This window comes from Oryza sativa, chromosome 9, assembly GCF_034140825.1.
Source record: "Oryza sativa Japonica Group chromosome 9, ASM3414082v1".
Lineage (NCBI taxonomy): Eukaryota > Viridiplantae > Streptophyta > Magnoliopsida > Poales > Poaceae > Oryza > Oryza sativa.
In genome coordinates this window covers 5,553,244-5,625,332 of record NC_089043.1, presented here as the reverse complement: position 1 = coordinate 5,625,332, position 72,089 = coordinate 5,553,244, and the positions used below count along the sequence as shown (strand labels likewise).

General features: G+C 45.8%; 2 protein-coding genes and 1 long non-coding RNA gene across 5 annotated transcripts; 1 reads left to right on the top strand and 2 right to left on the bottom strand.

Moving 5' to 3' along the window:
• Nucleotides 1-36,049: 36,049 nt before the first annotated feature.
• LOC136351845 (uncharacterized) lies at nt 36,050-36,814 on the bottom strand. Its single transcript, XM_066304268.1, has one exon. It carries the CDS (start codon nt 36,812-36,814, stop codon nt 36,050-36,052), a length of 765 nt encoding a protein of 254 aa, XP_066160365.1.
• An 18,711-nt stretch (nt 36,815-55,525) lies between these two features.
• Nucleotides 55,526-58,823, bottom strand: LOC4346420 (uncharacterized). 3 transcript variants are annotated; one of them, XM_026020452.2, is made up of 5 exons: nt 58,737-58,823; nt 58,349-58,651; nt 56,756-56,841; nt 56,627-56,654; nt 55,526-56,312 (listed from the first exon to the last, which is right to left on the bottom strand). In XM_026020452.2, exons 2-5 carry the CDS (start codon nt 58,623-58,625, stop codon nt 56,308-56,310), a joined length of 396 nt encoding a protein of 131 aa, XP_025876237.1. In that variant the 5' UTR covers nt 58,626-58,651; nt 58,737-58,823; the 3' UTR covers nt 55,526-56,307. The 3 variants fall into 3 exon arrangements, 2 of the variants coding, with proteins under 2 accessions (XP_025876237.1, XP_015611866.1); XR_010735072.1 differs by lacking the exon at nt 56,756-56,841 and having other exon boundaries at nt 56,627-56,755; XM_015756380.3 differs by having other exon boundaries at nt 56,627-56,841.
• A 1,881-nt stretch (nt 58,824-60,704) lies between these two features.
• On the top strand, nt 60,705-69,574 carry LOC136351915 (uncharacterized). The gene is made up of 5 exons (XR_010735203.1): nt 60,705-61,140; nt 62,154-62,242; nt 64,878-65,162; nt 67,961-68,026; nt 69,194-69,574. It is a non-coding gene; the product is annotated as an uncharacterized lncRNA (long non-coding RNA).
• Nucleotides 69,575-72,089: the final 2,515 nt, after the last annotated feature.

Below are 72,089 nucleotides of genomic sequence, written 5' to 3'. Positions count from 1 at the left end.
GCGGTGGTATCGCAACGTTTGGACTAGGTGGCACATGAGTTTTTTACCCAGGAGCATGTGTGGCGATCTAGTCTACGGATTGATAGCCACTAGTTTCTGTGTTTTGTGATGGGGAAGTCTTCTTAGGTCTAGTTTTTTGGCTGTGTGCATTCTATGCAGAGGCCGGGGGTGGACTCAGTTGGAATGTATCATCTTGGTGTATTTAACTGAGTCTTAATAAAGCTTCCATTATCTAAAAATATTTTCATTTGTTGGGAGGATAGCAAGGATCTGATAATGACAATATACATAGAATGAAGGAAAATGTTAATAAATATTTAATTTGATGAGGAAAAAGTACTACAATGTGTTAGATAAAATAACTTGGATGATCTTGCAGTTTCAAACTAATTTGCTTCTTGATTGGTTTCAAAATGCATATGCAATGATATGGCTGCTGTGGAGTGTGGATGAAAACCGAAACAGTGCATTGCGCCTAACATTTGTGCTCTATTTACAGAGTTATAAAGTAAACAATGGCAGTGATGCATCAATCATGAAATTCTCATAGCTGTATGGCATTGCATTTATATAGCAATCTGGTTAGATGTGCACTGACATTTACTTTACTCTTTAATTATTTACTTGCATTAGCAAGGTGACTTAAAAGTCATGTAGGTCAATCCTGTACATGTATATGGGGATTGTTGTTTGATGTTTTCTCATACAGCCATATTTCAATTATATGTGGTCTATGCAAGCTCATATGATTAATTCATTCTAAGAATTCTTCCTTCTGCCTGGCTGCTCTGATCTTTTCTTGCTACATCGAGATACAATCAGATCATGACATGTCTCTTCTCTTCGTCCATAGCAAAAAATTTTTTTGTGTGTGTTAATCACTTCATCTTTTGCCAGATTGTATTTATGCTTTTAATCACTGATCTTCTGCCAAATTGTAAGTTCATACCTTTCATTTCATTTCCTATCCAGATTTGTCTTTTTTAATTAATTTTTAACCTTTCTCAACATAGCAGTGTTTGGGATGCAACACCATTGTGAAGTGCAGTGAGTCTGAATCTAGCTTGGAGATAAATTACTAAGGTGCTGAACTCTAATTGTGAATGCCTTTGTACGTTCTGTTCTTTTAACCCTGATGGATGCTGTTTGTAAAATAAGTACATATGCAGTGCTATTCCGGTGACCAAGGTTCAGGTCAAATCATATAAAATAAGGCTCTAAAAGTCATATAATGATATAAGTACTATGATTGTTTTCCTTTTCTTAAAAAAAAAACCTCAGGTTTGCATTTTGGATTGCATCTCAGGCTACTTTGCCTGCTGCTCTAGGTAATTTGCTCTCATTGCTAGGATAAAATACATGCATTGTGGGAGAGCATGCGCATGATGTCTTGATTGATGCGAGGTGTATAAACATATAACATGATCAATTTGGGATGGAGGGGGTATATTCCTTATGTAGGAAGCCACCACACAAGCTCTAATAGACACCAGCTCTAAGATTAATTAAGTACTCCCCCACGTTTCATTTTGATTGACGTTTTGGACAATGACACGGTCTACAAAATATATCATTGTGTTAACGACCGGATTTGGTAATGTAAGTATCGGAGATGAAGAAGGAATCGAAACGGAGTTCGAGATGGAGATCGTTCCGGAAACGGGGTAAGGATCGGCTGGAGTCCGAATCGGCTGCGATCAGGATCGGCAGAGTCCGAGTTGGACAAGGTTAGCTGATTGAGCCAAATCTGACAATATGACGAGGCATACGTTGTCGGGTTGAGTTAATGTGCTTTATGAGGATTGCCACGCACGGATAGAGTCCTGAGAAGGCAATTGTATCTATTAATTAAGATATTTCATGTAATTTATTTAGAGATATGTTTGGGCAAAAGTCTGCCGCAAAGACATGGTATCTTAGAGTTTGTTAGAGATAAGAGTCGTGTCCGATATGGACATGTTTTGTAAACTCGGGTATAAATTGACCCCGAGCCCCATGTAACCAATCTAACACACGTTCAATACAATATCGGCGCATCGCCACCTTTTTACTTTCGTTTTGTTTTGATGAGTTCTTGCTTTTGTGTTGAGCTGCATCGGTTTCAATCTTCAACTAGAGGTAAAACTTGTTATGGCGGCTTGCGTTCTCGGGATTAGTGCTTCCATCTTTATGATATTCTAATCTTGTTTATGTAATTCGTCGAGTTATCATATATCTTATATAATCTCTGGCAATATCGCTATCTAACCTTCAATCGGCTAACATCTGTTACTAGAAGGCAGCCGATTAGATTAAATATTGACGTTGACTTAGATTATATAGGATATCTACCACTCTATGAAACATCTAACGGCTTGATTGTCTAGATATTGTCCTTCTTTTCATACTTATAGCTGTATCAGTTGAGTTTGATCTTATGAGTCATGCTTAGAATCTCAATCTCTAGCCTGCTTTTGGTTGCCGATTAGGGTAGTATCGGGGTTTCAGCCGATCTTACCTAATTTAACTACTTTTATCCCATATGCTTAATTGACATGTTAAATCTGCCCTTTATGTTAAGATCTTGTTGCATTTAAATATATTAGGCTTTCGTTTGGTATATTCTGCTTGCTTTGATATCTTAATATAGAGTGGTATCGGAGTATTAGCCGATACATGCTAGATCTATCTGATCGGCTATGCTATGAACATATATAGTCTTGTTGTTAATATATATTTCTATCTAAGTGATTTATACTTGTTGGTGATATGGGCCTGGGGGTCTCAAGACTAGAGGGAGGAGGCCGCCCCCCAATGCCACGTGGCCCTCCCCCGAGGGGAGTCAGGCCCGAGGTGGGGCGGCGGCCACTCCTTCCCAGAGACTAGACGGAGGAGGCTGCCCTCCAATGCCACGTGGCCCTCCTCCGAGGGGAGTCAGGCCCGAGGTGGGGTGGCGGCCACTCTTTCCCAGACACGAGATGGAGGAGGCTGCCTCCCAATGCCACGTGGCCCTCCCCCGAGGGGAGTCAGGCCTGAGGTGGGGCGGCGGCCACTCCTTCCCAGAGACTAGACGGAGGAGGCTGCCCTCCAATGCCACGTGGCCCTCCTCCGAGGGGAGTCAGGCCTGAGGTGGGGTGGCGGCCACTCTTTCCCAAACACGAGATGGAGGAGGCTGCCCCCCAATCCCACGTGGCCCTCCCCCGAGGTGGGGCGGCGGCCACTCCCTCATGTGACCAGGGGTCGGGCTCCCCCGACCCCCTCAGCGGGTCACCACGTGCGGTGGGTTAGGTGGCCACCTTCGAGCGCTCACCTACCCGCATTAATGGCGACCTGAGTAGGCGCGCCACGCTGCATTTAATGTAGCGTGCAGCGCGCGCTAAATTGGTCTGTGACTGGTCGAATGACCGACGGGACCCGGGGTGTCAGGCGTACTACTGCATGGGTCAGGGGGCGTGCACCCTGTCTTGTCCCATCAGTCATGATGACGAGAGGTCTTAACCTCTCATCCTGGCCAGAGTTGGTCCATCTGCCCTGGTCAATTTGGGGTTCCTGTTTCTCGGTGCAAACAGGGACCCAGAAGTCTTCACCCATTAATAGTAACTGGCATGGGCGCCCCCCGTGTCAGGCGGCAAGATTTGACATGCCCCATCATCAAGGTGACGTGCGCTTGCTTCCCAAGTCAAGAGACAAGGCAGGCATTTAATGCAAAACACTTTTCCACCGGAGCTAGGTAGAAGCGGTGTATGTGGTATCCCCTTGAGCTATAAAAGGAATACCTTGCCCACCGAGAAAGGGGAGGACTTTCAGCTAGCCCAAATCCAAGGGGAAGAAGAGCGAGAGTGCTCCCTGGAATTTAGGAACCTGTGTAACTTCCTGCTATAAATCCCACACAAAGGAGTAGGGTATTACGCTCGATAGCGGCCCGAACCTGTATAAACCCTGTTGATCTCATCATTTTTGAGGGGCTGGACCCCCTCAACATCACACTGCTTCGCTCACCGAATCCTCGAATCTCACCCACTGCCCTCGGCCGAACTCTCAAAAGGGGGGCCTCACAGCCTCCCGCTAGAGAGGGTCACCCCTCGACAATACTGTCTTGGCATGGCGACCAATCTATCTCAATCACTTGATTTAAGTATATATATCAACATAAGGACTATATATTTTTTTGAAGAGAACACAGCAGGGGAGGCCCCCACTGTTAGAAAAACTTTATTAATAAAACAAGAACAAAGTTACAACCCATTAATCCAACTTATGATTACATCGTGATATCTCGCAGAAATTCTAAACAACAGAAGGAAGAGGTCACCCTTTAAGAGTTGCCTCCAAGTGATGAAAGAAGGGATCTTTTGCTAAAAAATGAACCCATTTCTTTGCTTCCATATATGCCAAGCAGCATAAAGGAATTTCTCCATGAAACAGCTCCCTGATAATCCAATTTGGCCCTTATAAACATTGCTTCCAAAGATAAAGTAGTATCCCATGTAATGCCTAGAAGACTCCAACAATTTTGGGCAAACAGGCATAAAAAGAACAGATGCATGAGGTCTTCAACAGTTGCCGATTGACAGAGAACACAAGAAAGATCACAATCTGGAGGAGCACAATTCTTATGATCTAGCATGAAATTGGTGTTTAATCTATTCATCATGAGTAGCCACCCAAAAACCTTTAGTTTTGAAACTACTTTGCACTTCCATAACCATAGAAAATGAACTGGTGGCTTAATAACTCTGAAATTCAGTGCATAGAATTTCTGTGAAGAATATTTCATATTTCCCCAAATGTAAGACCAAACATCATTTTCATTAACCAGCTCAATATCTAGAAGGAAAGAAGTGAGCTCTTGAAACTCTTGAAAAGCTTGAGCAGATAAAGGTAGTGTAAAATTTCCTTCAGCCTCAATGGACAGAAAATCAGAGACAGATGCATTCTGGTTTTGAGCAAAAGAACAAAGCCTAGGCATAGTGTGAAAAAGAGGGGGTTGATCATCCCATACATCGTACCAAAAGGAGCAGGTATTTCCACTTTTCAGATTACACTTTGCAATACCTCTAAAGACATCAATCAGTTTGCAAATATCTCTCCTCCAGAATGAGCCCTTCAAGTTTGTTAGATGAGGGACAGAGTTACCATAATAGGCAGACCAAACAAGATTGACCCAAGGCAAATCCTTCTTATTGTAAAACTTGTCCAAAAATTTGATGAGTAGAGCATTATTTTGGATAGTAAGGTTTAGTACTCCTAAACCACCTTTTCTCTTGGGCTTACAAACTTTATCCCAGGCTGCCAAAGATCTTTTATTGGAGTTGACCTCAGAGCCTCTCCAAAGACAATATGTTCTTGCTCTGTCAATGTTATCAATCACTGTCTTTGGCAACATTAAAGTACACATGTAATAAGTAGGTAGTGAAGAGAAAACTGAATTAACCAGTGTAAGTCTATCTCCATAGGACATGAATGAAGCATTTGATGTAAGCCTTCTTTCAATTCTATCAACTAAAGGTGCAAAATCTATTACCTTTGGCTTAGTTGTACCAAGTGGTAAACCCAAATATGTAAAAGGTAAAGATTCCAATTGACAGCAAAAAACTGCAGCTAAGTTCTGAGCTTTCTCTTCATCAACATTTATTGGGATGAGACAAGATTTATTAAAATTTACCTTCAAACCAGTTCCCAGCTGGAAAGTTTGCAATAAAACCTTTAGAGTAAAGAGCTCTTTACCACTAGCTTTCAAATAAAGTAGGGTGTCATCAACATATTGGACAATAGGGAAATTTGGGTCAAAGTCTGATGGAAAAGGCTTTGATAGAAGACCCATTGCATAAGCTCTGTTAACAATGACCTGGGGAAGTTCAGCTCCTAAAACAAAGAGTAAAGGTGACAGAGGATCACCTTGCCTTACTCCCCTCTTGCAGTGGAAATTCTTTCCAGGTATCCCATTGATAAGAACTGAAGAAGAAGCAGAAGAAAAGATCTTCCTTATCCATCCAAGCCATGTAGCACTAAAACCCATGGCTTTCGTTACAAGCAAAATAGCTTCATGCTCAATAGTGTCAAAAGCCTTCTCAAAGTCCAATTTTAGAAGGACTATTTCCCTTCTGGAGTGATGGCACTGATGAAGGAATTCAAAGTTCCATGCTAGACAGTCCTGTATAGTTCTCCCTTTTATGAAACCATATTGATTCTGACTAATTATCTCCAATATCACCTTTTGCAGTCTATCAGCCAGGGCTTTTGTTAAAATCTTAAGAGAGATTCCCATGAGTGATATTGGCCTATAGCCATTTATACCTTCTGGCACAGATTTCTTTGGAACCAAGATGATAAAAGAATGGTTTAGAGGATCCAGATCCAGTGTACCAGAGTAGAACTCAACTGCAAGTCTGTAATAATCCTGACAAATGATTGGCCAACATTTCTTCACAAACATCCCATTAAACCCATCAGGCCCAGGGGCTCTATCTATAGGCAGATTCTGTATAATTTTGTCTAACTCAAAAATACCAAAGGGTTGATCCAAAGAAGCAAGAGATTGATTTGCATGGAAAAGTTCTTGCAGCTGAAAAGGCATGAACTCAAACTGAGAACAACCCATTCTTGAAGAGAAAGCACTCCATGCTATGTGAGCCTTTTCCTCATGTCCTGTACAGACTAAACCAGAAGAATCTACTAAAGAGGGTATTGCATTTCTTCTATAAGACTAAGTAGCCATAGCATGGAAAAATTTTGTATTCTCACCCCCAAACTTGGCCCATCTGATAGTACAACTCTTTTGCCAATAAATTTGTTTATACTTCAGGTATAACAGTAGCTTGTTTCTGATAAGAATTCTAAAGTTCCATTCAAGAACAGTGAGATCTCTCAAGTTTTCAATGGAGTCCAAAAAAGCTATGACAGCATTACAATTCTTAATCAACAATTGAAGTTTAGAGAGAGATTTACTCCACTTCTTCAGACCCTTCCTCAAAGCCTTCAATTTAACAGAAATTTTCTTGGCTGCATTACTTTCATACCCATGATTTTGCCAAATGGATTGAACTAAATCAAAGAAACCATCATGCTCTACCCAAAAATTTTCAAATCTGAAGATGTCAGCCTTGGGGATGTCAGTTCCAATTTGCACAATACAAGGTGTGTGATCTAAAGTAGACCGAGCAAGTGGCTTTACTAGGGTATGGGGGAAGGTTAAGATCCAAGCAGTAGAGGTAAAAAATCAATCCAATTGCTCTAGTAGAGGACTATGCTGCATGTTACTCCAAGTGAAAGCCCTTCCCTTCAGGGGCAGCTCAACTAGACCCAGATCACTGATCATTGCATTAAATAGGAAAATGTCATTCATGTCTGCACCCGGCCTATTTCTATTTGTAACTGATCTATAGAAGTTAAAGTCACCAAGAATGAGCCAGAGGTCATCATCAGGAATATTCAACTGGTGGAGCCAGGACAGGAAGTTATTTCTTTCAGGACCAGTGCAGGGACCGTAAACTGAAACTAAAGTCCAAACCACACTAGAATGATTTGAGGTGAAAGTAATCTTAACAGCAAACCTTTCAATTACAATATCTGATCCCCCAAAACTGTTCCAGCCAACTAAAATACCACCAGAAGCTCCAACAGATGGAGAGAAAGCAAACTTATCAAAACGTTTGGGAGCAAACTTCTTTATGTAAGAATGATCAAAAGAAGATCTTTTTGTTTCCTGAAGGCAAAAGAATAGCACAACCACTTTCCTCAATTTTATTTCTAATGGCTAACCATTTGTCATCAGAATTCAGACCCCTAACATTCCAGCAGAGGACATTCCAATTTCTCATAGCCGAATTCATTTGACAACTAGTCTTAAAGAGAGAAAGATAACAAGCAGGAATAATCCATGCAGTTCCCAAGCACACCAACACATAGTACCATCATAGAGTTTACATAACTTAAACACAAAATAGAAGGGCTGATAAAGGGATGTACACATGCCCCTAAAGAGTGCCACTAGCAGCCCTAAAAGTCTAACAAAACTAGGCTTCATCATTGGATGGTCCAATGGCTTTCGGCTTGATGACCTGAGCTTCTCCCAAGTCCACCAAGCTTGAAACCTCCTCAAAGAAAGTCCCACACATCTCAGATCCAATCTTCTGGAGCAAAGATATATCACAATCAGCAGGTATAACAGATGTAAGATCACTTTCAAATTCATAAGATATATCAGGATTTAAATCAGTAGAAGATAAAGAATCAGATGGGAAAACAATTCCACTTGCCTCAGCCAACTGTTTCAGCTTTTTAACTGCCTTCCCTCTTGGGTTTCCAACACCCATGTTTGGATCCTCTTGCAGAGTCTTCTTGAAACCATCCCTAAGAGCCAGCAGTCTACCACTCCTTCTAACTTGAGAGTCAACAAAAGGTGTTCTCTTCTTCCCTCTTTTCCTAGGGGAAGGTGGAAGACTAATCTCTATTTCCATGCCTGTTGGAGTAGAAGGACAAGAATGTTCCTCCATTGAGCCAAAAGGATCCTCAGGCAAAACAGGCATCACAGCCTGCGGAGGGATGACAGCTAGAGGTTCTGGGCTCAGGATTATAGCAGAAGATTCAAAAGAAATAGAATCATAGGGCACAATTTCATTTTCCAAATTAAAATTAAGCCTTGTAGGATGAAGGGCTGAATTTGCCAGAGAGTTGGCAGACCAGGAATTGAAGGCATCTTTGAAAGCATCAGCAAGGGTGAAAATTAAACCTCTGTTAGCAACCAGATTCCAGCCATGGTTGTTATCAGTCTGGCCCATGTTCTCGGGAGCAGCTTGTTCAAGGTCCATGGCCTGATGGCCCACAACAGCCTGATTCCAAGCTTGGTCTTCTTCTGCAAGAACCACAGGATGTGAGCCAAATTGCCAAATGTTATCCTGATTACCATCACCATCATCATTACCATCAGGGTTTTCATCATTATTTGGACCAGCATGGGGGAAGATCTTCATCAGGGGGAAAAATATCAGCAAAATCACCCTCCAAGGTAAAAACAGAGATGGTCCAAGATTCACCAGCACCCCTTGTGGGATCTTGAAGAACAATTTTCCTCGGGACTGAATCAAAGTCCTTGAACATAGCTCTGACCAGAACTCTGCCCTCTATTGGGTCATTTTCGTACCATTTCTCCAACTGCCCAAAAGAAGAGACAACCAGACAAATGTACTGCATGTTGATGTAATCTAGGGGGAAATCAAGCAATAAAAACCAGCCAGTTCTAGTAAATGGAGCAGCACGCCAGTTAGGACCCTGATCATGTCTGACAAATTGGACCTAGTGTATACCATCATACATAAAAGGGGGTGCATAAACTAGCAGGTCCCTAACCATGGCAGAACCAAACTTGAACAAACCCACAGCTGAAGCATGAGGAAAACTACGGCGAACAGTAAAGTGCTGCACCTGCTCAATGTATTCAGAAATTAGAATCCGATGATCATCCCAAAGTTCCTCCGGCAAGATCGGCTCAACCAAAGCAATGGCATACTCTTCGTGAGACCTTGGCGGCTTGGTAGCAGCAGAGAGGTCGATTCTTGGCACACGATCACCACCTTGATGTACCACTTGGCCTGCACGCAGGAAGCGATGGGGATTAGGGTTAGTATTAGCCATTGGAGCAGGGGAAGGATTAGGTTGAGGCTGCGATTCTGACGCCACTACTAGAGAGCGAGCAACTTCCGGAGAAGACGAAGGGGGTTTCTTATTTTTTTTAACCTAGACCTGATTAGGTGGAGTTTTAGTGTGCAAAGGTTGCTCCTTCTTTTTTGGGACAGACATTTTTTTCCCAAGCCCCTAGCAGACACCACTTTATTGGGCCATGGAGACTTAACAGGCCCAGCAGAAGGGCAAAACTTTTTAATATGGCCCAGACTTTTACAATGTAAACTTCTAACCTCCGAGCAGCAGTCCCGGATGAGGTGATCAGAGCCCAAACACCAAAAACAAACCAGCCCAGATCGGTTCAAATTTGAAAAGGAAGAATTCCGCTTATCACAATTAAGATGCGTACCTTTTGGATCAGAATTAGCAAGAACAATTTCCTTGGAGGCAATAGAATCAGACTTCTGAACAATCTTCTTCAGAGATGATGGAATATCTAACTTAAGACGATCAAAAACAGAAGAAGCCTTTATCAAATGCTGAGAACGATTACCCGAAGAAGATCGCCGCTTTACAATGGTCCATTCATTATCTTGCTCAGCTTGCCAGAGATCCCATTTCCGTCTCCAATCAGGACCTCCATTCTTCCAGAGAAAAAACCGAACCGAGAAATCCTTACAGGAAAAGGATCTGAGAGAGTAGATCCAGAGTCCAACTTTCTTAGAACACACCACAAAAGTAAAACTTCGATCAACCAAAGGATCAACTTGAAGATCAGACGGAGAACCACCAATCGCCCCTCTAAGAGCAAGCGCCACGGAGGACGAGGTCAATCAAAACGAAGAACGAGGAACATCAACCACTAATCGAAAAGGAGAACGGCTAAAGTGAGAGGAATAGTGCACCGGTGAACCAAAACGGCTCCAAACTTCATCGCGGATGGAATCCCCCGGGGAGAAATCCCATCCAGTAGGTGGCGCCGGCGTGACCATCTCCTAGGGAGAGTCGCCATGGACGTCGCCAGAGAAGAGAGTCGCCATTCTGCGTCGTATAAGGACTATATATTGTTAATATCTACAGCCGATCGAGTAGATTTAGTTCTTTCTTACTTATTCATATTTGCCGATCGATTCACATATGACATCGGCTTCGAGATAAATGATATGTCATCGGCAACTAGCCGATCGGCTATCGTTTATGGATTTAACCGCGGTTTCTTTGTCTCTGTTTCTTGTTGATTGCAGGATCAAATCAACTGGCACGCTTATACACCTAAAGGCAAGCTTTGGACCTGCACTGGAGTTAAGCAGATCTCCCAGGCCTTGTGTTTTTACATCAACACATTGACCTTATTTTTCTATTATAATATATACACTACAACAAAATATGCCTTGTAGAGACATTTTCCTAATACTAAAGAGACATTTTTAAAATGCCTTTACAATGTTATAGAGACATTTTGAAGAGTGTCTCGTAAATGCCTTTTGGTGAATTGTCTCTACGAACGAAGAAGCATTTTATAAGATGTCTCTTTACAAATAGAAGCACTTTGTAGTGGCATTAAATTATGCGGCAACTATAGCAAATCAATATTAAAAATTTAAAAATATTATCCCATTAACAATTCTTGAACTCATGACCTCTTGAGTTGGTGATTTTTATTATCTTTAATGCACTAACCATCTCAACCTCATATAATTGCATTTAAATAAGTGATTTGTGTTACTTATATCTATTTACTTGATATATATTAATATTCAGAAAAATGCCTTTACATCGTTTTAAATGCCTTAAGAAAATGACTTTACATATGAGGCAAATTTTAAAGTGCCGAAAAAATGTCTCTACAAGATAAATTTAACAAAGTATGCTAAAAATGTCTCTAAAGTGTATCTAGAGTAAAAATATTTTAGGCGATATATCAAGTAAAAAGTGCCTCTAAAAAGTGTGTCTAGAGTTTGTCTCTACAAAAGAACCTCTATATAAAGCTTTTTTTTAGTGATACAATAAATAAATACATACATGTTTACTTTTATTATAGTGCTTTGAATGACAAATCTATATATGTTGTTCTAGTTTCTTTAAACTAAATATTTTTAAAGTTATTGATGGTCAAAGTTATAAAAGTTTGATCTCAACCTAGGCCTTGTTCAAAACATCAATTATTATAGAATCGGAGGGAGTAGGTGAGAGTAAGATAGTGTTGGGTTTGTGTAGAAGTAATATAATGGAGTATGTTGCACAGGTATATGGCTCTTACACTGGTGGAGAAACCCTTTGTAGTCCCGGTTTATAACCCCCTTTAGTGCCGGTTTCCAAACCGGGAGTAGCAATCCGGGACTAAAGATAGCGATCTTTAGTCCCGGTTGGTAACACCAACCGGGACTAAAGATGGCTCAGCCACGTGGCCGGCTGAGCCATCTTTAGTCCCGGTTGGTGTTACCAACTAGGACTAAAGATCGAGCTGACCTTTTTTTTTTGCATGGCCCTGTTGCTGCATGGTTTATATATATATATATATAAACCATGCATATATATGTTTCAATACATATATATGCATATATATATATATTATATTATATTATATTATATGTATATATGGTTCAGTACATATGTACATGCATAATATATATGTATTTATACATATATATGTTATGCAAATGCATATGTATATATATATATATATATATATACATATATATATATATATATACATATATATATATATATATATATATATATATATATATATATATATATACATATATATATATATATATACATATATACAAATGCATATGTATATATATATATATATATATACATATATACATATATATATATATATATATATACATATATATACATATACATATATATATATATATATATATATATATATATATATATATATATATATATATATATATACATATACATATATATATATATATATATATATATATATATATATATATATATATATATATATATATATATATATATATATATGTATATGTATATATATATATATATATATATATATATATATATATATATATATATATATATATATATATATGACCAAAATATATTTACATTATAGAAAATGTGTACACATGCATATAGAAACATATGTAGTCATGTATTAATTACAATCCATTATATGTCCTAGCAAGCTACGATTTCGACGTAGTAGTACTCGCTGCTAGCTCAGAAGCTAAGGACCGGTGAATTGTGTTTCCGTCGTAGTAGAATTCACCCTTGGGATCAAGGATTTCTTCGTTGATGAATCCCATGAGTTATTCTTGAACCGCCGTGATAAATTCCTTGTGTGTGGTCAGGTTATCCCTCATGCGAATAAACTATATGAATGTATGAAATTGATTAGTAATTAAACAAGAAATCGTTACGTAATGAAATTTTGAATTTATTTGTACGTACATCGAGCTCTCTTGTGGTGATGATTTGGTCTGCAAGGCAGTGGCAATACTCGCACACGTAGTAGCCGCACAAGTTAGTTCCCTGCTTTTGCTTTGCGCACTACCAATAAATGACAAATTAACGGCGTGAGATCTAATTAATATACACTTGTATGTATTAATTTGAATCGGAGAAATATAAATGTAGAGCATGTGTACTCACAGGAAATTTGAACCTCCGCCTAAGTCTTTCTCTCCAGTTGCCGCGGACCAAATGACGGAACCGATACCAAGCCCTACATGGAGTTTAAAGATATGATTCGTAGTAGAAATAATTAACATAACAAGAATTTCTTAATTAACAGAGGAACTTATGCCAGTACCTGTCTATAAGTTCGAAAACCTTGTCAAACGTAGACTCTTTTTTATCCATTGAGTCATATACGTTGACGGTGCAAGCCGACAGGTCGAAGAGTAAAAGCACCCAGTGGAATCTGCAATGTGCGTGGGATGCATTACATATGAAACACTTAGCAAGTTCGTACGGGAATGAAATTTGGTATGTAGGAAGACAGTAAAATTAAACTAACTCTGTGTTGTACGGCAACAGTATGAACGTCTTGTAATGCTGTGCCTTCAGGAGATGGACGAGATTGTCCTCTGTTTCTTGTGGATATTGGTCGAGCATTGCGACGTTTACTCTCCGAGGGTCGATGAATTCAGTATCGAAAACCCTCCGCCGTCGGGCCCTTTGAATCTCCATTCTACAACGATAAAAGGGAGTATTTTATTTTATATAGTTTACTTATATACAAGGACCTAATTAAATAAAGGAGACGTAGTAATTAAGAAATATAACTGAACGATATACTTACAAAATCCAGCAACTCATAATAGAGACGTCGAGGGCGTCCAGCTGGTATACTTGATAGATTCCCTTGAAATTGATCCAGAGAATATCATCTCCTTGCAAGAAGTCCGGGTCCCTGATCCTCGCTCCGATCATCTCTCTACCGGTGGCGCTCATCTCCATGTACAACTGATGGAACTTGTACATTTGTGTGGGTAGGGACTGCACCAGCTCGGGCTTGACAAGCGGTTTACCGAGTTTGTACATGTCTTTCAATTCCGCCTTTTCTAATGGTTCAACTCCTAGCAATTGATCCGTAGTTAGACTGGTGTCAATAATAAATTCTTCTATCGTCATGTCTTCCCCGGTCACCAACGGCTTGATCTCCTGGTTTGGTTGCTCTCCAAGCTGAGGGACTGGTTTGGACTTTCCAGAAGATGCTTTCTTCAGCGTTCGCTCATAGTCTGATAGCTTGATGGCCTCCTTGACAGGTGCAGACATACCCCTGAAGAAGTTCCTGACACTGGGGTCTACAGGAATCTTCTTTTCTGGACTTCGAGGCTTGAATTGTCTCTTGACTTCTGATGCAACGTAAGCGTCAAGCTCCTCTTGCGTGCAATCGTACCCCGGGTCCTTGTTCTTGGCGGCGTCAACTTTTGCCTTCTTCGTTGCCCTTGTGTGGGCAGGCGGTGGAGCTGGGGGGCCCTTGACTTTGAAGGTGCCGGAAGAGGAGCTTGCGGAGGAGTAGGTGTAGGAGCCCGAGGAGGAGTCGGTGCAGGATCCTGAGGAGGAGTCGGTGCTGGAGCCTGAGGTGGAGACGGTGCTGGCGGAGCATGAGGAGGAGACGGTGCAGGATCCTGAGGAGGAGATGGCGGAGCCGGAGGAGATGGTACACGAGACGCCGCTTGTCGCCCAGGGAGGATGATGTACCGCCTGCGCCATAGAATAATGGCATGGCTTGTGTCTCGTAGATGCGTCTCACCGTCTCCTCCAGGGTAATCCAGCTCGAGGTCCTCGTACGCGCCTTCGACCAACTCAACTTCGACCTTCGAGTATCCTGCTGGAATCGGCCTGCTGTGGTAAGTACCTGAAGGGTCCGTTGGGATGGCCATGCCTGACACCACCTTCATGTTGTGAGAGATTATTTATTAGTAATCAACATATATAAGCAGCAACTAGCGGAATGGCTAAATCTAAAATATATAAACTACGAGCTTACCTTTATTGATAAGTTCTTGTAAGGAATATGCAGCTCACATGGTGTCCGCTGAGTGATGTCATCAACGAGACAGGTCGATTCGTCCTGTGTTTGCATGGCGTCCATGCTCTGTGATCTTACCTGCCCCGTTGAGGCGCAGCTGCTACGGTTTCCTGACGGGCTCACCATTGCAGGAGGAATGGTCGGCTGGGGATCATGGGACCGATGTGCGGCCATGCGTTCATCAACCTTCCTTGCCACCTCCTCTTGCATGCTGAGGTCGTAGCTCGATACCCGGAACTCTAGATCTGCAATCTTCGCCTCGGTATCTCTCTTGCTCCTCATCCGACTCCTGTGCGTGTGGATGTCTTCCTTGAAACCAATCTTCCAAGGAATCACCCCTTTCCCTCGTGTTCGTCCTGGATGCTCTGGAGTCTGCAGGGCGAGTGTCAGCTCGTCCCTATCTCTGTCCGGTCGGAACGTGCCCTGAGAGGAGGCTTCCACTGCATCTGTTAGTCATCGCGCAGCCTCTCGTATCTGATCGCCGAAGACCAGTGAGCCATCAGCTGGGTTGAGCGTTCCACCGTGAGCATAGTACCAGAACTTCGATCGTTCCGGCCAATTGGCGGTTGCCGGTTCGATACCCCTCTCAATCAAGCTAGCCTCCATCTCCTCCCACTTCAGCATCGCGACGCTATAGCCTCCTGACCCCAAGTGGTGATGGTACATCTTCTTGGCGGCATTTTCTTTGTTTCTTTCCATCATCGCCTGCCCTTGTTCACCTGTCTTATATGCAACAAACTCGTCCCAGTGATCCCTTAGCTTTGGGAATGTGTCGAAGTTCGGTGTCTGCCCCTTCAGGATATATTTCTTGTACAACTCTCCCTTGAAGCTCTGAAACTGTTCTGCCATTTTCTTCAGAGTCCACCTTTTCACTTTGTCCTCTATACCCGCAGGAAGGGTGAATGTCTCGAGCATTGTGGTCCACAGCATCTCTTTCTCCGAATCTGGGACAAAGCTCTCATGATCTCCGCGTGCCCTTGTTCTTCGCCAGTACACCGTACTGACAGGCACGTTATCCCGCACAACCCAACCGCTGTGACGTACATAGTTCTTGGCGGCTTCGGCCGGGGCACTAGGACGTCCATCTTCTTCCACTTCCGTTATGATGTGCCGACCCTCAAGCTTCTTCGCTGCACCTCGTTGCCCGCGTGCCCTCTTCTGTCCAACGGAGGGTTGACTACCACTAGCCTCCTCCTCCTGGTTCCCCTCCACATCCCTTTCCACGTGCCCCTGCTGGTTCCCCTCCGCATCCCTCTCCACGTTCCCTTCCTCGTTCAAGTACTGGTTTGGATCCTCGTTCCCCTCTTCTTCATTCCAGTACTGGCTACTTCCCTCCGCGATTGTATCGTACAATATCTGTTCCTCATCGCGGTCAGCCATCTGTTGATACAAGAAACATCTGCTAAGTCACGAGACATTTATGTTTTAACAATCTAAGTCATGTATGCTAAGTGTAAATGTCGTACATTAGAACCCTACACAACCTTACGTGCTAAGTCTAATTACAAATCGTGATATAAGCTAAGTCTAGGTGACGTATATTATACAACCCTAGCTAGTAAATAATTATATACTAAGTCTAATTACAAATAAAATAATCTTATATTAAAACTCAAATAATATTACATGCTAAGACTAAAATAGTCATGTATGCTAAGTGTTTCGTGCGTATATGCTAAGTCTAATTAAGACTACAATAGTCAATTGCTAGGAGTCGCACCAATTCCGTAGTCAATAATTACATACTAAGTCTAATTTGCAATAAAATAATCTTATATTAAAACTCAAATAATATTAGAACACTATACAATCTTATATGCTAAGTCTAATTACAAGTCTAATATTATTTGAGTGCATTACAAATATAACAATCATTTATATTATTACGTCACTTGCCTGCACGAATTCCTTCTAGGGCTAGCTCTTCCACTCCGGCTTGAGGGATCACTCCGACAACACGTCTTTTCTGCAAGATACAAAAAATATGTATTAGGATAAATGCGAAGTAACATATATATATTGCATTTCACATTCACGTTCGTTCACGTTCGTTCGCTCGTTCACGTTCCCTAGCTCGTTCACGTTCGTTCGCTCGTTCTCATTCACGTTCGTTCTCGTTCACGTTCGTTGTCGTTCTCGTTCACGTTAATTCGTTCGATCGTTCTTGTCACGTCCTGATAAATTCATCCCGAAATAAAAATCATTCTCTAAAAGGAATAATAGAATTAATTAAAATTCGAAAAGAAATTGGCAAACATTAAAATACGTACAAGAAAAATTCAAATGTGACCCGGAGAATTTTTGTTAAATTCTCCTTGGTCTAAAAGGAGCCCTCAAATTTTAGTGGAATTTTCAGAGCACAAATAATAATTATTAAGAAATAAACAAAGTTAAAATGATTTTATAAAAAGAAAAACCCTAAAAAGTCTTTTCCCCCCTTTTTTCCCCTCTTGGGCCGGCTCGGCCCATCCCTTTCTCTCTCTCTCCTCTTCCCCGCGGCCCATCCGGCCTCCTCCCCGCGCGCGTGCCGCTGACGGGTGGGCCCGCCCGCCACCCTCGTTGACGGGTGGGGCCCACCTGTCATCCCTGTCCTCCCGCCGCTCCCGCCGCCTCGCCCATGCCCTAGCGCCGCCGCCGCCGCGAATCCCGCCGCCTCCCGCCGTCCACGCGCGCAATAAAGAGGGGGAAATCACTCCCCGTGATTCCCTCTCTCTTTCCCCCCATTTTTCTCTCCCTCTCTCCCTCGGATTCGGTTGGAAACCGCTCCCCTAATCTCGCCGGCGCCATTGATGGCGGCCGACCTCCCGCGCCGGTTTCCTCCCTTCCCCGGCCACCCTCCCTCGCCCCGGCTCTATTTAAACCCTCCCCGTGCCTCCCTCCTCCGTTTCCGCCACTCGCCGCTCTTTCTCCCCGTCGGAATCGAGCTCGCGCCGTCGTCCTCTCTCTCCGCCGTCGCCGCCGAGCTCCGGTCCGCCGCCGTCGTCGCCTCGGACCTCCTCCCGCTTCGGCATCGCCTGCTTCGGCATCGCCGCGTCCTCGCCGATCTCGTCTACCCCTTCGTTTCGCCCGCCGACCGCCGGAACGCCGCCGTCCTCGTCGACCCGAGCCGCGCCGCCGCCTCTCTCCGCTTCGGTCGCCATTCCCGTCGTCGCCGTCGACCCGGGGTGAGCCGTTGGCCGCCGTTTCGCTTCCCCCTTCCCTCCCCTCTCTCGGGCGCCACTCCGCCGCGCCGGTGGCCGCCGGCGGCGACCATCGGGGCGCGGGCGCGCTGCCTCCCGCCGGCCGCGCTGGCTTGGCCGCCCTCGGGCGCGCCGAGTGGCTGCCGCGTGGGGCCCGGCCGTCAGCCGCCCGCGCCCTCGGGTGCGGCTGACGCGTGGGACCCCCGGCGCCGGCCGGTGTGAGCCGGGTGCACCCGGTCCACCGTGGACCGTGGGGCTGCCGCGTGGGCCCCACTCCCGTGGACCCGGTCCGCGCGCCCCTCCCCTCGGCTGACGCAATAAATCCGATTTTAAATTAAAATTTAAATGAAGAAATTCGCAAATATCCATTTAAAGAGCATATAAACTTCAAATGGCCATAACTTAGCCATTTGAACTCGGAATTGGACCGTTCAAGTCTCTAATTTTTCCTTAAGAAGTCAAGAACCCATTTTTGTGCTTTGTTTCTGCTTGTTATATGGAGTTTAGTCGAGTAAAAGCCTTTTCTTTTCCGTTGGTCGTGTAGACGCAGCAGCTTCGGAAGATCCGCTCTTCGTGGAAGTTGAAGCCGACGTTTGGGAAAGCGAGCAAGGCAAGTCACATCATCCTCGAACAGATTGAACCCCAGTTTATAAAATTATTTTGATTTAAATTATTGCATTGTCGCTTTATTTAAATTCCCGCGTTATCACTGTTTTATTTAGCCATACCTATTTACCTTTGTTATGACCTTATTATTATTGTTATTGTTATTATTACCTTGTTCACCCTAGATTAAACAAAACCCCAACTAGTGGATACTCTACTCATGGTACCACTAGTATGATTTTAGGTAGATGCTTCGCTGTTTAATTAGGTAACATTAGGTGGTTTTACAACTCTAGACTTTGGGATATTCTCATCACCTGGACACTATGGAATGGTTTGGTTATTGTGGAATCGGCTTCACACCGCCCCCTCTATTCAAAATCCCCAAAATGGTTTTAGGCTGGGCTCGGGGTGCATGGTTTTGATAGTAGCACCTCAGCCATATAAGGACCGGTCTTCGGGCCTCTGTTGCAAAGTACTACCGTACTTCCACATGTCTAGTGGGTAAGGCTTAGTTTGTGGCTCAGTCTGGTTATAAACAAAAGTACACGGATTAGAGATGGACGAAGTAGGGGGTCGATGGACATCTCTAGGACAAATGAAGGCTACACGAGCTGCGGCCCGGTAGTCGAGATGTCATGGCACAGGGCTGGTGTCCTGCTGCTAGGGGCTCTATCCTGCCTACCTGTCCCGGAGGTTCCGGCCGTAGGTGGGGTTGGGTCGGTACTCTTGTCTATGGCTAGGATGGGTTGGAAACTATGTCACGTCTTTCGTCTGTATACCGTGGTGGTATGTGGCACGTGGTTACACGTGAGGAAGATGTGTCTTGTGGGTAAAGATGTACACCTCTGATCAGAGTATAATCTATTCGAATAGCCGCGCCCTTGGTTATGGGCAAGCCGAGCAATGTACCCAAGTTAGTGTTTTAATTCTTAAAATTTGGCTTAACAACTAAAATGTGGAATGGTTGGCCTGGGTTGGCTTGGGACGAGCTGGGACCCAGGGTCGGGTTGCCAGTTCGGTCTGAATCATCGTAGGCCTTGGGTTAAGGCAGGTTCGTGTGGGTTCACGGCCTTGATTAATACTACTGTGTAGCTCTAGGATCGTCTTTATAAAATGGCTTTGGGCAACTAAGTGACTTTTAAATGCTGTTTTCTGCAAAGCTTAACCCCTATATTATTACCCCTTGTACCCCCTTGCATTAATCATGCATCTGCCGGTGTGGCTTGCTGAGTACTGTGGTTGTACTCATTCTTGCTCAATCTTTTCCCCCTTCAGTAAGAGAAGCTTTGGAGAAGATGTCTTAGGTGGAGTCCTGGCTTATACCCCAGTTGAGCGCCTGCGAAGTTGGAGCCGTAGGCCCGCTAGTCCGCTGCTGTTTATTTTTGATTGCCAGGCCTGAAGCGCCTTTGTAATAATGTAAATATTATCGATATAATAAAGATGTGTCTTTTATATCACGTTTGTGTGGTGTACCCCGGCTTTTCCTGGGACGGGGATTAATACACTAGCGTTCGGGAAAAGGCAATTTTCCCGGTCGCGACAGTTCTCGTTCTCGCTCTCGTTCGTTCGATCGTTCTCGTTCTCGTTCACGTTCTCGCGGCAACGTACGTTGACGTGTTCGTTCTCGCTCTCGTTCGTTCGATCGTTCTCGTTCTCGTTCACGTTCTCGCGGCAACATACGTTGACGTGTTCGTTCTCGTTCACGTGTTCGTTAACGGCGGTGTGGCGGCATCGGGCCGGCTCTTGGCGCGGCGGCGTGCGGTGGCGGCGGTGGCGTGGCGACGGCGGTGGCGGCGTGGCGTTGCATGCGGCGGCGGCGTTGCGTGGCGGCGAAGGCGGCGGCGTGGCGTGCCGGCGGCGGCGTGGCGCGGCGTCGGCGTGGCGCGGCGTCTCGTGGCGGGCGGCGCAACGGAGAGAGAGATCGAGATCGGAGATCGATGAAGGGAGAGGCGGCGGCGGCTCTCACCCCAGAGATGCGGCGGCGGAGGAGGAGGCGGAGGCGGCGGCGAGGACGACGAGCTCGAGACGATGGCGTCGGCGCGGGGATTTGCCCTAGGCAGTGGCGGCGAAGGAGAGAGGCCGAGAGAGATCGATCGGCCGAAAACGTTGAGTGTTGGTGGAGAAGACGAGGGCGCACCGGGAAAATATATACCCCCGGATCTTTACTCCCGGTTGATGAGAACAACCGGGACTAAAGATATCTTTAGTCCCGGTTGTTAAGAACAACCGGGAGTAATGAAAAGATCTTTACTCCCGGTTGTTCTCAACAACTGGGACTAAAGATATCTTTAGTCCCGGTTGTTCTCATCAACTAGGAGTAAAGATCTTTTCCCGCTATTTCCAAATTCTTTTTAAACCCGGTTAGGGTTAAGAACCGGGACTAAAGATTATAGCACTGCATATTATTTTCGCTTACATATGTGTTTCTAAAATAGAAGTTAATGCATTAACATTATTTAAAGTACAAAGATTAATGACAATTACTTCGAAAAATTATTTTTGTCTGTAATAAATTAAGTGGATAAATCGTAATAAGCAAATATATGACTTAAAATTAATAAAAATTCCAATAATCATATATACTTAGCATATGAATGATATTATTAAATTGGTAAAAACTCTAATTAAGATATGTATGTACATACTGCATGATTTAAAATTAATAAAAATTATAATCATCATATATACTTAGCGTAGGAATTATATTAAATTAAAAGTTAAAAACTCTAATTAACATATGTAAATGCCACATGCATGATTTAAACCTTTTAAAAATTCGAATAGTCATATATAAGTAGCATATGAAAGATAGTAAATTAAATTGTGAAAAACTCTAATTAACATCTGTAAATGCCACATGAATGATTTAATACTTTTAAAAATTCTCTAGTCAATTATAATTAGCATATGAATGATAGTCAATTAAATGTAGCATATGAATGATAGTAAATTATGCCATACATCAATTGATTTATATGGATAATCAATACATCCAAAATAGTTTACATCGTGTACACAATAATTACGGCATTACATCGGCGGTGACGGTTGACCGCACGTACTTTCTCCTCACTATTGTTCCCTCCTTGTGATCGCTGCGTGAGTAAGGGGTGTCTTCATTTGATAGAAGGATGCTAGGGTCAATCGTCACCGTGAAAGGGGTTGCTCATCCAACTGATCGTAATCCTCGTCAGTCTTATTCTCAACTCCGACGATTTTTATTTTGCCTGTGAGAACCACTTGACACTTAGGCTCGTCAGGCCCTCTGCCCTTCTTTCCTTTGCTAGATATGTCCTTCACGAAAAAGACTTGCGTTACATCATTGGCAAGGACAAAAGGTTCGTCCGAGTATCCAACCTTGTTAAGGTCAACAGTTGTCATACCACTATCATCAATCATTACGCCTCCACTAGTCAACCTAACCCATTGGCACCGGAACAGAGGAACCATAAGGACCATAGTCAAGTTCCCATATATCCTCGATGGCACCGTAATACGTGGCAGTTGTTCTATCGTGTCCCATGGCATCGACACGAACAGCGCTGTTTTGGTTCGTGCTCTTCATGTCTTGGGCTCTCGTGTAGAATGTGTACCCATTGATCTCATATCCCTGGAATGTCGTGATCGACCCAGACGGTCCCCTCGCCAGGAAGGCAAGTTGTTGGTTGATCGACTCGTTACCCATGAGATGTTGTCGTAGCCACGTGGGAAAAGTATCAATGTGATGCCGTGTAATCCATGCATCGGACTTACCGATGTTCTTGGCGTGAACTAGAGCCAAGTGCTCCTCGATGTAAGGAGCTACCAATGAAGAGTGTTGCAGAACAGTGAAATGGGCTTTACGGAATAAATTGTTGTCTACCGTCATTATTGCTTTCCTTCCGAGAGTTCCCTTTCCCCGTAGTCTCCCTTCATGGCGTGATTTAGGTACCCCGATTGGGCGAAGGTCTTCGATAAATTCTACGCAAAATTCGATGACCTCCTCTGTTCCATAACCCTTGGCGATGCTTGCCTCTGGACGAGCACGGTTACGAACATACTTCTTCAGAACGCCCATGTACCTCTCGAAAGGAAACATGTTGTGTAGGTACACAGGCCCGAGAATACGGATCTCTTTCACAAGGTGACAAAGCAGATGCGTCATTATATTGAAAAATGAAGGTGGAAATATCAACTCAAAACTGAGAGACATTGCACCACTTCATTCTGAAGGGCTTCTAATCTATCCGGATCGATGACCTTCTGCGAAATTGCATTCATGAATGCACATAGCTTTGTTATTGTTGCCCGGACATTGTCTGGAAGGATACCCCTTATTACAACTGGTAGCAGTTGTGTCATCAACACGTGACAATCATGAGACTTTAGGTTTGTGAACTTCTTCTCCTTCGTGCTTATTATTCGCTTGATATTCGTGGAGTATCCAGATGGTACCTTTATGCTCTCCAAGCATTCAAACATACTTTCCTTCTCTGCCTTGCTAAGAGTGTAGCTAGCTGGACTCAAGTAATGGCTTCCTTTCTCCTTTGGTTCCAGGTGAAGGTCGCCGCATTGTTCCATATGCTTCAGATCATTACGTGCTTCCAGTGTATCTTTCGACTTTCTGTATACACCTAGGAAGCTAAGAAGGTTTATGCAAAGGTTCTTAGTGAGGTGTATCACGTCGATTGCGTGGCGTACGTCCAAGAATTCCCAATATGGTAACTCCCAAAATATAGAGTTCTTTTTCCACATCGCCGCGTGACCATCTTCGCTCTCTATAGGCTGGCTTCCAGGCCCCTTTCCGAACACTACTTTAAGATCTTTAACCATAGCAAACACTGTTTTCCCGCTGCGATGTTTAGGCTTCGTACGGTGGTCGGCCTTATGTTCGAAGTGCTTGCCTCTCTTTCGTACCGGGTGGTTTGCTGCAAGGAATCGACGATGACCCATGTATACAACCTTCCTACAGTGCTTAAGATACGTACTTTCTGTTTCATCCATACAGTGAGTGCAAGCCTTGTACCCCTTGTTGGACTGTCCGGATAGGTTACTAAGTGCAGGCCAATCGTTGATGGTTACGAACAGCAGCGCTCGTAGGTTAAACTCCTCATGTTTGTCCTCGTCCCACACGGGGACACCTACCTTCTTCCACAACTGTTTAAGATCTTCGACCAGTGGTCTTAGGTACACATCGATGTCGTTACCAGGTTGCTTGGGGCCTTGAATAATAATCGGCATCATTATGTACTTCCTCTTCATGCATAGCCAGGGGGGAGGTTGTAGATGCACATCGTAACGGGCCAAGTGCTATGGCCGCTGCTCATCTCTCCGAAAGGATTCATGCCATCCGTACTCAAACCAAACCGTATGTTTCGTACGTCCTTTCCAAATTCTTTAAATTTTCTGTCGATGTTTCGCCACTGCGAACCATCGGCGGGGTGTCTCAGCATCCCTTCCTGTTGACGCTCTTCAGCGTGCCATCGCAACATTCTAGCATTCCCCTTATTCCTGAACAAACGCCTTAGCCATGGTATTATAGGGAAATACCACATCACCTTAGCAGGAATTCTCTTCTTTGTTAGCTGCCCGTCAACTTCTCCTGGATCGTCTCGTCTAATCTTGTATCGTAGTGCTTTGCAAACAGGGCATGCTTCTAGGTTCTCATACTCCTCACCGCGATATAGGATATAATCGTTCGGACATGCATGAATCTTATGAACTTCCAGTCCTAACGGGCAGACTATCTTCTTAGCCTCGTACGTTGTCTCGGGCAATTTGTTTCCCCCCGGAAGAATGTTCTTGACGAGTTTCAATAAATCGCCAAATGCCTTGTCACTAACCCCATTTTTTGCCTTCCATTGCAAGAACTCCAGAGTGGTATCCAACTTTTTGTGCCCCTACTCGCAACCTGGGTACAACGAAGTTCTGTGGTCCTCCAACATCTTGTCCAATTTATAGGCCTCCTTTTCACTTTCGCAATCCTCCCTGGCATCCTGCAACATCTGACCAAGATCATCCGCAACGTCGTTACCATCAGCAGCTGTTTCCTCCTCGCCCGTTTGATTTTCTTCAAATCCAACATACTGAGCAAAGTCCGGAATATTGTCGTCTTCCACTTCATCTTCTTCCATTTCAACACCTTGCTCTCCGTGGGATGTCCAACAATTATAGCTTGGCATGAACCCCGACTCAAACAAGTGGAAATGAATAGTCCTGGATGCAGAATACTCCTTCTGATTCTCACAATTATTGCATGGACAACAAATAAAACCCCTTTGCCTGTTAGCTTCGGCCACTCTCAAAAAATAGTGCACGCCGTCAATAAACTCTTTTGGACCGCCGGTCAGCGTACATCCATTGCCGATCCATCTACATGAGTCAAAAAAAACCGTACACAAATAATTATTCTTACAATAATGACAGTCATACAATAATTATAAGATATCTTTATTCATACAAAAATAATAAAATATTACACCAAATAATTCTTAAAAACTATGTGTAAAGTTTTAAACTAATTTTAATGTGTTTTACTTCTTTTAATTTTCATTTTAGTTTGTTTTCTATTATTTAAGATTAACTTTCACTAGAGTTTTCCTTCTCAACTATTTTATAAAACCTTGTTTAGCAAATGAACTAAATTTCTATATATTCTTTCTTCCCCACACACATTTTCTCTCTCATCAACTTACAACTAAATTTTGGAGACAAAAAAAAGTGTGCAAAACATAGGTGCAAATGTAGTATGACAAAAAAAAATATTGGAGGATGAAGTTGCAAACCTTTTAGGCACCTCCGATTTGTATGTAATAACCAAAATAAATTCAATAGAAATTTTGGCATGACCTCCCCTCTTTTTTGAATAAATTTTGAAGCTTGCTCGGGCAGCTGGAGGAGGAAGAAGACATATATATAGGGGTGGGACTTTAGTCCCGGTTGGTAGCAACAACCGGGGCTAAAGATCACCAGGATCTTTAGCCCCGGTTGGTATTACCAACCGGGACTAAAGTATCAACCGGGACTAAAGATCCCGGGGGGGCCTGACATGCCCTGACAGCATTCGAACCGGGACTAAAGATGATCTTTACCAACCGGGACTAAAGATCAAATATGCCCGTTACCCTTTTGAACCGGGACTAAAGATCATCTTTAGCCCCGGTTTTTATTGCATCCGGAACTATTGTGGAAATCGGCCGACCGACGAAAGATGGTTTCTCCACCAGTGTTACTAGTTGACGAGGAGATCCGATCCATGACATGAACAAAATTTAAGTGGTACGTACTACTTAAGAGGTCGAATTAGGGAGTATCTTAGTATGAACTTGCCCTAATTAATTAATATAAGGAGTAATAATTAAGAGGTCGAATTTTCCGAACACATTTAATAATCGAGCCTAACATACTAATGTGAATGTATATGTTCGTAAATTTTAGTATGAATGCATGGCTTTCATTAACTAGTTGCACTTATACATGAGGCGTCATATATACATATATATGGCAACAATTTGTAGCATAAATATGGCGTGCATGGCATGGATACTTGTGTACCCGTGTAAGTTACGTTGTATACATATCCACTTATTTCTCAGCAAGATATATATATATATATATATATATATATATATATATATATATATATATATATATATATATATATATATATATATATATATATATATATATATATATATATATATATATATATATATATATATATATATATATATATATATATATATATATATATATATATATATGATTCATGCATATGCATATATAATACGTAGATAGGTAGAGAGCATATGCATGAACTGATATATTGACAGTACAACATCTGTATATATATATATGTAATAACTGCAGGATAACTGATAACAGAATGGATGAACGACACACCATATGCAAGCTAATTAGTACTAATTAATAAGCTGTCTAGAAGAAGGGTACATAATAGTACGTACATACATGGTAGCTAGTATGTGCACGCAAATTTAGTCTCAAGTATGCACCAACATGGAGTAGTGGATCAAAATCTGGCAAGTAGCTAGATAGTAACAGGGTAACATTAAGTGGATCATATACATATGTATCGTCGTCGTCGTATGATATACTAGATGATTAGTGGTAATAATTATATATATGCATATACTCCTATATATCTAAGGAGAGCAGAGGTAGCTGCAGGGGGGGTCTTTAGTACAGTTAAGCAGCACGCAGTTATATAATATGGTAGAAGCAAGCAGCTAGCAGCTTGGAGCAAGCTAAGACACGTAGAGTGAATATTTCAAACTGGCAAAACGGCTCCGATCGTAGAGAGCAGCTGGTCGAACGTGTAGATATCTAGATCAGCCATCGGCGTGAAAGCTTGTCTCCCCATCCTGAGTGCCATGCAACAATCACCCCAGTTCTGGAACAGATCGGTGTGTTGCTCACCGACAGTACTCTCTTCGTCTGCTGTCTTACCCATCAGGTACACGACTCGCTTCTTCAGCAATGGGAATCTGAACACCTCCGGAAACACAGCACAGGTCTTGAAGAGCATCTTTTGCAAGTCTGACAATCGGACCATTCCCGCGTTGTGCTCAGGGTCATACAAACTCAGCATCTTATAGATCTGAAGTGGAGTTTGTCTGCTCACCTTGAGTTGTGCTAAGTTTGCCGCCATTCCTCTTACTCCGTAGTTGGACTCGAAGGGTAGATTCTTGGCCTCGCAGTGCTTCTTCCTCTTGATGCTGGCATAGTCTGGAGCTATTTTTGGAGTGAGGTCTTTGAATTTGTGCCATTTACCTTGCACCTTGAAAGCGACGAGATAGAGATTCTGGTAGTTAAACAGCAGGCGGACGCGGCCATTAGCATGTTTTGCGGCGAACTGAGTGCCAGGTTTAGGAAAAAGGATTATCTCAAAGTACCCCGAGGGCCCACAAACTGGCTTTCCCTCCACGGTCGCCATTGCTCTGGTGGTGATTCTAGTGACAATGCTGCTGACCAGAGATGCATACGTGTTCTTGGTACCACGGCCCTCGGGATCTCCAATGGGAAAGTGGAATTTGTCCTCTGCCATTGATAAGATAGATCTCCATGTTTCTGCTCTGATAGCCTCTCTGATCTCGATCTTCAGTTAGCCAAGCCCCCTGCCCTGCATCATGATTTATCGACTACTGAGATATACTATACTATACTATACTATACATGTGTATGAGAGATTCAAACATGCATGACAGACACAATCTATCGATGTATGCAGTACACACAAATCAAACAAGCAGATGATCGATATATTTTTAGATAATGAAAATGATTTACATCTACGGCCTCGGCACACAACCAACGAGTTTTAGCACCTAAAGAAATCAAGCCATAAGGTGATGAGACAAATTAAACCCCCAACTCGGTCTAGACAAGTTCAACTCAAAAAAAGGTTATAAAATCACATCACTTTTGTTCGCACAGCACTGGATGCATGGATGAATTGAAATGAACATGGCAGATGATTAACTTTGGTTGATTTGGAGTATGTATGGATCGCCCCCTCGCACTGGAGCACACACGCGCCGGACGAAACGAACGAACGGAAAATCTATCGATCGAGTAGTTGGTGGCCTGGCCTCAACTAGGATCAGCTAGCAATGCAAGCCGGAGAACGCGTATGCAGGATCATCTACGATCGAGTGCGGAGGAAATTAATTTACCTTAGTCACTCACTGTAAGTATGTGTAGTGGTTGAAGAGCGCAGCGCCGGCCGGTCGCCGTCAAGGGTTTCGAGCGGCCGCCGGCTTCTTCTTCGTTCTCTGCTGTTCAAATCTGCTGTTCAAATCTGCGGCGACGGGAATGAGATTAGCTAACTCAATTCCAGCGCGCGTGCGAGGACGGCGAGCTCGCCGAGGAAACTTACCTGAATCTCACTCACACACAGGGAGCAACCAGGATCGAAGAAGGTCAAAAATAAAATAAAAATGTTAGCAGCCACCTGCATGAGCGCGATCGGAAGGAGAGATTAGTTAGTGGACGCGGCGGCGGTGGCGGCGGCGGCCGTGGAAGGAGGCGAAGGGGGAAGAGAGCGAAAAATACCAAAGGAGGAAGAGATCGCCATGGTCATCCCGTCCCGTGGCGCACGCACTGCAAGTGTTCGTCTCTATGCGCTACCCAAGCTGCTCGCTTCGCCTCGCCTCGCCTGCTTTCAATCTGGTCGGGTCGGGTCGGGTCGGAGACAAGTCTGTCCGTTTTCTTTCTTCCGGAAAAGGAAAACCCCATCCTTTAATATTTAATAGGTGCGTGGGCCGGCCCATGCTTATTATTTTTATTCAGATTTTCTTTTCGTTCTAAAAAAAATTATAAGCGTGTTGAGAATTAAACATGGGACCTTATGGTTAAAACCACACATCTTTTATCACTGCACTATCAAGTGCATGAGCCACATTTTCATTTTGTTTCAGACATATATAAGAGCTTCTTTGTCCATTTAGATTTTTGATAGAGCCAGATTTCATAGACAAGTTTTTGTTCTTTCACCTTAACTTCTATACTGTCATAACTATATAAAAATATTGAAATGTACCCATCATCACCCATCTGAAGTAGATTCTCTCATTCTCATCACTGTGTGCATTTCCAGAAATGTGGTCTTATGATGACTACTAGACTCCATTCTATACCACCGAGTCTTTCAAGTTAAACGATTTGCTATCGACATTATCTCTTTCTATAATATACCGGTGGCTTTATCAATTCTTCTACAATACGTCGTTGGGCTAGATCTTCTTTTCAAAAATATCAAAAATACACCTAAGAGACATACAAGATTAACAATTAATTTATCTCATCAGAAGTTTCAAAAAAATATGAAAATTTTTATGTGGCCTCCTTACACAACATGTAAGTTTGTATACAAGTTTCAAGTTTTTTCTGGTAAATTTAGATTTTTTTAAAAAAATATTTTTATGTGCTATATGAGAGAGAATTTGCTTATACAAGACATAATAGCACAAAAATATTTTATGTAGTGTATGAAAGATGATTTATATTAAAAACAACAATAAAAAATATTTTATATAGCATATAGCAGATAAATTATATTTTTTTAAAAAATAGAAATGTAAAAAACTTAAAACTTCTATACAAACGTCCATGTTGTGTAAGGAGGCCACATAAAAGTTTTTATTTTTTTAAAACTTCAAATTAGATAATCAATTGTTAACCTTGTATGTCCATAAGGATATTTTTGAAAATAAGGCCTAGCCCAATGGCGCATAGAAAGACAATGTCAAGGCAAATCGTTGAATTCAAACAAACTCGGCGGTATAAAATAGATTCTTTCCTAATATAACTATCTTGCTATCTGTCAACGAGTGATACTCGCGGACCGAAAGAATAGGGTATTAGGGTACGTTGGAACAGGGATCTACGTAGTACGACATCAAAACAGACAAAAGACAAGGATTATACTGGTTCAGGCCCCTTATCAGGTAATAGCCCTAGTCCAGTTTATATGGGATTGATGATGATGAGAACAGATTACAAAGAGAGTAACCGAATTGGCGATGCCAATGAGACCGTAGTCGAGGAATTCGACGAGATCTCCCAGCGAGTTGGCTCCGGGGACTCCGGCTTCGTAAACTTTGGTGGGTGTGTTGGCGATGAGATACGATATCCTTTGCCTTTCCCTAGGGGTCCCTTTTATATCGTGGGATACCTTGACCCTCAAGTAAGACTTGAAGATATGTAAACCGACACGATATACTGGAGATTTTACCCTTTCCGAGTAGGACTTCTGCAATTCCTTAACTTCGTGGAGATATTTTCCATAATTTGAGGCGAATTCCTAATGACGTATATGGAAACCAACCGTATACATGAAGGTATACCTTATTGGTGTATTCCATAAGTCGTAGGATAGAGGGTATGCCTTATCCGTAACCCTGACAGTAGCCCCCGACTTTAACTTAAATGAATTCATGTTCTCGCACGCGACTTCTCCTGATATAGCGTTGTCATACTCGTTAGATCAACCTCGGTTATATAACCGTAGAGATGTAGAGTTGTCGATAACGCTTTCAGGGAGCCTATCTGTGCAGGTTTTGAATTTAAATTGAAGTCTGAACAACGGTCCCCAGAAATTTTCGGCGGCAATCTCTCCCCTTTCCTCGAAATACGAACCGTCAGGTAGTGCGCCTATATAATAGGATTTTGAGATTCATTTCGGGTCCGTTTGCCAAAAAACTCTCACTGTTCCTCAACTTCTTCGGACTCTTCGTTCCCCAATCTTCAACACCCTCCACCGGCAATCTTCTTCCGATGGCGGACCTCGAGCAGTCTTCCTCCGATGCCGCCACGCTGAAGAAGCTGTACAACGAAGGAGCCATCCCTCCGAAGCAAACCATGGTGAGGGAGGCAGGAGGTACTGTTCCTTCTCCCATTTTAGGTCGCATGATAGCGGTAGAGGATTTCATCAAATGTGGCTTTCTACCTCCTCCTTCCGAATTTCTCTTGCTGATCTTAAACTTCTACGGTCTTTCTCCTGCACCTAAACCCCAACTCCATTGCCTTCCTGAGCATTTTTGCTCATCTCTGCGAGCCCTACATTGGGGTAGTGCCTTTCCTTGATCTTTTTCGCTTTTTCTACGAACTCCGGTGGATGGAACCCAATTGGGTTTCAGGATGTTGCGGATTCCGCCTTCGTGATGGCATGAAGGCAAGATACATCCCACTCCAATGCCACTCATCTCGGAGCCAGTGGAGGACGAGATGGTTATACCTGGGGATAAAATAACTCGACCCGGTTCTTATCGTTCCCGAGGTTCAACCAGATCGTTCCGAGGACTGGAACTCCAAACCCCCGATGACGCCCTCCCTCCAGGCTTTTGTCGACATCGTGAGTGGTCTTCGCGAGCGAGGACTGACTGGCTATGAAATTGTTGAGGATTTCGTTAGTCGTCGGATCCAACCGCTGCAAGCTCACGCTCACCCCGCATTCGACTACGCCGGAACCGAGGACATAACTCAGATTTCTTCGCGGGGTATTCGTCCTTGCGTTGCACTTTCTTTTCGCTCCTGATGTTGAAACCGTGGACGAGATCTAACCATGCTTCCTTCCATCTTTGTTTGTTTCAGATCTTCCTGACGATACGGTGGCGCAGCGAGTCGAGGAGGTCCTGATCAGCGCGCCCTCCACGGCGGAAGGGGTGCCGGCCCCGCTTTGCGACAAGTCGGCAGCCGAGAAGGCTACCGCCATCAATGTAAGCGAGAACCAGGACACCTTATATCTTTTATTCCTTTGAAGGGCCAAAGTGACTTCAACTCTTGCAGATTCTGCCGTTGACGGATGTAATCGGTCCTCTTGTCGATCACCGGGCCTCCGCTTCGCTAAAGGAGAAGGTCGACGACGAAGTCGCCAAGATCTCCTCCGCTCCCACCATCGCTGGGGGCAGCGGGACAAAGCGTAAGCCGTGGGCGAGATCGAGTGCCCCCAATGGTTCTCGGTAGAAGTCTGCTGGTTCCGAGGTAGGCGTGCTGCCTTCGCCCTTTAACTTCTTTTACGAGGATGTCAAAAATGGGGTCATGATTTACTGTCTTACGTGGGACACGGGCAGTCTGGCTCCTCCCCCGAAGAGGAGGACATTGAAGCTGCCCGCCGGGAGGTAAGCGAAATTCTTGATCGACCTTGTTGTCGCATTCCCGATCTTCAATGACGTCTGTTAGCCTTCGTAGGAAAGCGTCGGTGGTCTCCTCGCAGAGTGGGAGTGAGGCGGCGATGAGTGGGTCCCCTGTCGCTGTCGCTCCTCATGTAGAGGTTGCTCCCATCGTCGCGGAGTCCGTGGGATGTGCCGCTGCTCCTGTGGCCGCGCCACCACCTAAGATGACCACTTGGTCTGACATGGTGGCCGAGTGCCACCGCCTTCTCGAGAGGGGTTCTCGGGTGGTGGTGGCCCAAATGGACCGTGTGGAGGCTCGCGCGACGGCGGCGGACGGAAGGGTGGCACAGCTGGAGGCGCAACTCGTGGTTGCCCACGAGGACCTTCAGAAGATGAAGGAAATCGTGGCCAGCAACGAGATGCAGCGCCAAGGTTTGGAGAAGAGGATGAATGATACGTAGGACATCCTCTTTTCCCTCCACGATTCCCTCCAGTTAGCGTTGTTGTGCGGGGCGAAGTCCTCTATTCCAACGCACCCCAATGAGACGTCACTGACGTCGGCATTGTCGGAACTCGCGGATGAGATGGAGACCATCCCGTCACGGCACGCCGCTCACGTTGCCGAGGAGATCTCTAACGGGATCCACACGGGGGCGTGTCACGTCCTCGCGTGCGTGAAGCTGGCTCTCCCTAACGTCGACCTCAAGGAGATCTTGGCGAAGGGGGCAGCTAACACTACGCGGGAGAGCGTGATGGCGAGCGTATCGGATCTCGGGGAGAGTGTCCTCCCCCTTTTTGAGGAGTAAATTTCTCTGTCTTGTATTATGGTCTTTGTATAAACACTTCCATTGTTCTATGGATGCAGCAGCTTCCTTTCATGAATTATGTGTTGATTTGTCGCGTTCCTTTGCCTTCCGTAGCTGTGTAGATCCCGAGGACGTCCAGCAAGGCGGACATCCTCATGTCGAGATGGTTGGACTGCCTTCCTCGGACGACGCCGTCAAGGATGGGGGATTGGACGCGACTTGCTGCCTGCTTGAGGCCGGTGAAGTCGGGTTCCCACGTGCGAGCTCAGGTGTGATGTTTTATAGAAGTCTCTCTCCTAAACTTGTGATTTTGTTTAGGAGGTAGCATCCGTCACATCTTCTGCCCTCTGTAGACCTCGATAGTGTCGTCGCTGAGCGAGATAGGCGTATCGACTACTGGAAGACAAAGTTTGAAGTCGCCAAGCTTGAGCGATCACTCATGGTTGTGAAAAAAGACCAAGCCGTGGAGGTGCTTCGTGGTCGCGAGGTCTGGGTGAACTCATACCTCAAGAGCTGCTGTAGTGCCATGGCTGATGTCTGTCGTCAGTTGAAGGTCAACCGCCCGAAGCCCGAGGAGAGTACGGCAGGCTACTTGTCTTAGATGACGGGGGCGTGTGCCCAACTCGAGGACATAGGACAGCGCATCGACATCAGCCTCAAGGAGGAGTGTCGTCGTGCGAGGCGCTGCGCTAGGGGCCACGTCCTTGCTTGCGTCCAAGATCATCGTCCGCAAATGGATCTCGGGTTCCTGCGTGGGGGTTTTCGACGTTCTCGGTTGTCGGCGCATGAGGTCGACCGGTCGGCGCGATCGCTTGCGCCCCTAGCCGAGGAGGTGTTTGCTTCCATGAACTGGCAATGGCCGTCGTGGTAGATTTTTAGTCCTTGTAAAAAACATCTGACAGAAATTTTGTAATATATTATTGTTAGGGGTTTTGTAATCATAAAGAACCTATCTACTGAAGGTGTAAATAGGTCGTGTCATATGCGAGTACTACTCTTTTTACAGGCTGTCTTTAGCCCGTTGTCGAGTAAGGTACCCTCCCTAGCCCCCAGCCTTGTCCTCGGAGAAGTCTGTTCTCATAGGGGAAGGCTCGATGGCCCGTAACTTGCCTATCTGAAATTGCAATTTACCTAGCCCCCCAGCCGTGAAGTTGGAAAAACCAATTTCCGATTACACGGCTTAGTTAATACACCTTTTGAGCACTCTTACATGACCAGGTCTTACATGGTTCGTTCGGCTCTTCGAATCCGACAAGCCCTTATCTGCTCTGGGCGTCCCCAGCCGAAATTCCCGTAGGTTTCTCGGAGGTCTTGTCGAAATGGCGTAAAGGGTCAATAGGTTCGTTTTCAAGAGTAGGTGTTATCGTGGTAAGGGATCTCTGGAAAAAGGACACTGGTGTATAAGGAGATCAAAATACCTTTGGATATTTGATTTGTACATGTCTGGGATACATTGACTTTATACATAAAATTTACGTAATTTATCAATGTTCCATGAGTTGGATAACTCGCTGCCATCGCCATCTACAATTTTGAACTTGCCCGATCGCAGTACTCGAACCACCGTGTATGGTCCTTCCTACTTAGGCGAGAGTTTGTTACGCCCTGCCTAGTTTTGAACTCGTCGGAGGACGTAGTCGCCGATGGAGAGTGTGCGAGCTCTGATGCGCTTCTCATGATATCGGCGAAGAGCCTGTTGGAATGCGGCTGCTCGGACGGCAACTCGTTCGCGATGTTCCTCGAGAAGATTCACATCGTCGCTTCGCCTTTCGTCCTGTTCCTCATCGGTATACTTCTGTACGCGTGTGCTTTGATGTTGTAACTCCATAGGGAGCATGGCTTCAGATCCGTATACGAGAAAGAAGGGTGTTTCCTTGTTGGATGTAGTCGGCGTGGTTCGTACGGCCCATAGTACTAAGGGAAGTTCTTCGACCCACTTTTTATCATAGGCCATGAGCCTATTGTGGACGCGAGTTTTAATCCCTTGTAGTACTATTCCGTTGGCCCGCTCGACTTGTCCATTGCTCTGAGAATGTGACACTGAGGCGAAGCAGATTTTGACCCCGAGTTCAATGCTGTAATCTTGGAAATCACTGCTGGTGAACTGGGATCCATTGTTTGTAAGGATGTGGTGAGGCAACCCATATCTGCAGAATATCCCCTTGATGAATTTAATGGCGTTGTCGGCTTTAATTTCTCTTGTCGGCTCTACTTCAATCCACTTGGTGAATTTGTCGATTGCCACGAACAAAAATTTGTAGCCCCCTTGTCCTCGTGGGAACGGCTCGAGTATGTCGAGCCCCCAGCACGAGAATGGCCATGTCAAAGGGATAGTCTAGAGCGCTTGTGCTGGCAACTTGGTGTGTTTGCTGAAGAATTGGCAAGCTTCACATCATTGCACTATTTCACATGCGTCTTTAAGAGCGGTTGGCCAGAAAAAACCTTGCCTGAAAGCTTTTCCGACCAGAGTACGTGCACCGACGTGAGATCCGCAAATGCCTTCATGGATGTCGAGGAGAAGAGCTTGTCCGTCGTCGGATGATATGCACTTGAGGAGAACTCTGTTCAGGGCCTTTTTGTATAGATCGTTGCCGATCATACAATATATCTTAGCCTGACGGGACAGTTTCTCAGCCTCCGTGTCGTCATCCGGCAGCTCGTCTGACTCCAAGAATTTGATTAGCGGAGTACACCAGTCGTCTGTCGTCTCTATGATTGCAGCGACATCAGGTACCTCTGCAGCCCCTGCGAGTTGCTGGTATCAGCCGTGGTACTATCGTCGTGCGTGTCCTTGACGGATGGCTTCGTCAGGACATCCAAGAACGTTCTGGGCTCGAGAGGTTCTCGTCTGGAAGCACGTCGTGCAAGGTCGTCTGGTTCGACATTGTCTTTTCGATAAACGTGTCGAACTTCGATTCCGTCGAACTTGCGTTCCAGTTTTCTGACTTCGGTGAGATATTTGGCTAATTCGGGGCTAGAGCATTTATAGTCTTTGTGTAATTGGTTCGCGACCAACTCGGAGTCTCCCTTCACGACTAGTCGCTTGACACCAAGTACTACTGCTGCTCTTATCTCTACGAGTAGTCCTTCGTACTCGGCCGTGTTGTTTGTTGCCTGGAAGTTTAGATGGATTGCATGCTTGAACTGATCTCCTGTGGGCGATGTCAAGATGAATCCAGCGCCTGCTCCTTGGCTGTTCAGTGCTCCGTTGAATGCCATGGTCCAGGTCTCGTTGATCGTTTGGGCGGCTGGTCTGTCCTCTGGGATAGTCCAGACGGCTACGAAGTCAGCGAAGACCTGTGACTTGATGGCTGTTCTTGGCACAAAGTGGACGTCAAATTGGCTTAGCTCGACTACCCATTTAGCGATTCGGCCGACCACATCTTTATTCCTGACAACTTCACCCAAAGGGAAGGAGGAGATGACGGTGACCTTATGAGCCTGGAAGTAGTGGCGTAGCTTTCTCGATGTCATGACAACGGTGTAGAGCAGTTTTTGGATCTGTGGGTATCTAGTTTTTGCGTCGTGGAGGGCCTCGCTTACGTAGTACGCGGGATGTTGTACTTTTTCCCTTTCTACGATGATAACTGTACCCACAGAATAAGGCGTGGCAGCAATATACAGGAATAATTCTTCATTGATTTGAGGAGCAACGAGTACGGGAGGATTTGACAAGTAGCGCTTGAGCGCGATAAATGCGTTCTTGGCTTCTTGGTTCCACTCGAACTTGTCTTGCTTCTTGAGCAGGGCGAAGAAGGGTTGTCCTCATTCTCCCATCTTTGCGACGAATCGGCTCAATTAAGCCATACATCCTGTTAGCCGCTAGACCTCCTTAAGCCTTGTAGCGACTTCATGTTCTCGATTGCCTTGATCTTCTCGGGGTTTGCCTCGATTCCTCGACCTGAAACCAAGAAACCGAGCAGCTTCCCTGACGGTACTCCGAACGTGCACTTCTCCGGGTTCAGCTTCATTTGATATCTTCAGAGGTTGTTTAACGTTTCCCTGAGGTCGTCGATCAATGAGTCGCTTTTCTTGGTTTTGATGACGATGTCGGCCACGTACACCTTGACTTTTGTCCAAGCTGAGTACCAAGTGCTCCCTAGATGCCGCGCTGATATGTGTTGCACCGAAAGGCGTGATGAACGCTGTCTTCTCTTCGTCCTCTTTTGCCATGCTGATTTGGTGGTAGCCGGAGTAAGCGTCAAGGAAACTTAACAACTCACAGCCAGCCATTGAGTGTCGCGTCCCAAAACGACTCTAAAATACATCCTCGAAATTATGCCTAGAATAATTAAAATCCGTGTGAAAGCCTCCAACAATTAAAATGTGCAAAGTTAAAAGTCAAATAAGGCTTGGAGGATTTTTGTATATTTCCTAAAAGCCTAAAATGCGTAAATAAATTTTAGTGGAATTTTCAGAGCACAAATAATAATTATTAAGAAATAAACAAAGTTAAAATGATTTTATAAAAGAAAAACCCTAAAAAGTTCCCTTTCCCTCCCCCTCTCCCTCTTGGGCCGGTCCGGCCCAGCTCCCTCCCCCTCCCTCTCCTCTCCCCGTGGCCCATCCGGCCTCTCCCCGCGCGCGCGCCGCTGACGGGCGGGCCCGCCCGCCTCCCTCGCTGACGGGTGGGGCCCACACGTCATCCCCTTCCTCCCGCCGCTCCCGCCGCCTCGCCCGTGCCCTAGCGCCACCGCCGCCGCGAATCCCGCCGCCTCCCGCCGTCCACGCGCGCAATAAAGTGGGGGGAAATATTCCCCGTGATTCCCTCCCTCTTTCCCCCCATTTTTCCCTCCCTCTCTCCCTCGGATTCGTTTGGAAACCTCTCCCCTCACCTCGCCGGCGCCATCAATGGCGGCCGGATCTTCCACGCCCGTTTCCCCCTCGTCCGGCCGCTCTCTCCCCCTCCCAACCCTATATAAACCCTCCCCGTGCCTCCCTCCACCGTTTCCGCCACTCGCCGCCCTCACTCCCCGCCGGAATCGAGCTCGCGCCGTCGCTCTCTCTCTCCGCCGTCACCGCCGAGCTCCGGTCCGCCGCCGTCGTCGCCCCGGACCACCTCCCGCTTCGGCGCCGCCTCCTTCGGCTTCGCCGCATCCTCGCCGACCTCGTCCACCCCTCTGTTTCACTCGCCGACCACCGGAACGCCGCCGTCCCCGTCGACTCGAGCCGCGCCGCCGCCTCCCTCCGCTCCGGTCGCCGTTTCCGTCGTCGCCGTCGACCCGGGGTGAGCCGTGGACCGCCGCTTCGTTTCCCCCCTTCCCTCCCCTCTCTCGGCCGCCGCTCCGCCGTGCCTATGGCCGCCGCCGGCGACCATAGGGGCGCGGGCGCGCCGCCTCCCGCCGCAGCGCCGGCGTGGTCGCCTTCGGGCGCACCGAGCGGCTGCCGCGTGGGGCCCGGCTGTCAGCCGCCCGCGCCCTTAGGTGCGGCTGACGCGTGGGACCCACGGCGCCGGCCGGTGTGAGCCCGGGTGCGCCCGGTCCACCGTGGACCGTGGGGCTGCCGCGTGGGCCCCACCCCCGTGGACCCGGTCCGCGCGCCCCTCCCCTCGGCTGACGCAATAAATCCATTTTTAAATTAAAATTTAAATGAAGAAATTCGCAAATATTCATTTAAAGAGCATATAAACTTCAAATGGCCATAACTTGGCCATTTGAACTCGGAATTGGACCGTTCAAGTCTCTAATTTTTCCTTAAGAAGTCAAGAACCCATTTTTGTGCTTTGTTCCTGCTGGTTATATGGAGTTTATTAGAGTAAAAGCCTTTTCTTTTCCGTTGGTCGTCTAGACGCTGCAGCTTCGGAAGATCCACTCTTCGTGGAAGTTGAAGCCGGCGTTTGGGAAAGCGAGCAAGGCAAGTCACATCATCCTTGAACATATTGAATCCCAGTTTATAAAATTATGTTGCTTTAAATTATTGCATTATCTCTTTATTTAAATTCCCGCGTTATCACCGTTTTATCTAGCCATGCCTATTTACCTTTGTTATGACCTTATTATTATTGTTATTGTTATTATTACCTTGTTCACCCTAGACTAAACAAAACCCCAACTAGTGGACACTCTACTCATGGTACCACTAGTATGATTTTAGGTAGATGCTTCGCTGTTTAATTAGGTAACATTAGGTGATTTTACAACTCTAGACTTTGGGAATGTTCTCATCACCCGGACACTATGGAATTGATGAATTATTGTGGAATTGGATTCACACCGCCCCCTCTATTCAAAATCCCCAAAAATGGTTTTAGGCTGGGCTCGGGGTGCATGGTTTTGATAGTAGCACCTCAGCCATATAAGGACCGGTCTTCGGGCCTCTGTTGCAAAGCACTACCGTACTTCCACATGTCTAGTGGGTAAGGCTTAGTTTGTGGCTCAGTCTGGTTATAAACAAAAGTACACGGATGGAGATGGACGAAGTCGGGGGTCGATGGACATCTCCAGGGCAAATGAAGGCTACACGAGCTGCGGCCTGGTAGTCGAGATGTCATGGCACAGGGCCGGTGTCCTGCTGCTAGGGGCTCAGTCCTGCCTACCTGTCTCGGGGGTTCCGGCCGTAGGTGGGATTGGGTCGGTACTCTTGTCTATGGCTAGGATGGGTTGGAAACTATGTCACGTCTTCCGTCCGTATACCGTGGTGGTATGTGGCACGTGGTTACACGTGAGGAAGATGTGTCTTGTGGGTAAAGATGTACACCTCTGATCAGAGTATAATCTATTCGAATAGCCGCGCCCTCGGTTATGGGCAAGCTGAGCAATGTACCCAAGTTAGTGTTTTAATCCTTAAAACCTGCTTAACAACTAAAATGTGGAATGGTTGGCCTGGGTTGGCTTGGGACGAGCTGGGACCCAGGGTCGGGTTGCCAGTTCGGTCTGAATCATCGTAGGCCTTGGGGTAAGGCAGGTTCGTGTGGGTTCACGGCCTTGATAAATAATACTGTATAGTTCTAGAATCGTGTTTACAAAATAGCTTTGAGCAACTAAGTGTCTTTTAATGCTGTTTACTGCAAACCCTAACCCTTTATATTATAACTCCCTTGTACTCCCTCGCATTTATTCTGCACTTGTGGGTGTGTCTTGTTGAGTACGGTGGTTGTACTCAGTCTTGCTCAATTTTTCCCAAACCCAGAAGAGGAGCCCCTGGAAGATGAAGGCTTTGGTGTCTAGCTCGTGCCTGCCGTCAAGCGTCTGTGGTCGTCGCCCTAGTCTTCCGCTGTTTCCCGTTTGTCTTTATGTGTGCTAGGCCTTCGCCGCCCATGTAATAAATTATCTATTTACGCTTCCGCTTGTTAAACTCTGAACTGTATCAACTTTTGGTGTACCTTGCCTCCTGGGACAAGGAATAATGCACGCACGTAAGGAACGCCCGTTGGGTTATTTCCGGTCGTGACATTGAGTCCGCTAATTGGTCTATTTGAGGAAGAGGGAAGTGGTCCTTGGGGCACGCCTTGTTGAGGTCGGTGAAGTCGACGCACAACCTCCACTTCCTGTTGGCTTTGCGTACCATTACTGGATTTGCGAGCCACTCTGGATGGATGACTTCTCTTATGAAGCCAGCTTTGAGAAGTTTGTCCAGCTCTTCTCATATGGCTTGTTTTCGATCGGGTGCGAATCACCGCAGTTTCTGCTTAACTGGCTTGGCGTTGGGTCACACCATTAGTTTGTGCTCAATCACCTCCCTGGGTACTCCCGGCATGTCTGACGGTTGCCAAGCGAACATGTCCGCATTGTCTCGGAGGAAGGTGATGAGCGCGAGTTCCTATTTGTCATCCAGTGATGCCCCGATCTTGACGGTTTTGTCGGGGTTGGCGCTGGACAACGTGATGATCTTGATGGTGCCATCTGGTTTTGGTGTCTTCTTGATTTTGCTCACTTTCTTGGGGTTCTCGGTTGTGGCGGGTGGGTTGGGAGTATGCTCGACTATGTCGAGGCTCCGCTTGTCGCACTGCACCACCAACTTGGCGTTCCCCAGGATATTGATTGTCCCTTTCGGTCCTGGCAGTCCCTTTCGGTCCTGGCATTTTGAGCACTTAGTATGCATAATCCGAGGCTGCCATAAACATCGCGAGTGCTGTTCTCCCAATGATGGCATTGTACGCGGTGTCGAATTCCGCGACATCAAAGGTGATCTGCTCTATTCAGAAGTTCTCGGCGTGTCCGAAGGTAACATGCAGCGTGATCTTTCCCAACGGTTTAGACGATGATTCCAGGGTAATTCCGTGTAAGGGTTGATCTGTGGGCGTCAGGTTGCTTCGAGGTATTCCCATCGCATCTAAAGTGCTGGCGAAGAGTAGACTGATCGAGCTCCCGCCGTCGATGAGAACTCTTGCCACCTTAATGTTCCGAATAGTGGGCTCCAACACAATCGGATATCTGCCAGGTGTAGTTGTGTCACGCCCTGAAAATCGCCTAATTTAATAATTCATTCTTTAATGCATTTTTAGAAATTATTTTAAAAGCCTACAAGTTAAACTCTAATAATCTAGGAAAAATTTCAACATAAAATTGAGCTAGATAAAATTTCATTAAATACTTTGCTTGTTTATCTATTTTCTAGATTTTTCTAGGAATTATTTGAGCAAGGAAAGTATTTTTAATAAATGAAACATCATTTCACGAATTATTTTAATTGAAAAAGTCTTTAAAACCCTCCCCTAGGCCGTTGGGCCGTTTCCGGCCCAACTCTCCTCCCAGCCACGCGCGGCCCACGCCGGCCCAAGCCGAGCCGCCGCCCCTCTCCTCTCAATCCGCCGACATGTGGGGCCCACATGTCGGGGTCATCTTCCACCTCCGGCTGGCCAAGCCGAGCCCGAGCGCCGCCGCCTCCCCTCCAAATCCGCTGCCTCCGGCCATCTCCAAGTCCGATTGGTTGAGGTGTTTTTATCCCTTTGTTGTCCTCCATCATTTCCCCCAAGAATCGGAGCTAATTGCTTTGTATTTCATCAGAATCAAATTCGTTTTCGAGTTTATCTCTCCAAACTAACCCTAGGATAGTCCGATCTCTCTAATCCAAGCCTATATAAAGCATCCCCTAGTTGTCCTCTACGTTTCCCCTCAAGTCCCGAACTCTACCGTTGCCCGTAGCGCCGCCGCCGTGTAGCCCTAGTCGCCGCCGTCGCCGACGCCCTTCCAGCCGCGCCGCGCCGCTGCTGTAGCTGTCGCCGCCGCCTTCCATTGCCGCCGTTGGGTTCGCGCGGAGGAGGAGCACCTCGGCCGCCCCTTTGCAGCCACTGGAGACCGCCGGAGCGCTGCCGTCGACGTCGAGCCAAGCCGTGCCGTCGTCGGAGCTCATCGCCGGCCGCCGTACGTCGTCGTCCGTCGTAGTTTCTTGCACCGGTGAGTTCGCGTCGTCGTCCTCTTCGCGTAGGTGTTCTCGGATAGCCCGGCCGAGCCCTCTATCACCGGTGGTCGCGTCGTCCCGTGCCATGGCCTGTGATGATGTCATCGTGACATCATAAATCATTTATTTAATTCGTGATAATTTTCTGTATTAGATGAAAATCAATTAAACTTAGAAAATTCATAACTAAATCATCGTAACTCGGATTCGAGTGGTTCAAGTTGCTAAATTCATCTAGAATCAAGATCTACATGTTAAAAATATCCACATGTACTGTTTATGCTTGTTTTTGTACTGTTTTGTTGATTTTGTTCATTTGTTTTAGTTTCCGACGTTCCAGAGGAGAGCGTTTACGTTGAGGAAGGTTCAGAAGGGTTTGAAGAAGCTCAAGGCAAGTCACACAGATCCCAAACAACTCTTTGAGCATGTTGAACCCGTTTAAAGCTAATGTTTTATTTCAACTTATGCATTATTTTCGAGTGTCATCGAGTGGTGAGCCTTTCCCGATTAATTAATGGCCGAAGATGACTTTATTTTCCTATGGGTAATAAATTGATTTAGCTTGGACCTTATATATTGGTTTAGTTCAGCTAAGTGCTATATAGGCATAATTGCTTAGCCATGCTTAGAAACATTAGCTCATTAATGGGATGAATCATATTACATTATTACTTATGGTTATAATTAATGGTAGCTCACGATGGTTAATCGTGTTATGATAATTAATTGATAAATAAAACCTGATTAAAGGTGGGTTGTGAGCACATGGTTGTGATGGTCATGCTCATGACAATTAAGGACCGGTTCACGAGCTACTGTTGTGAAACATTTACTGTGCCAACCACAAGCCAGCGTGGGCAACGGCTTTATCTTTTGTATAGCATGATTCATTACGGGGTGCCAGACTGTGAAGCGGCGAGAAGTCCGTGGGGGTCGCTGGGGAGTCCATGCCTCTGGTTTTGAGGGGGAGATTATGATCCAGGAATGGTGCACTGTGGTGAGTTGTGTTGTTTGAGAGGTATTGTCACAGTTCCTTTGCAAGGTATTGTGGTGGTACTGAGGCGCATGGTGACGTGTTGTGGAACTGTGTCTTGTGGGTACAGTGGTACATCTCTGGCCAGAGTAAAACTATTCGAATAGTCGTGCCCGCGGTTATGGCTGGGTTTAACAATGTTTTTCGTGATTAGTCTCACATTACTCATTATTAATGATAATATTGTGATAATTAAATTGACTCCTGGTTTGGAATGGTATATTCCTGGTATGGAGGTTTGATTTGTACAACCGGGGTTGGTTGTTCAGTTGTGGTTGGGCCTACGCAACACGGGTGTGTTGTATAGTGTTTATTTAATATTGCTTAATTGCTTAACTATTTTACTATTTTCTCAAATGTTTATTAAATGTTGTTTATGCAAATAAGCTTTATTATGCCATCCTTTGTTATCCTGTGCACTTGCATATTTGCTGTGTGGCTTGTTGAGTATGTCATATGCTCATTCTTGCAATATTCATTCATCAGAGGAGGAGTACTTCCGTGAAGGTGATGATCAGGAGGATTAGGCTTTGTTCGGGTCAAGTTGCTTGTGGAGTGGAGTCGCCATAGCTGTTTAGTCTTTTGTTTTTATTTCCGCTGCGTAGAATTTTATTCTTCTGAGAGGAACTATCCACCTCTGTAATAATTATTCATTTTGCGAATATTAATTAGTTGTTTGATAGTACTCTATTATCAATTTGTTATTGTGTGCCTCGGCTGATTCCTGGACGAGGATTTAACGCACATGTAAGCGTTTGGAATTTTGGATAGAAATTCCGGGCGTGACAAGTCACGGTCTTGGGGTGGTCGGCTTCCGAGAACTCGATCTTGTGCTGCGACCACTTCATCTTGGTGGTAGTCGCCTGTGAAGTGGAGCAAACTTCGCGTTCCGCTTTCTTGTACTCCCTCTTAGAGGTGTACAAAGTGGATCCACCGAAGATGTGGGAAACATGCAAATCATACTCCGGGAAGGCGGAGTTAGAGTTGTCGGTGGTGGCTTCTTTTGCAGTCTCCGTACTCGCTTTCCTCTTTCGATTGCTAGTTGTTTCGTGAGCTCCTTTTTGATGACGTAGCAATCTTCCAAGGCGTGATTGCTTGTCATGTGGATTGGGCACCATGGCTTGCGAGAGTCGTCGCCCTGAGGGTTGGAGCGCCTGGACGGTTCTACTTGCTCTGCGGCAAGGACCTCTCCAGAAGACTTGCGCTTCCCGCTTTTGCGACTTCTCTTCTTGCTTGACTCTGGTGCGTCTTTATCAGTCGACTTCTTCTTCTCGTCTCCCGCTTTGCTCTTTCCCTCCTTGCGTCTCAGAGTGTCGTCTGCGTGGATGTGATCCGGCGCGTTGCCAACTCTTGGGTGGTGTACCGATCTCGGACGCCAGACTTGAATGCTCGAATGACAGAAGCGTCGGTGATCTCGAGGATCGTATTTCTGCACTCATTGAAGCGCAGAATATAGTCCCGCAATGATTCGCCTGGGTTCTGGGTTAGTGCATGTAGGTCGTCCTCGATCGCGTGGCGCTTGTAAGTCCCTTGGAAGTTGGCGACGAATTGCTGCCATAAATCTTCCCATGAACAGATTGAGTTTGGCGGGAGATGGACGAACCATGTAATGCCCTGATTTTCGTTCGGGATTAAAAATCATTTAATAATGCTTTTCTAGAAATTAAATAAAAGTTAAAGCAATTTAATCAAGTGAAATTATTGAGGGAATTAAAAATTTCCTTTAAAAATCATGGCCGGGAATATTTTGTAATATTCTTTGCGCCCTAAAATATTCTCTGAAATTTTCCCGTGAATTTTCGGAGCTCAAGAAGTAATTATAATAATACAAAGTTCATTAAACCAATTAAATAAAAAAGAAAACGAATTAAAATCCTCATTCTTTGCTTTGGGCCGTTTCCGGCCCAAGTTTCCTCCCCCTCAGGCCGGCCTCCCTCCTCTCTCCTCCCTTCTTGGCCCCCAAGGCCCGTCCCCTTGCAAAGTTCACTTCGCCTCCCTCAACCATCACCTCCTCCCTCCCTCGCCGACAGGTGGGCCTGGCGACCCCACCTGTCAGCTCCTCCTTCTATCTTCGGCGTCCAGAACCAAAGCCGCCATGACGCGCCTTTGTACTCCCGCTCGCGTCCTCGCGCCCAAACTGCATGAAATTGGTTCCCCTCCACCTCCTCTGCACTCTCCCCACATTTCCCCCAAAAATCGTGTCGGGTTCGAGCTCCACTTCGCCCATGATGTCGCCCATGTCGCCGGCCGTTGCCACCCGATTCCGCCCTCTCGGCCACAATTTCCCTCCCCCACGCCCATATAAAGCATCGTCCGGCTCTCCTCTACCGTTTCCTCTCCACCCCCGAGCTTCCCATCGCCTCCCTCGCTCTTCCCACACCGTCCCCCACTTCTGCTACTTTCCGGCGAACTCTAGCCGCGCGCTACCGCCGCCATAGCCACCGCCGCACCGCGCCACTGCCACCACTGGCTCCTCTGCGCCGAGCCAAAGCCCGGCCACCACTTCCCCTCCCCAAACCACCGCCAAAACCCCGTCGCCACCACCAACCCGAGCCACTGCCGCCTCCCGCCGGCGAGCGTCGCCTTGCCCGGCCATGCCGCCGCCACCCACAGCGCTGCCACGCCCCACCGCACCTCGGCTGCCGTTCCAAGCCACCGAAATCACACCGAAGCTCGGCATCTCTCGGTCGCCGGTGAGCTCCACCATTCCTCTCCTATCCGGCGTGGTATTCTCACCGCTCCGATCACCTATGTTCCTCCCTAACCCTTCTATCTTCTTCCCCAGGGAATCCCGGCCGCCGTCCGCCGCTTCGTGCTCATGGGTCGCCGTCGGACCTCCGCTACCACCTTTCCCGAGGGAGCGCCGCCGCCGCCCGTTGCCCCCGCCGCCCCGACGCATGGTGAGCAGTCCCCTCCATCTCCCCTTTCTCTCCTTCGGCGGCAGCCTCCCATGCCCGCCACCGCGTCGCGTCATGTCGCCGGTGTTGTCGCCAGAGGCCACATCCGGTCGTGAGCCGCCGCCGCCCCTGGCCGCTCTGTGTCGCCGCCCGTGGACCACTCCCGTGGTCCGGGTCCACGGTGCCGCCCAGGCCGCGGTGGACCGAGTCCACCGTGTGTCCTCCCTTTGGAGCCGCTGACGTGTGGGGCCCGCGTGTCGGCGCCAGCCTCCCCCCTTTGATGACATCAGCGATGATCTTATCCCTTGAGAAAACAATTAATAATTGCGCAATAAATCATTAATAATTCTAGAAATTCATTTAATGGCTCAAAACTTATAAAATTCATATCTAACTCATTCGAACTCCAAATTGGGCCATTCAACTTGCAAAATTCATCTAAAATTGAGATCTACATATTTATTTAATTTTTATGTACTGTTTCTTTGGTTTTATTAGAGTTTTTCCTCATTTTGCGTGCCAGTGTGTAGTTTCCGCCATTTTGGAAGATCGCGGTCGCAAGGAAAAGAGTTCGGAAGATTGTTTGAAGAAGCAAGGCGTCACACATTCCCCTTGAGCATATTGAGCCTATTTTACAAATGTTTTACCGTTTGCAAATAAATATGCATGTTTTGCTAATTACATGCGATCCGGGTATTACCTATCTGCTCGCTTGTGCCATATTTACTTGATATCTGTCCTTTGTCAACCTTGGGTGATAAATCGACTAGCTCGTGTTACTTATGTGACCTAGCTAGAATTATTTGCTTAGCCATGCTTAATTAACGCTAGCTCAGTTGATGGGATAATTGCAGTATTAGACCTTCTAGTATCTTGATGAGCTGCGTGCTCGAGACATCTGGCCATGTTTCGTGGTCATAATTATCCAACTAAAATGCGACTGAATGGTGGGCTATGGGTGCATGGTTTTGCGGGTCGCACCCATGGCAATTAAGGACCGGTTCACGAGAAACCCTGCAAGACTTATAGTGCTTACCACAAGCGGGAGTGGGTAACTGCTTGATTTGAAGTATAGCTCGACCCTTTCCTAGGCACCGGTGGTGAGGGTGGGCATGATGGAGTTGGGTCGGTCGGGGTGTCCGGTTGTCCAGCTGCCGGACTCACCGCGGCGCACGAGGGGACTGCCCACCTCCGGGGTAGGGGGTGGGGGTGAAAGCTTAGCGTGGTGTGGATGGTTAGGGGAGAGTTATGCGGAGAGTCTGGTCATAATCACTCGACATGGTGACGTGCCTGCACAGGCACGGTGACATGCCGGTGGATTGTGTCTTGTGGGTACAGTTGTGCACCTATGGCTAGAGTAAAACTATTCGAATAGCCATGGCCGCAGTTATGGGCGATCGACCGGATTCACCGTGATTAGTCTCACACTTAATAAATCGGCCCAATGCACTGTAGTTCAGGTGGATTGGTTGGGCCTGCTCAACGTAGTGTAGCGTTGATCAGTGGAGATTTAATATTACCTTAATTACTCAACAGTTCTACCGTTTTGCTCAATAAAATGTTTTACAACAACCTTTCTGCAAATAGCCACAAGCCATTCTTGAATCCCCTTGCACATCTGCATCGTTGGTGTGGCTTGCTGAGTATGGTGGTTGTACTCAGCCTTGCTATTGTTCTCCCTTTTCAGAAGTGTAGTGCTTCTGAGCTGAAGACAAAGTTAGAGGATCAAGGCTCAGACACCAGTTGAGTTTTGCCTGTGGAGTGGAGCTGAAGCCCCTCTAGGATCGCCTTTTCCGCTGCTGCTGCTTTCTTTTCAGTGTGAGGACTAAGAGCCTATTCTGTAAGTATTTTATGCTTTATTTACGTTTGGAACTGTATATTACTTGTCGTTTTGTGTACCCTGGCTAGTCCTGGATAGGGATTTAATACACAAAATAGTCTAAAAATTTAGGGCTTAATTTCTGGGCGTGACAAACCATGACCGGGCAGAGCCTTTCAGCGCGGCCGGCAAATAATTTGCCAGGACGTTGTCGTCTGCGCCAGCGGCATAGAAAACTGTGGAGTAGACTTGCAGAAATTCTTCTGGGTCTGTACTTCCATCATATTTCCCGATCGATCCCGGTCAGAACTTCTCGGGCCACCGCACGTTGTGAAGTGCGGGTGTGAATGCCCTGCATCCATTGCCTGGGACAGGGCATGGCCCACGATCGCGATGCCTTTGTGGAGGTCGATCCGAAGAGGACGATGAAGACGAAGATGAGGGATCGCTTGGATCAGGAGCCCGACTTCTCGAACGATGATCACGTCCACGATCTCGACTCGGATGAGGAGATTTGGAGTTTCGATCTCGTCATTCGTCGTTATTCCTTTCTTGTCTCCGGGGACAGTTGTCCCGATCCCGGTCGTTGTCATCGCGTCGGTCGTCACGAGTTCGACGATCACGATTCCTGTTGGAGATGTTCCTTCGGCCATCGTCCCGCTCTCGTTAAGATGGGGAGTGAGGACGATGCTGTCGGTGCGGATTGCCATCCTCACGATGAGGAGAACGATGTTGGCGGCGCTCGTTCTCGTTGCGTTCCCTCCTGTTACGCCGACGTCCGTTTAGATGTTCGCGAAGGTCGCCATCTTCACAGTGCGGTGGTGTAGGGTCACGTCTTGGAGGGGAGCGGTTGCCGGTAGGCCTTCCGTCGGGGTTTTCATCCTCTGCATCTCCGGTAAGTCGCTCTCTATCTCTGTTCGGCTCTGGGCCACCTGCGGCTTCAGCAAACGCGGTGTTGAGGTTGGTCACGGTCTCACGTAGCCACTCTGCCCATCTGCTGGTGTCTAGGTTTGTTACCGGATCAAAAGGGCCTTCCCTCAATATCGCGTCCAGGTTCCGCAACTGATGAGCTGGTGTTCTCGCAGCGGCGGACGAGCTCGTCTCAGTGTTGTCAACCACGTTTACATCTCTAGGCGACTGCGAGGAGGACTCGTAGCCTTCTAAGAGGTGTAACACGGATGGCTTGTTTGCGTCGACAAATCCAACAAACCGATCCAGGACCGGAGCCGCATCTGGTTCCTTGGCAACACACGGAGTTTGAATTCGTGGCCGCTGGACGCGATGATGCGCTGGTTTGAGGGTCCTGAGGAAGACCCTGCAGTTGGTGAGATCATGCACTCTAGATCTGTGGATCGGACAGTAGGTGGTACTCGTTGGTGAAGTGCGTTGTATCCCCCGTTCCCAACAGGCGTAGAGTTCAGCTTGCACGTGGAGTATCACCGGGCAGTCCTCGAGAGCATGCTTGGTTGTCTTATGTATGGGACACCAAGTTCTCGGTTTCAGGGTGGTTGTCCTTGTCGGCTTCGATTTTTCACACGAGGGGTGAAACTCAGCCGCTTGAGGGTTCCTCCCAGGTGTTGGGGCTGTCGATGTTCCATTCTCCACCGGAGTGGGAGGAATTGTCGGCGGGGCATTGTTTCTCTCAGTCGTAGCCGTACCTTTCTCGTTCCCGATGACGATTGGGCCAGTCGAGATTGGTGTAACGATGTAGATCGGAACGACAATAGATCCGACTTGAGTCCACACCAGCGGTGTCGAGGTAGAAACTCCTTGATTGGCGCTGGTAACGAGGCTATTGTCGGGGAGTCTTGAAGTCATACTGGTGGATCCTTGAGCACCAAGTCCCCCTACCTAGCGCTCCACTGTCACGAGTGATACTCGCGGACCGGAAGAATAGGGTATTGGGGTACGTTGGAACAGGGATCTACGTAGTACGACATCAAAACAGACAAAAGACAAGGATTATACTGGTTCAGGCCCCTTATCAGGTAATAGCCCTAGTCCAGTTTATATGGGATCAATGATGATGAGAACAGATTACAAAGAGAGTAACCGAATTGGCGATGCCGATGAGACCGTAGTCGAGGAATTCGACGAGATCTCCCAGCGAGTTGGCTCCGGGGACTCCGGCTTCATAAACTTTGGTGGGAGTGTTGGCGATGAGATGCGATGCCCTTTGACTCTCCCTAGGGGTCCCTTTTATATCGTGGGATACCTTGACCCTCAAGTAAGACTTGAAGATATGTAAACCGACACGATATACTGGAGATTTTACCCTTTCCGAGTAGGACTTCTGCAATTCCTTAACTTCGTGGAGATATTTTCCATAATTTGAGGCGAATTCCTAACGACGTATACGGAAACCAACCGTATACGTGAAGGTATACCTTATCGGTGTATTCCATAAGTCGTAGGATAGAGGGTATGCCTTATCCATAACCGGTATTACAAGCAAAACACCCAAAAGACAGTGGTCCAAAATATATTTTGGCAATTAGCACAGTACGAGATATAGTTATAAAGTTGAGAAATTTTAGAGCCCTTGAGAGGTACCCAAATTTTTAGTGTAAATTTGGTACCTCTCAGTAGTACTGGAGGTAGTAAGAGGTATCAAATTTTATATTAGAAAATATATGACACCTCCTAATACCTCCTCAACCTCATGTACTGTAAAATCGCTCTATAAAGTTTACACAACCACTGAGATGTGTCCGCAAAATATTGGTTTTACGGGATTCAATACACAAATAAGGCAGTACATTTTCATTTTAGATAGGAATCAAGCTTTGTTATAATTTCCATTCAAGTTGAAAATAAAAATAAATACCACACTTCAGAGCATGTAATCGGGGTACAATAGTGCACATGGAATCCATGTTGGCAAGAAATAAATCATTGCAATGGAGAAGAAACAAAGCCTCATTTTTTTTATCGGAATTAAATTCCCTGAGTAGAATGACAACAATATATTTACAATAGATGAATAATATATTTGCTTTGTTCTTAATGAAAATACGTCAATATATATTGTTGTAACACCTGGTAGGTTCAATAAATAAATTAACTTAGGATCTTGTATCATGTGTCACTGCTATTTAGCATAAAATATAACAACTGCCATTTAATTCATCTATTCTTCACTTGAAGGTTGATGATGAGAGAAAATAGCTATATGCGAAATGATTTGTCACACTGGTGGAGAAACCATCTTTGGTCGGTCGGCCGAAATCCACAATAGTCCCAGTTCCACTAAAAACCGGGACTAAAGATATTCTTTAGTCCCGGTTGGTAACATCAACTGAGACTAAAGATCATTTTTAGTCCCGGTTCAAAAGACGGCAGGTGGTGTCAGACCCCTCTTTTATCTTTATTCCCGGTTGGTGACACCAACCGGGACTAAAGATCTATTTTTAGTCCCGGTTGGTGTTATCAACCGGGAAAAAAGATCGACATGCGCCACGCGAGATCGAGAGAACTGAGGCGCACGGGTGGATCAGTTAATAAGTTCTGATCTTTATCTCCTCCTCTCCTCACTCACCCCATCTCTTCCTCTTCCTCCTCCCATCTCTTCCTCTACCTCCTCTGGATCTGCCCCCTTCCCTCTCCTCCCCACTTCTCAACCTCCTTTGGATCTGCCCCCTCCCCTCTCCTCCCCACTTCTTAGGCGGCGGCGGCCGGGCGGCGCGGAGGCGCCCTCACGCGGCGGCCGGGCGGCGGCGGAGGCGGCCTAGCGCGCCCTCACGCGATGGCCGGACGGCGAGGCACAGCGCGCGGCGGGTGGCGGGGCTGCGCACGGGGCAGCAGCGCGCCGGTTCTCCTCTATTTTTTTTATAATTTGTGATTGAGAGATGTATAATTTCTTTTTTAGAATTTGTGATTCATTGCATGGATCTAAGATGTATAATTGATCTGTGATACATTTGATTTGTGTGTAATTTTTTTAAGATTTGTGATGTATTTGATTTGTGTGTAAGTAACTTAGGATTTGCATTTGTGATGTGAATGATTTGTGATGTTACTTTGATTTGGGGATTTGGGGTTTGATTTAGGTATATGCATGACACTCGATTTAGAGATTTGTTGTTTGATCTGGGTATATACATCCCACTTGATTTGGGAGAAAATAAAAAGAAAATGGACTAACCGGGACTGCCCCTATCCTCTCTTTAGTCCCGGTTGGTAGCAGTAACCGGGACTAAAGAGAGGGTTGGTAACACCAACCGGGACTAAAGATCGATCTTTACTCCCGGTTATTTCACCCGGGACTAAAGATAGCGATCTTTAGTACCGGATTCGTAATCTCGGTTAGAAAACTGGGACTATAGAGGGGTTATAAACCGGGAGTAAAGATGATTTCTCCACTAGTGTCATGTTCTGACCAACCTGAAAGTGCAACACAAAATGTTGTTTTGCAAGATAATAGATATAATGTTAAGGTTGTGATGAAAATAAAAATGCTCACAATATGGCAAATTGAAAAGGATGCTTCTCTTCTTCCACCAGTCCATTGGCCCTTCCGAGTAGATCATTTCAAACATCTTATTATCAAATGTATTTGTCAAAAATAAAAACATATGGAAAGACCGAGCTAGCACCAACACTGGATTTTTTACAATTTGGCCCTTTTTGAAAAACTTATTTCGTAAATAGACCCCTGAAAAAACTTATCTCAGAAATAGTCCTTTTTAAGGACGCCAGAGTCGCTGGCGCCGTCCTCCTGCCACCGTGGCCGGGGGAGTGCGCCAATGTGGCTGGCGAGTGCCCCCCCCCCCCTATTTTTCCCTCTCCTCTCTAGTATAGAGGAGAGAGAAATGTGGAACTTATTTTTTTATTTTTTATATTCTTTTTACACTTAGGAGCACATAAGAACCAACCGTAGAAAAACTAAACTCAAATGGCGTTCTCTCCCTGTTTTGGTTTTGGTTTTTCCTATAGTCCCCCCAAAAGAAAGTAGATTAGATTTCGAACACTCTTAGCTTTTTTTTAATATCTTTTACATCCTATAAAAAAAGTTAGGGTTTATGTTTTTTTACATGCGGGTGTCATTTCTTAAAACAGGCGTAACTTTCTCATACGGACTCGGAATCAGACAAATAATATATCTACGGACATCTACGAAAAAAGTTACATTCAATTCTCCTTGGCTTTACTGGGTTCGACAAAATTAGAATCTCTAAATTCCGCGTGCAAGATTGTGTTTCGTCCATTTGAGTTTTTTTTCTATGGTTGGTTCTTTTATGCTCATAAGTGTGAAAAAATATAAAAAAGTAAAAAAAAACAAAAAGTTGCACCTCTCTCTCTCCTCTACACTAGAGAGGAGAGGAAAAAATGTGGGGGGCGCTAGCCACATTGGCGCGCTCCCCCTGCCACCTCAGCACCACCATTCCGTTGGACGACGGCGCCAGCGACTCTGGCGCCCAAAAAGGATCATTTTAGGATAAGTTTTTCAAAAAGACTAAATTGTAAAAATCCAGAGCACCAACATGGCCTTACACGACAGCCTTCCAGTGTTCATGCAAGTCCAGGCATAATAACATGGGGTGTGAAAGAAGGAAAATTATCATGGGGTGTGCAATATCTCAGCACCCTAAAGCACCATAGCTTGCAGGCCTTGCACACTGGAAACAATTGATCCCAATAATCCCAAAAGAACATGAGTGATGTGATTTCACACTAATTAACAGAGTTGTATTGTATAACTTAAATCATGTTTACCTTGAAGCCAGTGCACATGGATTGAAATTCAATATTTAAGCTTGACAAATATATTGCCCCTCAAATATTCCTACGGTGACAAATACAACGTACACATAACTAAAAACTTGATATTATTCACAGTGCCTCAAAATTTAGAAATTTCTTGTAATAATATAGAAACCTAAAGTGATTTTCTTTCTTGGACATTTGCTCAACAAAATTATGAATTTAACTTTGGTTTATTTGTAACTTCCATATGTCTGCTGATTGCAAGAAAAGCTCCAATACCAAGAGCATCGTCCCTTATGGATATGGAATTGGTTTTTTTCTCAGAGCAACACAAAAACAATCAATAATACATTAGTAATAGGCTGCAGCTAATGCGATTTTTTTCCCAACAAAATAATCTGTCTGAGTGCCTTCCATGCAATATTTCTTTAAAGAAAATAGGTTATCACCTATCATATGACAAAGGTAAAAATGTATTGCTACCGATTGGTAATAGGCTAACAACAAACTCTAGTTTGTTTTGCTGCAATTGCAATGAGTCGATGCAACTTGAAAACTCCCATGACAAAGTAATCTCGGTAATAACTGAATGCACGAGTCTGATATTTACCGAACATAAAGAAAGTTTTAGCCAAGGACATACTATCAGACATTGGAATGAAAAAAAAAATCAACTATGCTCATCCTGGAAATCAGTAGCAGATCCTCCCAAACACTCCTAGTCCGGTAGTCCCCTTATCCTCTGATGCACATAGGGAGCAGTTGCTCTGATGCGGCCATCCTGTGGTCTGAAAGTTATCGACCGTGAAAAATCTTTCTTTCAATGCCAACCACAAGAAGAATTTGATTCTAGAGGGGGCTCTTGTATCCCACAGCAGAGTAGCACAGTTCCATTTGGTGTGTGTGATGAAGAACATCTCATATGCGACATTGCCGAGGCCACTGGGAAGACTCCCATCTTCTGTGAATTTTCAGATTATCTTGTCTTTGTTTTGCTGTTGCACTACTAGAAACGGGCACACACGTCGCCTGTAGGCAAAGGTTCACAGCCATATCATATGTGTAGGAGGAAGGGCGAGCGGCATTACAATGCAAGGACACATTACTAGTATGGCTAAAAGTGAATAAATTACCCAAACAAAACCTGTGCAAAATGATATTCAAATAGTACCATATTCCTTCCCAAAATCTTATATTCAAAATCAAGAAAATAACCTCCTAAAATTACCTATGAAAAGTTCGGTGCTAATCAATCCTTAAGAATTCAAAGATCCAAATATCATACATATTTCACTCCAAAATTCTTTCTTGATCAAAATACAAATTTGTTCAAAAAAAAGATATCAGCTTCAAATCTTTCCACAAGTTCCTTCGAATTTACCAAGTCCAAGTATCCAATTTAAATCATAACTTCCATTCAAATTCATACCAAAATCCTTCTCTTAAGATAAAAATATCTAGTTTAAAAGGTTGATTATTTACACCACCAAGTTTAGCATTAGCTACAAGTTCTGTAAAACAAGGGCCCAATAGAGTATATTCTAATTCATCTGTAAAAAGATGCCCAGTAGAGAATTTAATTAACTATATATTCTAATCCATCATCAAGGTTGACCAAACAACTTTCACCCGCATCTTGTAAAGACCACAGCTGATCACCTCCTCATCCAACCCTCTAGTAAATGGAGTGAACCTCAAAGTGCGACTGGATAAATTATCATTCGGATGAATATTATGGGCGTCAATATTCAGTATCAACATCTCATTTACTGATACTACTACAACACGTCGCAGCAGTTGCATAACTCTGTCATCACCCACTGTAGTTGCATCATCAACATCACTATCATACAGTATAATATCATTTGGAACATCTGTTGTGCAAGCAGTAATTTTTCCATGAAAAACTTCAGGCCCTGACAGAATATTGATCTCGACAGTGCCCTCCAAGGCTTCCTTAACAGAAGCAGATACAAGCTCCACCTCACTGAGCCTACTCTCCAAGGTTTCACTCACAATCATAGACTTACGAGTGTAAACCTTCATCTCAAGCAATCCTTTACTAAATTCTTTGTCATTGCACTCTTCATTTTCCTTAATCTTCAAATTTATCTCAAAAAAGATTTCACCATGGAAAACAATTCCTCTAGTTGGGCCCGTGAGAATTATATTTTCATTCTACAAGAAAAATTACACAAGAAGTTAGCTAGTCACACTAATGCTATATATATAAATAGGTGATGACATTATCCATAGAATATAATGTTATTATTTAAATGACATGGCTCATAATATTACCTAGTTATATTTAAGCCCACTAAAAATAAGTACTGGTATTTCATATGAAACTAGGGGTACTGTGGATGCATATAGACAACTTAAATGTAGCTAGCTTTGGTATGCCTTTAACTGTACAGAACTGTAAAGAAATTAGTTCAATGTATCATGTGAAATAGGGAAAATTGGTAGTGTTTAAGAGAACTTAGCAATACCTCTGACTGGATAACTTGGCAATTGTCCCTATTGCGCCGGAAGATGAAGATGCAGTTAAAATCTAATCCATCTCTGACTATCACAGTCCCATATAGATTGATAGGATAACCAACATCTGATGATTTTACCTTCAGAGAAAGTACATTCAACGAGCTAGTCAACATGTGGTCCTTGTTGATAATTGAATCCGTAAAGCGCATTGGACCATATTGCGCTGAGAAAAACGAAAATGGAGTTAGTTTGCAACAGGGAAGAATAGTATGTCGACAGAAGTATACACTAGATAATGTCTCTAGACTCTAGAGTTCAAAAGTCTCTAGAGGACATACGTCTGCATATATATCAACCGTAGTGAAAATTATTTTAGCTGTTTCAGAAATCAAATTATTGTAGTTGAGAGAGTATTTGGCCATTTCTAATCTTAATCAACCATTGTTGAGCAAATTCCAACCATATAACTGTCCATTTGCTCAATGAGATCTATGGGCTGAGAGAGAGAGAGAGAGAGAGAATATGTTCAATAGCATACAGCATGCAAGTTAAATTCTGATATTGGTCAGGAAACTGAACTAAATCCTTTCCAATCCCTGCTTATCTTAGCAAAGCCTAAACAGTATGAGCTTTCTAATTCATCATATAACAGCTTAACTGTGTTTGACTTTGACCTGCCCTCCAATCAAGAAAATTGATCATTTGCATCTCATCTCATCCACCTGTGGCAAACTACAACATCTCTTCCCAGTATTCCCCATCATCCCTGACATAGTGTCCCTAGCTGTAGCATGCGTGGGCAGACAACAGCACCGTGATGTTCCTCCTCATCCTCCACCCTGGATCGAGCACTCAACATTTCAGGCCTCTGCACCTGCATCTAGAGCTCACTACCAGCGTCTAGGCCCTCCAGTGCAAGGTCCTCAAGGAAAAATACAATTCACTGCTTATTCGCAATCACTGTGAAAAGAAGGCCCCTAGAAATGAGCAGGTGGATTGGTCCATGGCTGCTGGTGGTGGTACTACCACTGACTACCGAAGCCGAAAATGGTGAAATTGTGCCACCGAATCAAATTCCTTCTTCTCAGTCACCATTGCAGTTTAAGCTCACTGTCACCATTGCTGCATGGGAGGTGAGGTGAAGGGGAGGAAGAATGGGGATAGATGGCCATTTCAGACCAGAAGTGGCAAATAGTCAACTGCATTGTGGGCAGAGTGGCAAGTGATCAATTGAAATATAAGGAGCTGGAAACGATTAAGAACCACTGTGAAGAGTGGAACAATCAAATTTCCCCAGTTAGTGAGGATTCCATCTAGTTAATCTTAATGCCACTAACAACAGCTCCCAAGCAAACAGAGACATGATAGGGTTTGAATGATAAGGGTATATTTGTCTAATCTTTGATTGTTGAACAAAATGTTTATCACTTAATGAATGCCACTGTTTCTGTGCTTGTTGTTGCATTGTTTTGTACTTAAAATTATTGGCCTGCCATTCACTCTGCATGTTTGATTGGATTTCGCAATTACATGGTTCAGAGCTGCGAACAATTTGATGGCGACAGATCAGTAGCCCACATAGGGAGTACCTTTTACTAGAATTTGAATAAATATAGACTAGAATTTGAATAAATATAGACTAGAATTTGAATAAATATAGAATGCTCATCCTCATCCACAGTCTTAGAAGTAATGTGTTATTAGGTACTATTGTTGAGGTGTATACATACTCTCCTTGTCGAGGTCGAAGGTGGTGAGGTCGCGGAAGCAGGCGCGGGTGTAGTAGCTGATTCCTGTCTTGGGGTCGTGCTCCCAATACTTGGCCGCCAAAGCACTGCTCCTCGCCCGCCTCTCCTTCACCTCCGGCGTGTCCAGAAACGACGGCGCCCGAGGCCGCCGGGGCTTCTGGCTCTGCTCCCGCCGCCTCTGCTTCGCCGCCGCTCCTGCTTCATCTTCCTCCTCCACAAACAATGGAAGATCAAAGCTGTCCTCTTGCTGCTCCGCCATGGTACGCGCGGATTCAGTCCCAAACCCTAGTCCATAAAATTGAAATAGATCGGACTGAATCAGATTGGAAGAAAGGAAGGAAGGAATTAGCAGATAGCAAAAGCCTCCTACCTCCTCTCCTCCTCCTCTTCCTCGTCCTCCTCCTCCGCCGCCGCCGCCGTCACCCTCGCGTTGGGGTCCGCCGACCAGCCAGCCGCCACCGTGGAGATCGATCGATCGATATAGATATAGGAGAGGAAGGAAGGGAGAGGTTGGATGTATGGGCCGTAGATGGGCCCAAATTCGTTCTGTTTCATGAATCATGAGATGAGAGGAATAAGGAATAAGTCTATTTTGCTTACCTCAACTCATGCCCCTAGTTGAATCGCATCCATTAACCACAAAACTGGGCATAACATGTCCCCCCAACTCCTAAAACCGTTGCAAATCGACTCCCCGAACAGTTTTGGAGGCGGTTTTATCCCTCGTCAAGAGCCCCACTTATCAAGAGCGTCCCACCTCATCCTATTCTCTTCCTCACCTCTCCCCCCCCCCCTCTTCTCTTCCGTGATCCCTCTCTCTCTCTCACACACACACCTTCCAGCCACCCGCTTGTTGGTTCTGCCACCACCGCGCTCGTCGCTTTGCTGCTGCTGCGGACGACCTTCACCTTGCCCCCGCCGACCTCTAGTGAAAAAGGTTTTTGATTACACAAAATCTAAACCGAGAGCGCTCTCGGTTTCGCTCTATCGCGACGCGTTTTGGAGCCATCCGATTGCCTGCATCGTCGTGGCATCTATCCGTGCGGGCCTCCCAGACCTGTCTCCGTGGATAAGGATAGAGACGAGACCACTTAGGCCTCTCACAGTGCGGTGAACTGGACCGGTGCTATACCATGCCAGCTGAGATTTCCGCGCACATGGCAGATGGATGGTGTAACATACCGAAAATTAGCTATTTTCTTATCTTGCATCATGCCAGGTCTTATGTTCTTAATAACTTCCTAAACCTAGGAAAATATAATTAGCGAGACCTCCCAAAGCTAACCTGCATAAAATTCCTCTTTGATATTCAAAAGCCCTTGTGATTTTCATTTAAAATTTATCTTGAAATATTCCTTGATTTGGTTTTAATCTAAAACCTTCTTTCGTCTAAAACTTCCTTTATTTAAATTTAGTGTGAAAAACCCTTTTTACTATTATGAATTATGGTCCAAGAAACCTTCCCATATTGTCCTAGAACCTAAACCAAAGTAATTCCAATTTTATTGGAATTAATTGTTAGCCCATCCTTTGATCTTAAACCCATCCTTTGATTCTATCTAAATTCCTCCTTTTGATCTAACCACCAATTTTATCTCTGTGGCTTGATTTCCTCTTCGGCACACGAATAATATTATTAAAAATATTATGAATAATTGCTCTTGTGCTAAGAGAATAGACTTTATCCCTCCGTCCAAAATCCAGAACCTCATTTAGCCCATATCTAATTCTCTAAATTTCATACCACATATTTTGGGCTAAAATTTTATTTACTCTACTCCCACCATATTCCCTCCACATACTCAAAAATATTCAAATCTAGAGCCATATTATTTATGGTGTTGAATATTTTGAATTTCTATTTGAGTGCATTAAATAAACTCCCTGTCCAAAACATTGCACTCAAACCAACTAGAGAAATATTTCTTTTGGAAATTATATTCAAATATAATTTCCTTCTAAACTCTCTCTCAGTCAATTTTCCTTCAAATTCAAATTATTCAAATCCTTTTTCAAAATCTAGCCATCCAAATTCCTCGAAATCTATTATTTGAATCTCTAGGAAAATTAGACTTCCTCCTTTTTAACTTTGGGCCGAATTCTTCTTCTCTCTCGCGCGGCCCAAGTCGGCCCATAGCTGAGCCGCCCCTCCTCCTCCCGCAAGCGCGCGTGCCGTGCACGCGCACGCCGCCGCAAACTCCCTTCCGTCGCCGCTAAGGAAACGAAGCCGGCGCCGTCTCCTTCTCCTCCACTCCATCGGCGCCGTGACCCATTCATCCTTCTCCTCCGAACTGCCTTTCACCCCTATAAATAGCCGGCCATTTCCCCCCTTCTCTACATACAACTCGAGCTCTCTTTCTCTCTCTTTTGCCATGTCCGGCCATTAGTGCCACCGCTCGATCTCCCTCACCAGAGCTTCGCAAGCCAAACCCTCGCGCCATCGTGTTCGCCTCGACGAGATGATTCCATTTTTCCCCTTTCCCCTCTTTCCTATCCACTCCATCAAGCCACCATAACCACCTCCTTTGCAGCCGAAGAGAAGCTCTTCTACTTGCCGTTCCGGCCTCCTCTCCTAACTCCTTCGCTGGGCGACCACTTCCCCGGGTGCGCGTTGTCCGGTAACACACTTGGCCGCCGCCGTCGAGGCCGTTCCACCATCGGAGCACCGGCGCCCCTTCTCTCTTTCTCTCTGCTGTTGCACGGGAAGAAGAAGAGAAGGAAGAAGAAGACGGGAGGAAGAAGAGAAAAAGAAAAGAAAAGAATCTCCCTGACAGGTGGGCCCATCAACAGTAGCCTTTCATATTTTTCTTAGTTAATTCAAATCCTATCCTTTAGAAGCACATATCTCCTAAACCGTAGATCCGATTCCGGTGAAATTTGGACCTAAATTCATCTTAATTCAAAAGCTATATTTTGATATCAAATTTGCTATTTGATCATTTTATTTGATACCGTTTGAATTTATATTTACCTTTTCAAATATCTTCTTTTAGCTCAAATTACCCTTTGCCACTAAACAACCACCGTTTGAAACTTTACACCTTCCATGGGGACGTTCGTACGGTCTACTGACCCCCCGATGTCGAACCGTTGGTTGTAAAGTCAGACAAAACCCAAATCTAAAGTCGAAGTGTTGCTCCTAACACCTTACGCCTCAATGCGTATAACGTTCAGAGCTTCACTATTCAGTCGACCTCAACTGTACACCACACAGTTAGCTTTTAAGCTCTGTGTAATCCTAGCCGCTCCGTCGCTACCCACGGTTGCCGGAGTAACACTTCCGCCCCACTAAACCTGCACCCACCTCCTATTTCTCTAGCTGATATATTGTCCAACGATATCGGCTAGAGAAGATACCAAACTTAGTCGTCATACTACCCAATTCTAATGACGACTAGCAAATACCCAAAACCCTTGCCGATGTTTATCCTACCTCGATATCGGCTTAATCAAATGAAACCCTAGCCATCCAGCCTGCTATTCAAACTCCATACCAGCCATTTATCCTCCAACTACCCATAGCTTAAACATGAAATACGAGCCGATATGCTATCCTATTTCAGCATCGACTCGAGAACAACTAAACCCTAGCCACTATTCCACCAAAGCCTAATCTTGATTCCCTCTTCAACCTAGCCTCCAACCAACTAGAGCCTACGCATAAAATACTATCTCAATAACCCATTAAAGAGATAGTTATACCCCAAACCTAGCTTTTCTCGCCTTTCATCATTTTCTTGCTATTTTATGGCTTTTATTGAATTTGGTTATTCCTCTTCTTTAATAGAGTCTATTTTATTCTGGATGGCAACCTGTGGTATTTCGAGCATCGGATAATCAGGTTGCCTATCTTGGATTTATTTGCGTTGGAGCAAGGCAAGTTATTATTCCTCTCCTTTGAGTATAATTATCCTATACTCTATAGCTTTATTCTATGCATTAGCCATTCATGATTTTGAATGCATAACCTGAACATATAGCAAACCAGATATATGCTAGATTTTGCTTAGCCATGCTTAGTTAGAATATGCATAAAATTTAATGAACTTCGATTGGGACAGTACGTAAGATTTGGTTGATTTCCGGGTGGCTAGTACTGTCTCGATCGATATAATTGCCACCGAATACTTATGTCAAACGAACGAGTACGACCGCAGCTTCTAGAATGGGGATAGACCTAGTTATTAGGTTAATTAACAATGTGGTATCTCTGTACAGTGGTTCTTATCTAAGTCCTCGCGAAGGAGGCAAACTTATGCCGCGAAGGGCAAATGTGATATTTACCGAGGCGCAGATAAATATCTTGATTATATTACGATCGCTGTGTGTGTGATTTTATGGAAACCTGGTTGAGATGACGTGGGGTCTCTCAACTAGTTCTCTCTAAAAACCTCGGGAACACCAGAACTCCTCTCGCTGCTGATAACGTTACGTTCAGAGCGCATGGGGACTAGAGTTTATGGAACAGGGGCCACTATTGTTAATAACCTAAGGCTGGGCTACGACTAAGCTAATGAATATTGGCAAGTCGTGGACTGCGGGTAAAGCGTACATTTACTGCAGTAAAGTGAAAATGAATCTATTCGAATAGCCATACTCACGGATTGAGTATCAGGACTCATGGTATTTGGTTAGAAACTTAATTCAAGATTTTACTAAATACTGTTGCATAAAGACATCCCAAGCTTTCTTTCTCTATTCTCAGCTTTCAGCCAGTAAACCTAGATCTACTTAAATACTATTTCATGCATTCATTATTTGATATAATAGCTTGCTGAGTACGTTGTACTCACCCTTGCTTCAACCTCCTTTTTAAGAGTCCATTTGATGTTCTTGCCGAAGTCAGGAGTTCAATCACATAAGTTAGTTCCCTTTTAACTTAATCTTCAAGTCTAAGTTATTTAGATGGTTTAAGTCTATAGTAAAACAGCAAAGTTGGGTCATTCTAAAGCTTCTGCTGTAATAGTTAGCCACAATCTCGTAAATACCATATTACTTTATATATCCTTCAAAGCTATGTCTAAACATATGCAAAGACGATCCAGATTATTGAAGTTGTATCAACCTACTGATCCAGGGCTTGATACAGTTAAACATGTCGGTTTCCGAATCATTAGTTTTGGGACCCGACAGATGCGCGCCCTAGCTGAGCTCCTCGCCCCGAAGCAGAGCCGCGTGGAACCTGGTCCAAGCGAGGGAGCGCGCGTTGCCGAAAGTCACGGGCACGCGCGCTGTGGGCAGCGTCGCCTCGCTCTCCCGTGACCTCGCGCCCATACCTCCTGGTGAAATCTTCGATTTGCCCTCCAAAATCCTCTCCCGCCGCACCTATTTCCTTCTTTCCGCCACCGAAACACCCCAAGCAAGAACTCGATCCGTCCCAAGAACACAAGAGGAATCACCAAGAAGCAAAAGAAACAAAGAAATCTCGATCCGTCCCAAGAACACAAGAGGAATCCAGGCCCCAGATCTCATATTAACCAATGAACAACACATCTCACATGCACAAAAACAACACTCAATAACCGGAGTTGGAGCCAATCCATCATTAGATCAAGCGCAGCCAAGCCAAGAACCGGCGGCCGCACGCCGCCAAGAACCGGCCGCCCAGAAGGTGCCGCCACCGCCGCCCGAGACGCCTCCCGCCGCCGACTTCATCATAGTTGCCGCCGCGCCAGTTGCTCCCGTCGGGGACGTCTCCCGCTGCCGGGCCAGCCACCGCGCGAGCCGGCAACCGTGGCTGCCGGAGGGAGGAGAAGAGAAGCAGAGCCGGCGCCGGCCACCGGGGACGCCGCCCGCTTCCGCCCTTCTCCCTCGCCCGCTTCCTCCTCGCCGCCATCCGCTCCCGCCCTTCTCCCGAGCCCGCTTCCTCCCACGCGTGAGAGAAGAGAGGCAGAGCGTGGGACAGAGAGGGAGGGGAAAGGCTCGCCGGTGCGCGCGATTTCTTGCGACGAGGCGGCACCGTCAACCTCACCGTTTTGTGGGAGGCGAGGAGGCGCGCGAGCGTGGCAGGAGAGGAGGAGGCGGTCGCGCCGAGGAGGGGAGGCAAAAGGCTCGCGCGAGTAGTAGGCGAGGGTAGTTGAGAGAAATAATTGTGTGGTAACGCGTCTGGGGTCACGCCCACTGTGGGCTTGGTACCCTTTACTAGTGCCTCCATTCAATTAAACCACACAACTAGATGTGCTTGCACTATGGAATGGGTGTCTCTGGGCCAATTTTTTAGGCGAGGGGTACGGGCCCCATGGCTTGCACTGTGAGAGGCCTTAGAACAAGTCTAATAGTACAGCCCACTACTAGCTCTAATTCATCTATAGCCAATCTAATAGCCAATTCATACAATAGCTGCTTACTATACTATTAATATATGGTCCCACCTGTCATACACGCAGTGTATCTTGGAGTCCGTGCTGCAGCTGGCTACATATCTGTAGCCCGCTGCTCTTCTCTCTCATCGTTTATCTTATTAAAATATGTTTATAGCTGGCTAATAGCCTGCTATTGTACCTGCTCTTAGACTGAACGTCGCACTCAATCCCGCTTCACTGTTTGAAATCGGGAGTCGCGTCTGAGAGAGAGAGAAGCAGAGGCTGCGGATTCTCCCCCAAATCCCTCGACGGCGACGGTGTCGGCGACTGCTGGCTTCTGCGGAGGCGACAGCGACTCATCCACCGAGCGGAGAGGGGCGACGGTGAGCACAAGGTCTTCCTCGTTGTTGTCACCAGGCTTGAGGCGAGATCTAGCAGGGGCGACGACCATGGCGAGCGCTAGGCTGAGCAGTGAAGCGCATCGTGCAAATCAGGTAGTCTCATCTCTTTGAGCTCTTCTGTTGGCTACTTTAGTTCGGTGCTCTGTTGCCGTACAAACATGTTTAAGGTCAAATTAGTGCTCACATATCTCTCCATCCCTTTTACTTCTAATTTTGTCTAATGCAAATCACTGAGGTTCCCTTTTTGGTCTGTGATTTCAATTGGTTTCAGCACCACATTTGGAGATTTTCACACGGATTTTGGGATTTTGTCATATGACCTATAGATAAGTTTTCTGTAAATGCATTCCGTGAATGCCTCTGTGCAATTATGTGTGATTTTCTAGTGCAAAAAATTAGGATGTGGATGTCATGGTGTTGGAATTCGACCCAAATTAGTACTTTGCTTTAAAATTAGTAGGGATTACCTTTGTGCTATGTATTGTTGGTGTTAATTTAGTATGTGTTTACTTGCTGCATGCACAGGATTAGGTCGAGGAACCCTGCATGGTCAAAATTTTGTCCATGAATTTTTTTATTTTAGTGTCGAGAAGCCTGATACCATAGCTTGTAGTTAGTTGTTTATAGAGCACCATGGACGAAGGCTTGCTCGGGTTAGAGGGAATGGATGTACTTATAGGTCACTGGTTTTAGAGTAGATGTTTTTATAGGGCGAATGGAATTAATGTGCTTAACTTCAGATTCCATCAGGAAGATACTAGAAAACTATTTTTCTATGACGTAATTTTGCTTACTGTAGAAGTAACTTTAGGTGTAAGTGGTTGTTAACTTTTAGGTGTAAATGATGAGGATTTTTTTTTTGTTGCAGGCTATGAGTTCAGAAAAAATGCTTGGTATTATCATCACTGAAATTTTTACATTTTGGTCCTTTTTGAAAATTTATTTTACAAATAGACCCCTGAAAAAACTTAAACCGGGAATGGTCCTTTTTGGGACGCCAGAGAGGCTGGCGCCGTCCTCCAACATAGCGGCGCCAGCCACAATAGCGCCGCGGCCGTGCCACCGTGGCACCAGGGCCTACGTGGACTTGCTGACTCGGCAGAGCGGGGCGCCAGCCACCCTGGCGCCGCCCCTCATACCACAGCGCTAGCTTGTCTAGCGCACCCCTCCTCTGCGGGCCCCACCAACTTTCTCCCCCCCAATTTTCGCCAAGTCTCTTCTGTCTCCGGGCAATGGCTGGCGTCCCCCCCCAGACCGCGGTGCCAGCCATCCTGGCGCTGCCCCCTTCCCCCACCCGAGGACCTTCTGCCTCTGGGCCGAGGCTGGCGGCGCCCTCACGGACCACGGCGCCAGGGTGGCTGGCGCCGCCCTCCTCCCCCCCGAAACCCTTCTGCCTCGCGGCACTGGTGTAACGCCCTGAAAATCGCCCTAAATTTAAATCGTGCTTTAATGCATTTCTAGAAATTTTAAAAGCCTAAAAGAGCTTCCAACAATTAAAATTCACCAAGATTTATATCAAATTGGCTTGTGGGTATTTTTAATAAATTCCCCATGCTTAAAAATGTTTAACTAATTTTTACTTGAATTTTCAGAGCATCCTAAATATTTTTAAGGCAACAAAAACTATTAAAGAATTTTATAAAATGGAAAATATAAGAGAAGTCCTCTTCCTCCTCTTGGGCCTCTTCTGGCCCATCTCTCCATCTCTCCCTCTCTTGGCCCAGCCGCCCCCTCTCCTTCCCTCTCTCCCCTCCCCTCCCTCTCCTTGGGCCAGCCCAGCTCCTCCCCTCCCGCAGACCGAAGTCCGAAGTCTGTTTTGCCTCCTCCGCGCGCCCAGCCAGAGACAGCTGTGCTCCCTCTCGATGACAGGTGGGTCCCACTCGTCATCCCTAACCTCCAGCCATCCTCTCTCTCTCCGGCCGAATTCCAAGCGACGGCAACCTCCGATTCGCCTCCTCCACTTGCCGTTTCATCAAATTAATTGAGGGGAATTAATTCCCACCTCATCCTCTCCAATTTCCCCATAATTTCCCACTCAATCCCGCATTATTCGTGGTGGATTTTGATGATGTTCTTTAATGGTGAGCTCCACCATGGCCGGCGTCGATCTCCCTACCCGGCGTCTCTCTCCCTCCCCTCCGGCCTATAAAAGGGACCCCCGACTCCCTCCTCTCTCCCCTCACACCGCCGCCCTCTCCCTCCTCTCTCCGCGGCCCACGTGCCGCTCTCTTCTTGTGCCGCCGCCGTCGCAACTCCGGCCGCCCCTCGCCGGTGGTCGGGACCTCATCGGAGCCCGGCGTCGCCACCATCCGCTTCGCCGCTTCCTCCTCTTCCCCGTCCACCCCTCCGTGGAGCATGACGACCGCGGGAACGACGACGACACCGACGACCCGAAGTTCCTCGCCGTTTCTTCCTCACTGCCGACAACACCGTCGACCTCTCGCCGCCGTGTCTGCTCGGTGCGAACCGTCGTCTCCTCCCCTTTCCGTTTTTCCCCTTCCCGTACTCCGTCGCACCGTCGCCGCGCCGTTGGCTGTCGCCGGCGTGCCGCCTGGCTCGGGTGCTTCTCCTTCCCGGCCGTGCTTGTGCGCCGTGAGCCGCCCTCATGGTGTACCGAGCGGCTGCCAAGTAGGACCCGCCCGTGGACCCCTCTCTCTCTTCTCTGTGCAATAAATCAATTTCCTTTAGAAAAATAATTCACAAAATTACAAATTTCCATTTAAACAGCACATAAACTTCAAATGGCCATATCTTGACTGTTTGAACTCGGAATCGACCCGTTCAAATCTCTAATTTCTCCTAAAAATGAGTAGAACCCATTTATGTGTTTATTGCTTCTGTTCATATGGTTTTTATTAGCCTTTTTGTATTTCTTCGCATTGGTCGTGTAGATCCTGCCGTTCCGGAAGATCGGCTCTTCATCGCCGTCGACGTCGAAGACTTTGTGAGTGATCAAGGCAAGTCATATCTACCTTGAACATGTTGAATCCCATATTGTGAAAATTATGTTGTTTTACTTATATTGCATTGCTTTATAAATTATATCGTTCATTATTAATAATGTTTTATTAGTTATTCCTATGCTCTTGGTTATGGCCATGATGTTGATTTGATATCCATGATCTTTGTGAACCCTAGTAAAATTATAACTTGACTAGTCTAGTACCCTACATGATGGACTGACTAGTTGCTTTAGGTAAATGCTTAGTTATGCTTAGTTCCAACCTAGAACTTTTGGTTAAACTAGACTATGGTGGTTAACAACTAAAACTGGATTAGTTATGGACTATTGACGGGTTTGTCAATAGGTGGTGATAAAATGCTTTGTGCAACTAAAATATATTTTTGGGTTGGGCTCAGGGTCTAAGCTAGTTACTTTGGTAGTCGCACCCCGGCTAATATAAGGACCGGTCTTCGGGCCTCTATTGCAAGGCATCTTCGTGCAACCACAAGTCTAGTGGGTAAGGCCTGACTGGAAGTTTAGATCTTCTCAAAACAGAGACCATTGGTTGGAAGGGTGTGGAGCCAGGATTAAGGCCGTTTTTTCACTCGGCGCAAGGGGGGGCCTGTCTCATCCGGGGGATCCGACAACCTTTACCTTGTCGGGGACCAGCGGGCGGCGAAACCCCAGCAGGTTCTCCTATTTTGGGTAGACCTAGATGGATAGTCTTGTCACGACCTCTATCCGAGTACCGTGGTGGTACCCGGCGCGTGGCAACGCGTGTTGAGGTTGTGTCTTGTGGGTAAAGTTGTACACCTCTGATCAAAGTTAAAAACTATTCGAATAGCCGCGCCCTCGGTTATGGGCAAGCTGAGCAGTGTACCCAAAGTTAGTTCTGTTTTACAAAACCTTGGGTGGGTGAAATCATGATGGTGTAGTCATGTGGAGATTAAGGCAGGTTCGCAGGCTCATGCGACCTTGGTGATATTATAATATTGGCTTAGAATAGGATCGTGTTTTAAAATGTGCTTTAACCTGATTAAAATGTTTAAACTATGGCTTTATGCAAAATAAACCCTATTAGGCCATTTCCTTGTTTCTCCCTATGCATTATTGTTGCATTTCTGGTGTGACTTGCTGAGTACGGTGGTGGTACTCACTCTTGCTCACAAAAATAATCCAGAGGATGGACCTGAGGAAGATGAAGGCTTGGATCTCTAGTTCACTCCGCCGTCGAGTGCCTGTGGCTGCTGCTGTTCCGTAGTCTTCCGCTGTTTTATTTGTTTATCTTTGAGTGCGAGGGCTTGAGTCGTCCATGTAATAAAGTACTTCCTTTACACTTCCGCAAGTGTGGCTAGTTCACTCCGCCGTCGAGTGCCTGTGGCTGCTGCTGTTCCGTAGTCTTCCGCTGTTTTATTTGTTTATCTTTGAGTGCGAGGGCTTGAGTCGTCCATGTAATAAAGTACTTCCTTTACACTTCCGCAAGTGTGGCTTGTAATAATCAACAATGTCTATGTGTACCTTGCCTCCTGGGACGAGGATTAATGCACTGAGCGTTTGGAAATGGTGTATATTTCCGGGCGTGACAACTGGCTGGCGCCGCCCTCCCCAACTGCGGCACCAGGGTGGCTAGCACCGCCCTCTGCCTCCCTGCAAAATGAAGATCCATATTGCACAAATGTACCAATTCACAGTTCGCAATTCAAATCACAATTCACAGTTTCATACAGACTAAAACCAGTTCCAATTGCACAAATCACAATGCCAAAAGTCCATCACATAGTCCATCTGTCACACCCTGAAAATTCAAAATATATAAATTGTTGTTTAATTGGAATTTTTTAGAAATAATTTTAAAAGTCTTGAAGAGAAGATCTAATTTTAATTAATAAATTCCAATATAAAATGGGGCCAGATAAAATTTCATTAAATACTTTGCTTAATTCTATAATTCCTAGATTTTTCTGGGATTTATTTGAGCTAAGGAAGTATTTTTAATAAATGGAATTGCATTTCATGAATAATTTAAATTGAAAAAGGTTTTAAAAAGTCTTCTTTTGGCTTTGGGCCGAAAGTCGGCCCAAAACCGCTCTCTCTCTCCTCGGCCCAAGTCGGCCCAGTCCACCGCCGCGCGCGCGCGCATCCGCCCGCTGACAGGTGGGGTCGTCGTCAACCTCCGGCCGCCGCCGCCCGAAACCCTAGTTTCGCGCCGCCGCCGTTCCTTTCCAAAATCCGGCCGTTCCTTTTCGTTTCCGGTGAAATTGATTGAGGGGAAACAATCTTTGGGATCTCCTCTACCTTTTCTCCTTTGGAAACATCGGCTAAATCGGTTTGGAATGTGTTTGATTCGAGTTCGAATCGGATCGGTCTCTTTCCTCCGAACCCTAAACCTTCCTTCTCGTCGCCAGCCGCCGTGGGCCTTCGCCGTCGCCTCCTAGCCCCTTTAAAAGGACCCCCGAGCTCTTCTCTACCCGCCGCCACCTTCGCCTTCGCCTCTCGTCGTCCGTAGCGCCCTAGCGCCGTGTGCCCTAGCGCCGCCGTCGCCGCCGTCGCTCCAGCTGTGCGCCGCCACCGTTCCAGACGTCGCCGTCGCTCGGGAAGACCGCCGTCGTGGTCGTCGTCGCGTCGCCGTCCTCGTCCGCCCCTTCGCCGTCGCCGAAGATCGCCGGAGCACCATCGCCGCCGTCGACCCGAAGACCGCCGCCGTTTCTTCGTCGTCGCCGTCACCGTCCGTTGATCTTCCGCTGCTCCTTTGGTCACCGGTGAGTTCGCCGCGTCGCGCTCTACCCGTTGGTGCTCTCCGTTCGTGCCGAAGCGCCGCCGTTCGCCGGCGAGCATGCAAGCCCGAGCCGCCGAGCCGCCGCCGCCGGTGGTGACGTCATCGCTGACGTCATCGTCGCCCTCTTCCGTGAGCCGGTCGTAGACCGATCGATCTCGGCCGTCCGTTTTGGATGGATCGATCCCGGCCGTCCGTTCGCGTGAACCGTCGCCCGTGCGCCCGGTCCACCGAAACCCTAGCCCGCTGACGCAATAATCCTCCTTTTCCTTTTCAAAAATAATTCATTATTGCGTCATAATTCAATTAAAATCAATTTAAGTGTTTTAATCCGATTTAATCTTCAAAAATTCATAACTAATTCATCTTAGCTCCGTTTTAGTTGGTTCAAGTCTCTAATTTTTTCTAAAATTGAGATCTACATGTTAAAAATATCCACATGTACTGTTCATGCTTGTTTATGTGCTGTTTTGGTGATTTTGCTCTTTTTTGCTTAGATTCCGTCGTTTCCGGAGAGTCCGTTTTCGCAGGAGAAGAGTTTGAAGAGTTCCAAGGCCAGTAAGGCAAGTCACACAGATCCCAAACAACCCTTTGAGCATGTTGATCCCGTTTAAAGCTACTGTTTCTATTCAAATATTGCATTTATTTTCGAATGTCATTGGGTGGAATTAACCTATTGTTTGTTATAGCCCTTTTGTTCTTGATTACTTTATTCCTTGATACCTGTGTTATTATAACTTGACTAGTTGAGCTTTACATATTGGTTCAGCTAGATATTAGATGTGATTGCTTAGCCATGCTTAGAAACATTAGCACATTATTGGGATAACTTATGACTCACTATTATTTAATGATGGCTTAATGATAGTTCACGATGGCCAATCGTGATTGGTTAATTAATGAATGTGCCAACTAAAACTTGATAATTGTGGGTTGTGAGCACATGGTTTTGAGAGTCGTGCTCATGACAATTAAGGACCGGTTCACGAGTTTCGGTTGTGAAACATTAACCGTGCCAACCACAAGCCAGCGTGGGCAACGACTTTATCTTTTGTATAGCATGGTTCATTGCGGGGCACCAGACTGAGAAGTGGCGGAGATAAGCCCACGGGGGTCGCTGGGGAGTCCATGCCTTGTTTTTAAGGGGGTGATTATGATCCAGGAAAGGTGCGCTGTAGTGGATTGTGTTATGCAAGGGGTATTGTCACAACTCCTTTCCGAGGTACCGTGGTGGTATTGAGGCACATGGTGACATGATGTGGGGTTGTGTCTTGTGGGTACAGTGGTACACCTCTGATCAGAG

Excerpts from the sequence above, each read along its gene's own strand:
- LOC4346420 (XM_015756380.3), bottom strand. The coding sequence starts at position 58,625 with ATGGCGGAGCAGCAAGAGGACAGCTTTGATCTTCCATTGTTTGTGGAG. Across the intron at positions 56,842-58,348 it reads CTTCGACCTCGACAAGGAGA|CGCAATATGGTCCAATGCGC; the intron begins GTATGTATACAC and ends CGTTTTTCTCAG. Across the intron at positions 56,313-56,626 it reads GCCAAGTTATCCAGTCAGAG|AATGAAAATATAATTCTCAC; the intron begins GTATTGCTAAGT and ends TTTTTCTTGTAG.
- LOC136351845 (XM_066304268.1), bottom strand. The coding sequence starts at position 36,814 with ATGACATCGAGAAAGCTACGCCACTACTTCCAGGCTCATAAGGTCACC.